Source organism: Aotus nancymaae, unplaced genomic scaffold, assembly GCF_030222135.1.
Source record: "Aotus nancymaae isolate 86718 unplaced genomic scaffold, 86718_ANA_hifiasm-v0.15.2.pri h1tg000011l, whole genome shotgun sequence".
NCBI classification, from domain to species: Eukaryota; Metazoa; Chordata; class Mammalia; order Primates; family Aotidae; genus Aotus; species Aotus nancymaae.
In genome coordinates, this window is record NW_026988422.1 from 87,968,336 (window position 1) to 88,029,515 (window position 61,180).

At 60.4% G+C, this 61,180-nt stretch overlaps 4 protein-coding genes across 4 annotated transcripts in view; 3 read left to right on the plus strand and 1 right to left on the minus strand.

The window, feature by feature from the left end:
* Positions 1-2,746, plus strand: part of ADSS1 (adenylosuccinate synthase 1) — a 21,791-nt gene extending 19,045 nt beyond the window's left edge. Inside the window, exons 11-13 of the mRNA XM_064375265.1 lie at positions 270-367; positions 1,671-1,820; positions 2,360-2,746. Of these exons, the coding sequence (XP_064231335.1) occupies positions 270-367; positions 1,671-1,820; positions 2,360-2,412 (301 nt within the window). The 3' untranslated portion in view covers positions 2,413-2,746. The remainder of the gene's footprint in view (positions 1-269; positions 368-1,670; positions 1,821-2,359) is intronic.
* Positions 2,747-5,562: 2,816 nt separating this feature from the next.
* Positions 5,563-13,160, plus strand: SIVA1 (SIVA1 apoptosis inducing factor). Its single transcript, XM_012471145.2, has 4 exons — positions 5,563-5,733; positions 7,999-8,193; positions 8,973-9,129; positions 12,930-13,160. The coding sequence occupies exons 1-4, from the start codon at positions 5,616-5,618 to the stop codon at positions 12,985-12,987; spliced, it is 528 nt and encodes a 175-aa protein (XP_012326568.1). The 5' UTR covers positions 5,563-5,615; the 3' UTR covers positions 12,988-13,160.
* Positions 13,161-22,145: 8,985 nt separating this feature from the next.
* On the minus strand, positions 22,146-43,383 carry AKT1 (AKT serine/threonine kinase 1). Its single transcript, XM_012471144.3, has 13 exons — positions 43,259-43,383; positions 31,838-31,966; positions 28,864-28,975; positions 28,004-28,151; positions 27,419-27,550; positions 27,282-27,347; positions 26,530-26,598; positions 26,070-26,195; positions 25,865-25,993; positions 25,536-25,750; positions 25,024-25,111; positions 23,487-23,589; positions 22,146-23,170 (listed from the first exon to the last, which is right to left on the minus strand). The coding sequence occupies exons 1-13, from the start codon at positions 43,302-43,304 to the stop codon at positions 23,091-23,093; spliced, it is 1,443 nt and encodes a 480-aa protein (XP_012326567.1). The 5' UTR covers positions 43,305-43,383; the 3' UTR covers positions 22,146-23,090.
* An 8,713-nt stretch (positions 43,384-52,096) lies between these two features.
* Positions 52,097-54,478, plus strand: ZBTB42 (zinc finger and BTB domain containing 42). Its single transcript, XM_012471143.3, has one exon. It carries the CDS (start codon positions 52,097-52,099, stop codon positions 53,369-53,371), a length of 1,275 nt encoding a protein of 424 aa, XP_012326566.1. The 3' UTR covers positions 53,372-54,478.
* Positions 54,479-61,180: the final 6,702 nt, after the last annotated feature.

Consider the following 61,180-nt stretch of genomic DNA (forward strand, 5'->3'; position numbering starts at 1 on the left):
CACGTGCACAGTTCACAGTAGGGTTCGGGCTCCTGTGAGAATTGAATGCCACCCCTGATCTGATAGGAGGTGGGGCTCAGGCCGTAGCGCCAGCTCGCCCACCACTCATCTGCTGTGCAGCCCAGTTCCAACAGGCCACCAAGCAGCACCGGTCCGCAGCCCAGGGACTGGGGACCCTACTATAAATAACAGAGGCAAAGAGTGAATGGAAGAGACCCCGGCATTGTTGGCCACTTCGTGGGTTCACCTGGCCCCCTGGCTTTCCACAGGCTGGCCCTGACGAAGCTGGACATCCTGGACGTGCTGGGTGAGATTAAAGTCGGCGTCTCGTACAAGCTGAACGGGAAAAGGATTCCCTATTTCCCAGGTACGTGAAGTGGGGCAGCACTTCTGCCTGCTGGGCCTTTTCATGGGCACTGGAATAGACAGGACCTGTGATTCCTCAGAGGTGAGAGGTGAGTTCCCACATTCACAGGACACGGGGCAAGCAGCCTGTCTCCAGTGACCAGCCTCCATCACGGCTTCCACCTCTCCCGGGCTTCTCCCTGCAACGTTCCCCAGGAGGCCTGGCCGGGCCTCAGGGTGGCTGCAGGTGCCTTCCAGTGGTTTAGGAATGGCTCAGGGGGACCCTGGGGGACCTCCAGCTGCCCTGGGAAAAGGCCCACCTGCAGGAGCCACGGGAGGCGCATAGGAGTTGGTGGGTGTGGTCGGCTCTGGAAAGCCTAAAGCTCTGTGCAGATGTACAGGACGACTGTTTCATCCGAGAAAATGTGCTTTGTGGTGAGACTTTTAAGACCTAACTGGGATCCCTGCTCCTGTGCACCTCCTTCTGGACAGCATGAAGGAGACGCCATCTTCCTGGATCTCAGTGTCATGTGCATCTGGATGTGCCCCCTCGACCTCAGTCCAGGGTCATGTTCTGACCCTGTTCCCCACAATGGCTTCCTCCCCAGCACCCTGGGTGAGCTGCCCCGGCTGCTCTCCACTCTTCAGATCTGTGTAGACCACAGAGGGCCACTGGCTACAGGAGCCATCTGTGTCCTTGCAGGCAGTGTCCCTGACCCTCCTGACCCTTGACCTTGGAGAGGATGCACTCCTGAGGCCTGCAAGTTCTCCTCACGGTGGTCCAGGGTCCTGGGGGGAGGGGCATGCAAACACTGCCTGCCTCTGAGGCTCAAAAACAGTTGCAGCGAGAACCCGTATTCCAGCATCTTCCATTGGTAGGGGTGGTTGGCTTCTACCGTGAGGCACAGAGTCCCGCATGGAGCGGGGGTCCCTGGCCTCTGTGAGCTGATGCTCTTGGAGTGGGAGGACATAGATGCTTCAGGATCCCTTACTGCTTCAGGATTCTAGAGTCTGTTAGAAATTCCAAGCCAAGGCTTGGAGTGCCTCAGCTGATGGCACAGTGGAGGTTCTAGCAGAATGGGCAGCACTTATGTGTCACATCCCCTGGTCTGGAAGGCTTGTAGTCAGTGTCTGAGTCTCACCGCTGTCCCCTGCTCGTCATCCAACACTGAGAAAAATCAAACTGGGCCACTTGCTGCCTTCCCCGCTGCTGAGTCCCTGGGCAAGGAGGCCATGGATGGGGTGGCTGTGTCACCAAATATCTGCTTCCCTGGCGACAGGAGAGAGGTCTGTGGGCCCCGCTCATCTCCTGTGTGCTTCCCCAGCTAACCAGGAGATGCTTCAGAAGGTGGAAGTCGAATATGAAACGCTGCCTGGCTGGAAAGCAGACACCACAGGCGCCAGGAGATGGGAGGACCTGCCCCCGCAGGCCCAGAACTACATCCGCTTTGTGGAGAACCACGTGGGGGTCGCAGGTGGGTACCTTGCCTCCCCAGCCACCCTCCTGCACCCTGGATGCCCCAAGGGGCCCACAGGGCACAGGGCTTGGCAAGCAACAAGAAAGCCAAGTGAATATCCTGGATGGCAAGAGGGGAGGAGGACTCGGGCAGTGCTGCTTCCGGGTAGGGTGTGGACGTGACCTTGCCAGGAACCCTGGCCTCTTAGCATCCAGAAGCACAGGTGGGACACATCCCGGCCAGCTGTTTACTCTCACAGCCCAGGGGTGTTTGCACCGACAGAGAAAGGGCCCGCAGCGAGAGTCACTAAGTAACTAAGGCTGCCATCTCCAAGGGGCAGGAGGGAGGGAGAAGGGAAGAGACTCCTGTTTTCGGCTGCAGGAGGATCAGTCCCCCACATCTGCTACCTTCATAACTTAAAAATGAGAGCCATCTCCATCTGGAGAGAAATAGCCCCTTTACCAGATGAACCGCACAGAGAGACAGGACGCTCAGGAACACCTTCTCTGAACTTTCTGCCCCAATGTGCATCGTAACAGCCTTTTTCGCTCTTTCAGTCAAATGGGTTGGTGTTGGCAAGTCAAGAGAGTCCATGATTCAGCTGTTTTAGTCACAGACAGCTGATCCCAACTGTCCCTGGCAGCATCTGGACTTGGGTAAACAGTGGCAATCACGTTCCTCGGCCGTCACAACCAACACCAAACCAGGAAAACCATTTTCTGAACTTTTATATTTCTGTTCAAACTGGTGGTTTCTACAATGATTTAAACATTGGAAAGCCAGCCTTGTGTATATTTTTAAAAATTCTGCTATTTAAAAGGAGCCAAAGTACTCTAAGCAGAGACCTTGTATGACACGTTAGTGTCACATGGTCGCGTGTCCAGCCAGCGCAGTGCCATAATAAACGCCTCCGCCGGCCGCTGAATGAAGTGGTCATTACATGATTGATTTGACTTTGTGTTTATTGCTTTGAGACACTGAAATACAACAATTCACCATGACAGGAATCTAGAGGACCTTGAGGTCACAAAGCCAAGCCTTGTGTTTACTTGGAAAATTAAATAGAACAAGCCCATATAAGAGACCAAGTGCATTAAATATGTTTTTAAATCTCAACACATTAAGCAGATGACACTGTAGTGTTACCGGGCAGGACCCACCTGGGTTAACCCGGAACTGCCTCCTTGTCCCCACGGGGACGGAGCGCTGCCAGCAACCCCTCTTCATTCTAGTTGGACACACTTGGTCATGACCGTCAGAATTTCATCTGATTGGCTACACCGCGTCTTAACCGACCACAGCTGCGCAGAGCTTACGGCGGCCGCTGCTCAGCAGAACGCTGCGTCGTCTCCTTAAATACCTTTTCAGAGTCTGGAGTAAGTTCAGAGAAACAACTGCCCTTCCAGCGTCCTTTCAGAGACAGGGGCTCCTACAGAGAGGCCAGTCTGGCGGGGTTACGTTCAGCAGGCAGGGGCCCAGGGGCAGGGCTGGGTTATGAGGTTCCTGGCACTCCAGGGATGCCAGCAAACTTTTGTAGACAGTGCCAAGAACGGCCCTCACGACGCGAGCGACAGGAAGCACACTATGCAACTGCATGGCCCTGCCCGGGCCACGGGCACGTCCTTCCTCGGGCCTGAGTCTCAGCAACACGGTTACCCTTCGTGACCTAACAAGAGGGACGAAAGGGGAGCCCCCGAGGCAGGGTGAGCTCCTGGGGGAGGGGCTGAGGGCAGGGCCCTCGCAGTGAAATCATTTAAATGGAAATGGGAGGGCTTCAGAAGAGGTTTTCCAGCCTGTGTTTCGCAGTAGCTGCTAACCCTTCCACCGGAACACTCCGGAATCCCGGCGGGCAGTGCAGGGATGTCAGGGGCGAGCAGACACCGGCGCGGAGGGGAAGCGCTTCTCCCTCGCATCAGCTCAGTCACTTCCACGCGGACCAGACGAGAGGCTCTGGGTCAGTGGGACAGCCGGGCCAGCAATTCGGGTTTCCAGCCGCCCACGCGGCCTGGGGGTCGCCCCGCTGCACGAGCCGCCCCGTGTTCCGCATCTGAACACGATGCTGATGAGAAGGGCAGTTTCCAGCGCGAACGCAGGGACATCTTTAGAAATCCTCACGACCTGAAACATTTGAAACCATCCTCCCCTTCATCTGCTTCCGGGATAAACCAGATGTGTGTCTAGTCAGAGGCGACTCCAACTGAGCAACTCTCAAGTCACTTCCCTAAAACAACGAATTCCAAGTGGCCAGGAGGGGCCGAGAACGCCGGATCCCGTCCTGACACAGCCTCCCGTCCCCGACCGCGGGGAAGCCCGCGTGGCAGGAGAAGGCAAAGGGCCTCTGACCCGGAGGCCGGCGCCGTGGCCGGGAGGGAGCGCGCTGCCTCCATCGAGGGGGTCTGCGCAGCCGCGGGGCGGGGCGGGCGTCACGCGGGGGCGGGCGTCACGCGGGGGCGGGCGTCACGCGGGGGCGGGCGTCACGCGGGGGCGGGCGTCACGCGGGGGCGGGCGTCACGCGGGGGCGGGCGTCACGCGGGGGCGGGCGTCACGCGGGGGCGGGCGTGCCGGGCTCCAGGCGTCAGCTCCTCACACCGGAGGCGGCGCAGACGGGGCCGCGAGAACACAGCCCGGCGCGAAGCCCACGCCACGGGACGCGGCGGTTCTGCACCCGCCGGGGCAGCGCAGAGCAGAGCGGCCTCTGCTGAGCGGAACCCCGGACGAGGGACAACGCGGGCGCACCGCGCGGCCTGGGGACCCCGAGTCAGACGGACCCGCTGCGCAAGAACATTTTCCACACCGCGGAGCACACAGCCAGCGCCCGGGAGCATCGGCAGCCGCGCGCCGCCCTCGGGGCGCAGCCCCGCACGCCTTTGCTTCCGGAAGGCGGGGGCCGCCACGGCGAGCGGCTAGAGCGGCCGGGGCAACACAGTGAGACCCCGCTCCTACCCAAAACCAAAAATCAGCCGGCGCGCCTGCGGGCCCAGCTACCGGGAGGCCGAGGCGGGAGGATCGCCTGAGCCCGGAAGGCGGAGGCTGCAGTGAGCCGAGACTTTGCCACTGCACTCCAGTCTGGGTGACAGAGCGAGACCCTGTCTCTAAAAGGAAAAAACTAGGAAAAAGCGGGCCGCCCCGAACTTCGGGGAAGCAAATGAGGACACATAACTAGTGTCCACTTGTTTAGTCACCCAACAAAAGCTGACAGGAATCCCGCCACCGACCCGGCCCGCCCCCGACGTCGCTCTGGCCTATCCCGCGCCGTTCCTCAAACTAGACCCGCCCCCGATGTGGCCCTGGCCTATCCCACGCCGATTCTCAAACGAGGCCTGCCTCCGATGCAGACGCTCCGCCCCTTACTCTCTCCGACTTCGCGGCTCTGTCCTGACCCTCAGCCCCTCCCCTGGCTCTTCCCGCACGGCAGAATCCCGCCCCTGACCTGTCTCCCAGGCTACCTCGCTTCGCGCCGCACAGGAACCCCGCCCCTAGTCTCTCCTCCCGCCTATCCTGAGCCGCGTGCGCACAAATCCCTCCTACGGACCCGCCCACTCTGAGCCTCAACCTGGCCCCTGGGCCTTTCCCGCGCCGCGCAGTCCTGATGACCGACGCACGAGTCCCACCCCCGATCTCACCCTCGGCCTATCCCGCGCCGCTCTGCGCAGAAGCCCCGCCTTCTGCCTCGCCCGCAGCCTATCACGCGCCGCGTCGCTTCCTCGCCCTCAAACTCGCTCGCGCCCGCGGATGGGCGCGCGGCTGTGACGTCACGGCTTCGGCGGTAAGGGGCTGGCGGCCGCGGAGCTGCGCAGCTCCCTGCCCGCGGCGATGCCCAAGCGGGGCTGCCCCTTCGCGGACGCGGCCCCGCTACAGCTCAAGGTGCGCGTGGGCCAGAGGGAGCTGAGCCGCGGCGTGTGCGCTGAGCGCTACTCGCAGGAGGTCTTCGGTGAGTGCCGGGCGGACTGCGGAGGGTCCGCCGCGTCGGGGCCTGGAGCGGGCCTGGCCTCAGCATCCCGTCTGAGGCCTGAGCGGGGGTCCCGAGGGCCCTGCCTCTCGACCCCGCGTTCCCGGAAGCTGGGAGGCCCCGGGGACACAAGCTGCCCACGACCAGGGCTGGGGTCGGTGTCCTCAGCCGCCGCGCCCTTCCCCACGAGCCCGGTTAGTCGCCGCCCCGCGGTCAGCGGCACCTGCCTGGCGCTTCCTCAGGACTGTCCCGTGCTGGATGCCCTGGGAGAGGTCGGGAGGGGGCGTCCTGCAGGGAGTCAACCCGAAGAGTGCCCCTCCTGACGCAAGAGGTCTTCATGGAGCGCCCCCCACTCCTGCCAGGCGCTGCGGCTGCCCGGTGAGACCAGAGGCAGACAAGACAGATGTGCCCCGGTCTCCCGGGAGCTCCGCAGCCTAGCGGGGGAGACCAGCAGGAGCAGGCATCGCCACCGGTGGTCGGGACAGGCACAGCTTTGGGCGGGCGCACCTGCAGGGTGGCACAGAAGGCCTCTTGGAAGAACGGTCTGAGCCGCATCCTGTGGGAAGAGTAGGAGTTAGCCAGGCAGCGGGGTCAGCCGAGGCGGAGACCAGGCAGCAGGATAGCGAAGCGGGACTCCGTGTGGCTGGCATGTCCAGCTCTGCGTGGGATGGGAGGGCGGTGAGCTCCCAGGCCTTCTCTGGCTTTCTCCTGTAGATTTCAGGCGTGTGCAAGGCGTTCTTGATCATCAAGAAAAATGATCTCAATCGTCAGTGATCATTAATCGCTAGGGCGATTAGTACCCTGGGGCAGGTACGAAGCGGCGCTTACCTCGCCTAGTGGTTGGGGCACCAGGTCTGCCCCTGTAGAGCAGTTAGAGAGTGACTGGAGGCGTGTGACTTTCGTGGTACTGCTTGTGCCTTGGGGGTAAGGGAAAGACGTCCCCCCCTGAGGCTCCTCTCTGCCGCGTCTCCGGTGTGCTGCGGCTGTGCATGCGAGTGCTGTCTCCGGCCATGCGGAGGTAAGGGGAATGACGCAGTGGGAACCGCGGCTGGACCACAAGCGTGTGCCCTCTCTCAGGACGGTTGAAAAATTCCAACTGCAGGCAAGAGGAAGGTGGAAATGGGGCCTGGGTCAGTCTAGCTCTTTACTCTCCCGAGTGCCCTGACCGGGGCGTTGGCAGATGTGTGCCACCCAAAGGGTCGGGTTAGGGAGGGTTGCTGGGCGCAGTGAGCCTTCCATGGTAAGTGCAGGACATGTACTTTGAACTGTGTGTCAGTTTCCAAATTCCAGGCCACAGCTGTCACCCTGATCTCTTAACCTTGAATCATCCACAAGGCCTTGAGAATAAGGGTTAGCCTCACCACCTCCCATTCCCTTCATTATGGATGGGAAAGGTGTGGGGGCCAGGAGGAGGAGGCGCCGGGTGCTGTGGGCTGTCATCAGCCACTCCATTTGAGTTACCCGGTCACTGCTATTGCTGCCTGTTTCATGTGGGATCTCTACCTTTAACTGTGTTATGATGAAGTGGAAAACAAAAAAAAAAAAACAAAGCATTTCTGGGCCTGGCCCTGGGCATCTGAGTTTTCCAAGCTCCCGAGGTGCCTGAACTGTGGCCTGATGGAAACCACTGCTGTGGGTCCTGAGCAGCCACTTCAGCTCCCAGGGATGGGTGTGTCTGCTACACCAAGAGGTCTGGAAGGTTCTGGGATGCTCGTCTTGCCAGCAACTCTGTAGCAGGTGAAGGGGGTGTGCGCTGCCCAGAGGCTGCAGGCCCAGCTCCGAGCCTCTGGCTGCTTCCTAGGCAGGGGGCGAGGTTTGTGAATTAGTGTTCCACAGTGCAGAGCTTCCTCTGTGCATTCCACAGAGACTGCTTTCCGGGTGGGGAGTGCTGGGGAATAGGAAAGGGAGAAAGGGGAACAAGCTCAGGGAGGCAAGGCCAGCTGTGAATTGCAGAAAATGATCAGAGCGGTAGAAGAGGGAACCCTTGCATCAGACGCAGGTGGGGCTGCAGGGCCAGAGTCTTCTGGAGTAGATGACAGCTAAGCCAGGTAAGGAAGGGAGGCACGAGCATTCTCAGTGTAGAGGCAGAGCAAGACCCAGCTTGCCAGGACACAGCATGGGTTACTGGGTGACAGAGGGCACACAGTAGGATGAAGGGGTCCATGTGAGGCTGGAAAGACTCAGTGGCCATGCAGAGGCTCCGTTGGTACACAGTGAAGGATGTGAGAATGATTTGTCTTCCCCCAGAGAAGACCAAGAGACTGCTCTTCCTCGGGGCCCAGGCCTACCTGGACCATGTATGGGATGAAGGCTGTGCCGTCGTTCACCTACCAGAGTCCCCAAAGCCTGGCCCTACAGGGGCCCCGAGGGCTGCACGTGGGCAGATGCTGATTGGACCAGATGGCCGCCTGATCAGGAGCCTTGGGCAGGCCTCTGAAGCTGGTGAGTGGCACTGGCAGCCCTTCGTGGCTGTGGCACTGAGGGCAGGTGGCAGCAGAAGCATTTTTTCTTCATTTGCAAGCTCAGGCTTTTCCTCCCTGGGCAAGCAGGAGTCTGACCCAGAGCTTGGCCTTCTGGCTCAGAAGGCTCCTGTTATCGGGAGGTTTCACATCCAAGATTGGAGATTGTTAAACATCTTCTAACTACTGGACCAGAAAAGCAGCAGACTTCCCGGGTGTCATGTCTGCTTTTGCCTGCAGCCCTCTCAGATAGTCCCCCATGGCTGGAAACACGCCAGTCTCATCCCTGTGCAGTGTGGGTCTCACACCATCACCTGTGTTGCCTGTTAGAAAGGCAGTCACCGACCCTGCCTGCAAGTCTGCTGGTGTGTCTGGGAGGAGCCCAGGCACCTCTTTGTTAACCAGTGAGGCAGTGGGCCACACTGAGACCCAGATGGTATACATGACGTTCTGACAAGAACAGGGGAAGAGCGATCCTTCCAGCACTGGCCTCTCCAGGTAGCAGAGGGACCTGGTAAGGGAAGGAGCACTGAACTTGGAGTCACCTACAGGCATCTCTCACCGTGGATCTCTCTCTAGTAAAATGGGGGTCCTGTGTGCTGTACCAGGCTCATGGGTTGTTGGAAGGATCTAGTGTAGGTGGGGATGGGGTAGGCAGGTCGGAGCCCTCTGCCCTCAAGTGTGCGTGGAGGCAGGTAGCCCTGCAGTCCCGGAATCTCCAGGCTCCTTCCAGGCTGACAGCATGGCGTTTCATCCTCACAGACCCATCCGGGGTAGCATCCATCGCCTGCTCCTCATGTGTGCGAGCCGTGGATGGGAAGGCGATCTGCAGCCAGTGTGAGCGAGCCCTGTGTGGGCGGTGTGTGCGCACCTGCTGGGGCTGTGGCGCTGTGGCCTGTACCCTGTGTGGCCTCGTGGAGTAAGTACTTCAGTCCCTGGAGCGGCTGAGATCCTGTAGCCCCAGCAAGCCATGACAGGGGGCGAGTGGGTCACCCATGTGAGGAAGGGCCCAGAGCACCTGCATGTTTGGCCGCTGACCCAGTGCCATTGGGCATTGCCTAACAGGACATGGTGGCAATAGATTCTTGGCCCAGCTTTAGTGATTAGTAATCCTCTCTAAGGGAATGCTGAACCTCACAGATGAACTGCTCTGTATCTGGGTCTGGTCCCTGTCTTCAGCCACTTCCTGTCTTGGTCTTTGAGCCTCCCCCCGGCACCCCGTTAGGACTTAGCAAGCCAGCACTTTCTCATAGGCATTCTTCCTGAAGAATGGCTCACCGTCCATGGAATCCCTGCTTGGTGACAGCAGGTACACACTGCCGCTCACCACGGTCACGTGTGCTGTTTGGCTGTGGGTACTCTCAGGCAGGAAGTGGAGTGTTTGTGTAGTCTCCCATTTGTGGGTGGGTTTGCCGCAGCTGGCTGGATCCTGTCCTTACTCCTAAGGTGGGGAGGGGCGGTCTTACCCCCGGGCTACTCAGCTGGTAGGTGGGAGTGGACAGTGGGAGCCTATTTGCCCTGCCCAGTGAGAAAGATTACTTCATCCAGACACGTGTGGAACTGGCTCTGTAGACCCAAAGCAAGCTTAATCCCAACAATGTCTGAAATTGTCCATCTAAAATAGAAACCACATGTCACATCTCGAGTCCTTTCTCTTGAGCCTTTCTTCAGTTGGGGCAGAAGCCCAGACTCACTGGAGACAGAGAGCCCTGGGCAGAGGCGAGCAGCACTGGCGGGAAGCACCGCGTGCCTGTGGTCAGTTCCCATGGCTTTGTATGGACGGGAGTGGGGAACATACCCCATCCAGGTTGGGAATCGTGCAGGGCTAGCTGTGAATGTGGGATACTCTGTTTTTGCCTTTCACCCCCTGAATTCCCCTCCTTTTCTACTTCTGTGTAAACTGAAAAGGGCAGGGTCTTCTCTCACCAAGGTGAAATTGAACACAGCATGGACAGTGCAGCGGAGAGGTGGGTCCCAGAGCCCCACGTGCCTGGACTCCCTCCTGCCCTGCAGACCACCCTTGAGGGACTCCCTCGTGCCTGTTTCCTCTGCCTCTCCCTACTTTCTGCTGCTTTCTTCCCCTCATACCCGCAGAGTTCACGATGAGCTGTCCCAGTGGGCCACTGTCCCCACCGTGGACACACTCCTTTATCACAGCCACAGCACAGGAGGTGGGCTCTGCCCGCTTTCACGAATAAACCACTTGTTCCAAGTCACGAGCCGAAAGTGGCATTCCCAGGTCTGGCTGCCTGGCCCATGGCACCCTCACTCTTGTACCCACTCTCCTGCCATCTTCTGGTTCAGGACCAGGGATCGCGTGAGTGGCAGAAAACAAGGGTCTGTTCACATGACTGGCTTAACACAGACGCAGCCCGGCAGCCATCGGCATCCCGCTTGCACTGGCCCACGCCTGACCTGTCCTCTTCAGAGCTCTCCAGCTGGCTGCTGGTGGCAGGGAGGGGCTGTCATCATGGCTCACACACAGCACTGCTGGCAAACTCTGCAACACCAGGTGGCAAGCAGTTCTGGCTGCCTTGGTGACTACGTGATCCTTTTGTATTTGAGGTGGCCGTTGCCAATCTTGTTTCCTCGAAGCGTCTCTCCTAGTCAGTTTCTCCCTGTGCTGTGCGGGGTTCTGTAGCCTTTACCCTTAGAGCTTTTTTTTTTTTGAGACGGAGTCTCGCTTTGTCACCCAGGCTGGAGTGCAGTGGTGCATACTCAGCTCACTGCAACCTCCATCTCCCAGGTTCAAGCGATTCTCCTGTCTCAGCCTTCCAGGTAGCTGGGATTACAGGCATACACCACCTTGCCCAGCTAATTTTTGTATTTTTAGTAGAGACGGGGTGTGGGTAACCCCCCATATAGGCACCGAGGAATGAGAGTTAAGCAGAACCCTGGCACAGTTAGGGCCTGAGGAATATCTCACTTTATAGTGTTACTAGTCAGCTATTTCCTTTTATATAATCCTTTACATAATCATATATTAGTTTATAGAAATAGGGCTTGACGAATCCCTTTATATAATCCTCTATATATAATCATGTAATAGTTGATAGTATGGGTGCCTAAAGAATATTTCCCTACATATATGCCTATAATTATACCTTAGTTCATAATCGGAAGAATGCCTAGAGTGGACACAGTACAGAGCATGAACTAAGGAATAAGCAGCTTATAATCGGAGGAATGCCTAGAGCAGACACAGTGCAGAGCATGATTTAAGAGAAAACAGTTATACCAGGACAAGAACCCATGGCCCAGGCGGCAGCGTTCAGTATTGTAAAGATACCCGCTGTGTGGCAGGCTCGGGGCGAGAGCCACCCCTCCTGATAAAGGAGTCGTAGGACCTTGCTCCAGTTCTTGTGGAAGGCTGTCCTCAGAACGGCAATCCACCTTGGTGACTGTGAACTTTATCAGCTCTTGCTACTGTGCTGCTTGAAAAGCATCTTCCATAGAACCCACTGGAAGCGGCCAGAAGGTGGCGGTAACCCTGACAGCTCTGTCACTGCTGTGTGACTTAAAGCATCCTCCTATAAATCTTCTTAGAAGTAGTTTGCCCATAGATAAAAGTATTGCACACTGCACCCTCTTCACTGCACACGGCCCACCTTCAAGCCTCAGCGACCTAATGGGGGTGGACCCCTTACTGCACACCGCCCTTGACTTCATGGGAATGGGCCCCTTGCTGCACACTGTCCACCTCCCGGCCTAGGTGACCTAATGGGGGTGGACCCCATGTTTTATTGCTCACGACCCTATCACAATCCTTAAAGACGACTTCACTCACTGCCCTGCCCCCTAACCTACACACAATAAATACTCACGCTTTTGGACATTCGGGGCCTCGCCTGACTCCACTTATAGGTGGCGTGGCCCCCTGAGCCCAGCTGCGTTTTCTTGTACTTCTGTGCCTTGTCTCTTTATTTCTCGGATCCTGCGCCTCAGCACGGCATAAGGCTCACCCCACGACCCTGTGGGGCCCTCAGCCCTACAATGGGGTTTCACCATGTTGGCCAGGGAACTCCCAACCTCAGGTGATCCCCCAGCTTCGGCCTCCCAGTGCTGAGGTTACAGGTATGAGCTACCACGCCCAGCCCTACCCTTAGAGTCTTGATACATCAGAAGAAAGCACTGTTTGATGTGCTTCAGTGGTTTGGTGAATTCTGGCAGGTCACCTGGAGGTGTCTTTGGAGAGCTTCTATCCTGCTGGAAACCCAGGTTGGGCCCCTTACGGGTTCATCAGCAGTGGGAATCAGCTAGGGCTGCTGTAACTGAGTTCCGCAGAACGGGTGGCTTAGACAGCAGAGAGGTACTGTCACATGGTTTTGGGACCAGAGGTCTGAGAGGAAGGTGTTGGCAGGGCTGGCTCCTTCTGAGGCTGCGGTGGGAAACCTGTCCCAGGCCTGTCTCCTGGCGTCTGCTGGTTGTCTTCGGTGTTCCCTGTAGACAGCCCCCTGCCCCCTGGTATCATCGTGTCATCTTCTTTCTCTGTCTTTCTCTTCACATGGTAGAGTTTTTAGGATGCTGGTCGTGTTGCATTAGGGCCCCTATGTCAGCGCCATCATCTAGACGGATTATGCCTTTGGTGGTCCTGTCACCAGACAAGGTCACGTCCTGAGGAGTCCTGGGTTAGGACTTTAACGTTTGAATGGGGTCGGGGGTGGACACAATTTAGCCCCTGACAGCAGCTTTTCTCTCCCCTCCCTGGCACTGTCGCAGCTGCAGTGACACGTATGAGAAAGTGCTGTGCACCAGCTGTGCCATGTTCGAGACCTGAGGCTGGCTCAAGCCGGCTGCCTTCACTGAGAGCCACGCCATGCACGGCAGCCTTCCCTGGACGCACGCTCGGTGTTCACACTGAACTGTGGGGTGAGCGGGAGGGGTGCCTTTTACATGTTCTATTTTGTACTCCTGATGACAGAATGAATAAACCTCTTTATATTTGCACAATAGGACTCTGTGTCAGCACTTTTGAGGGTGGAGTTTGTGACCCACCACCTGCTGGAGGGCATCCACCTGGGAGGGCCCAAGGGGCAGTCAGTGGGGCCTGCTGCCCCTGCTGTCTACCTGCCAGCTCCTAGATACCCCGCTGTGTATCACGTGAGGCCCATCACTTGTTCCACTCTACAGATGGGAAGGCTCAGCCCGCAACGCACTCCTCCCCAGCTCGCCCAGCGGTAAATGGGGAGAAAGGACCCAGGTCTGGCTCCAGGGTGCACGGCCAGTGTACTACACGCTCTCGGACAGAGGTGACGTTCCCACACCATACCCAGATGCCACTGTCATGCACGCCTGATCCATCACATCGTGGTGTCCACTCTGCTTGTTTGGCGGCTGTGTGGTCAGGCCCCTGCCCTCTAGGAGCTTTGGTCTAGCAGGGGAGGTGGCCCCAGCCGTGCTCTCTCTGGAGTCGGTGTAGCTTGTGTGGGGCCTTGAAGGAAGAGGAGTCGACAGGATAGGAGGCGGGGCGGCCTGGAGGACAGAAGAGGGCAGGCTGCCTGAGTACTGGGTCCCCACATGCGTCCACTGAGGCGGATCCCAGCCCTTCCAGGGAGCCACAGCCCCTATGAGAAGCTCTGGCCTAGAGTAGGCTGTTTGGGGCAGAGGGTAGGTGGGAGCATGTGCTGGGGAGAGTTGAGAAGAGCCTTTGCTGTTCCTGGGAAGCAGTTGGAGGAGCAAATGATGCTGATTCTTAGCAAAAAAGGGTGGTGCCCAGGTGAAGGGTTGGAGCCAGGCCCAGAGTGGGATTTCCTGCTCTGGGGCCGAGGATGTACCACGCCCATGTGACGGGTAGAGGGGTCCTCAGAGAGGCAGTCAGCATGGTTGAGTTCCAAGGGGCAGCTTAGAAGGGATTGCAGAGGACTGGCCGGGGTCTTCCTACACTGAGAACCTCCTTGACCACCCTCACTCAGTTACCAAGAGTGCAGCAGCTGACAGGCACTTTGTGCTGGGAGCACCAGCAGCAGGTGGCCACAGTCAGCTGTGTGCTGACTCCTTCCAGGTGTCCACAACAGACTGCCACCCAAGCCCTCATTTACTGCTGTCACCGCCCCCTCGGACCTGTCGGCTCGTCCCTTCACATCCTCCGGCCGCATCCCTGCCTCACAGGACCACACTCTCAGGCCACCCTGCCTCCCTCCCCTGTAGAGTCCCTGCATAGCACTCCTTGGGCTCCCTGTTTCTGCCCTGCACCTGGCAGTCTGTTCTTAACACAGCAGCCAGACCTGTCACTCCCCTGTCCCAACACTTCAGTGGCTAAACATGTCCTGTGGCCCCACAGCCTCTGGCTTCACCCCTTTTCCCCCATCCCAAGGGTTGCTCTGCCCCAGCCAGGCCTTCCTGCTGTTCCGAGAATGCTCAGCATGTTTCTCCTGCACACTGCTCACTCCCTCTGCCTGGGGAGGTCTTCCTCTGGATGTCCGTAGAGCTCCCCCGGGTTCAGCTCAGAGAAGCATCCCAGTGCCCTAATGTGTAAGATGGCCCTTCCATCACTGTCCCTCTTGCTCTACCTAACTTTTACCACTGGATATCGTGCATATTTAAGCAAATATGCAAATGTACTTATTCTCTCTGCTGAGATGCCGCTCCCGCGAGGGATGGGGCCTTGCCCAAAGCAGCACCTGCCGTATATGTTTGCACTAAATATTTGTTGCTCTTCCAGCTGTGGCGGAGCAACGAAAACTGGCCAGATGACTAAAGAAAAAAAAGACAAAATATGCAGGCGTCAGACAGCAGCCACTGCAGGATAGTAATGTCTGAGACGGAACAGATGCCCGGAGCCCAGGGCCGCTGGAGTGCTGGACTAGCAACTGCCTCAGTGTCCCCTCAAGTCTCCTGCTCAGGACTGATGGCTCCTGTGTGTGATGAAACTGGAAGAAAGCAAGAAGCAAGTCACATTCCCAGCAGTAAGTGTGGAGAAACATCATTCATGGGAACAAGGTAGAGGACTCAAAAGGATATTGCTGCCATATCCAGGCTAGATTAGCTCTAGATTAAGACTGCCCTGTGCCTTCCTAACAACTTAAGTCAAGCCTCAAAAAAACCAAATGGTTGCAGGTACTTTTAATAGCATCCAGAACAAAACTCAAAAGTAAGGGGAAAAACATTTGGTTTCGTCTTTTTTAGAACAAGCATGAGGCCAGTGTCAGTGGATCACGCATGTAATCCCACCACTATGGGAGGCTGAGGCGGGCAGATCAGTTGAGGCTAGGAGTTAGAGACCAGCCTGGCCAACATGGTGAAACCCCGTCTCTACTAAAAATACAAAAATAAGTTGGGCGGGGTGGCACACACCTGTAATTCCAGCTACTTGCGAGGCTGCGGTAGGAGAATCACTTGAACCTGGGAGGTGGAGGTTACGGTGAGCCGAGATCGCGCCACTGCACTCTAGCCTGGGCAACAGGGCAAGACTCTGTCTCAAAAAAAGAAAAAAAAAATCCAACATGTAAAGAAGCAGGAAAATACACTACACAATGAGAAGGGAAGTTAGTCTGTAGAAGCAGACCCAGAAATGACACAAGGTAGTAGAATAATTGTCTACTAAGTAGACAAGGACATCAGAATGGCCATTATTAAGAAAGAAGAAAACAGGAGCACGTTAAGAAAAGGAATGAAAGACATAAAAATGCCCCAGACAACTTCCAGAGACAAAAATACAACGCCTGAGATGGAAAATGCACTGGTGAGATTAAAACCAAAACAGACATTGCAGAACAAAACGTTAGTGGACTCAACGCCGTAGCACTATAAACTATCCAAAAGGGAACAGAAAAAAATGGGGAAATAACAGAGCACTCCTGAGTTGTGGGACAGCTTCAGGCAGCCTACTGTGCCCTTCACTGCAGAGCCATGGACCAGGGGTGTAGCAGGGTAGAGACGAGACAACTTTTGGAAAAAATAATAGTAGGCTGGTCACAGTGGCTCACCACTGTAATCCCAGCACTTTGGGAGGCCTAAGCAGGTGGATCACCTGAGGTCAGGAGTTCAAGACCAGCGTAGCCAACATGGTGAAACCCCGTCCCTGCTGAAAATACAAAAACTAGCTGGGCATGGTGTTGCATGCCTGTAATCCCAGCTACTCGGGAGTCTGAGGCAGGAGAATCACTTGAACCTGGGAGGCGGAGATCGCAGTGAGCTGAGATTGTGCCACTGCACTCCAGCCTGGACGACATGAGCAAAACTCTGTCTCTACATAAGTAAATAAAATAATGGCCATAAAATTTCCTAATTTGGTGGAAGCATAAAACCACAGATCCAGGAAGCTCAACAAACCCAATAGAAACATGGAGAAAAATTACATGAAGCACATCATCATGAAATTCCTCCAAACCAGTGAAAAAGAAAAACGCTAAAAGCAGCCAGAGGGAAAAAAACCACTTTGTGCTTATAGGAACAAAGAATGGCAGCAAGACTTCTCATTGGAAACTGTAAGCAGACAGTGAACAACAACTAGGGTAGGGCAGAGGACTTGAATAAACATCCAGATTTAGTTCTGACAGAAAAGAATGTCAACCTAGAATTCTATACCCAGTGAAAATATCTTTCAAAAGTGAAGGTGAGATGAAGACTTTTGAGACATATGGAAGCTGAATTATGGAAGCTGAAAGATTTACAAAAATTGTCAAAAGCAGCTTTTTTGGCAGAGGAAAATGACACCGATGGAAACTGCATATACAGAGAGATATGAAGAGCACCTGAAATGGTCACCGTTTGGGAAGATACAAAAGGCAGGATTTTTTCTTATTTTTAAAAGTGCCTGTAGTCCCACCTACTCAGGAGGTTAAGCTGGGAGAATCACTTGATAGGGGTTCAAGGCCAGCCTAGGCAACATGGCAAGAGCCTGTCTTTAAATATGTGTGTGTATATGTAATCTCTCTCTCTCTTTTTTTTTTTTTTTTTTTTTAATGAGACGGAGTTTCGCTCTTGTTACCCAGGCTGGAGTGCAATGGCACAATCTCGGCTCACCGCAACCTCCGCCTCCTGGGTTCAGGCAATTCTTCTGCCTCAGCCTCCTGAGTAGCTGGGATTACAGGCACGCGCCATCATGCCCAGCTAATTTTTTTGTATTTTTAGTAGAGACGGGGTTTCACCATGTTGACCAGGATGGTCTCGATCTCTTGACCTTGTGATCCACCCACCTCGGCCTCCCAAAGTGCTGAGATTACAGGCATGAGCCACTGCGCCCGGCCTATATAATCTCTTTAAAAGACAGTTGCCTAGGCCAGGTGCAGTGGCTCACACCTATAATCTGAACACTTTGGGAGCCCGAGGCAGGTGAATCACCTGAGGTCAGGAGTTCAAGAACAGCCTGGCCAACATTGTGAAACCCCGTTCTAAAAAAAATTAGCTGGGCATGGTGGTGCACACCTATAGTCCCAATTACTGTGGAGGCCTCAGCAGTAATTTCAAGCAGGGAAATTGCTTGAACCCAGGAGGCAGAGGTTGCAGTGAGCCAAGATTGCACCATTGCACTCCAGCCTGGGTGACAGAGAGAGACTCTGTCTGAAAGAAAAGAAAAAAATTTAAAAAAGGACAGTTGTCTATACAGATGCTCCTCAGCTTACAATGGGTTACATCCAGATAAACTCATCATGAGTTGAAAATATTGTTAAGGAGTATACTGAATATGTATCACTTTTGTACCATCATAAAGCTGAAAAATTTAAGTTGAACCATCGTAAGTCAGGGACCATCTGTACATAGAGAACTCCTAACACGAAACAATTAAAAAAAAATTCAAAAATGGGCAAAGGACTTGAGTAAACATTTATTCAAAGAATATGTAAAAACAAGCACATGAAAAGATGCTCAACGTCACTGATTATCAGGGAAACGCAAATCAAAACCACAATGAGATACCACCTCACACCCATCAGGATAGCTGTTATTTCAAAACAAAACAAGTGTCAGGGAGGATGTGGAGAAATTGGAACATTTGTGCACTGCTGGTGGGAATGTGAAATGGTGCAGCCAGTGCAGAAAACAGTAGGCAGTTCCTCAAAACATTAAACATAGGCCTGGCATGGTGGCTGATGCCTGCAATCCTAGCAGTTTGGAAGGCTGAGACAGGAGGATCATTTGAGCCCAGGAGTTTGAGACCAGCCTGGACAACATAGTGAAACTCTGTCTCAAAAAAAATAAAAGGAAGACCAGGCGTGGTGTCTCATGCCTGCAATCCCAGCACTTTGGGAGGCCGAGGCGGGTGGATCACGAGGTCAGGAGATGGAGACCATCTGGCCAACATGGTGAAATCCCGTCTCTACTAAAATACAAAAAATTAGCTGGGTGTAGTGGCATGTACCTGTAATCCCAGCTACTTGGGAGGCTGAGGCAGGGGAATTGCTTGAACCAAAGAGGCAGAGGTTGCAGTGAGCTGAGATTGTGCCACTGCACTCCAGCCTGGCGACACACCTAGACAGAGTCTTTCCTTTTTTCCTTATTTATAAAAAAATAATAATAAATTTCCTTTTATTTATTTTTTTCAAAAAAGGAAAATAAAAACTAAACATAGAATTACTGTTTGATCCAGCAATTCCACTTATGGGTATAGACACAAAAGAATTGACAGCAGGGACATGAACAGGTATTTGTATACAGGTTTATGGCAGCATTATCCCCAGTAGCTGAAACATAGAAACAACCCAGATGTTCATCACAGGACAAGTGGATGAACAAAGTGTGGTCTATACATGCAATAAAATATTATTCAGCCTTAAAAAGAAAGAAAATTCTTATATGCTACAAGAATGAAACTTAAAGGCATTATAGCTGAGTGAAATAACCCAGACATAAAAAGACAAACATTGTATGATCCCACTTACATGAAATCCCCAGAAGGTTGGGGAGCTTCATTTATTTATTCAAAATATATTTATTTTAAATGCAACACAGTATCCTGGATTGTATGTGTATACTGGAATAGAAAAAGAACATCAGTGGGAAAACTGGTGAAATCCAAGAAATAAGCCAATAAAGGAGATAAAGTGAGACAATCAACAATACTCATTTAATCCAGAAAGAGGGAGAAAGGAAAGGGGGAGCAAAGAACAAATGGGACATATAGAAAAAGAGCAAGATAGTATATTTAAGCTCAACCATGTCAATAGTTACATTAAATATAAATGGTCTAGACACCTTAATTAAAGAGCAGTGATTGTTAGATTTTTTAAAAATAACCAAAAAAGACAAAAGCAAAACCAAACCACAGGCTGTCAGCCCCTTCTGTGGCTCTATCCCAGACTTGCTAGAAGCAAAAGAATGAAAGAATTATCTATTGTATGATAAATCCAGTCTTGGAGCAGATTCCCTGGAAGTGACATCTTCTAGGAAGGCAGGCCCAGCCCTTATCCTGGCATTCCCCAGTAGCACTTTCAGCTCCTGGGACCTTGTCTACAACAACACTGAGGCCCCCAGACCCAGGGACCTGCAGAGCCTTCAGTTACCCACACCTGCTGAAACATGGGAAGTCTTAAGTGCTAAAGTTACTTTTATTATCTGCCTCCCTTCCAGGCGGGCCTTGTGCTGGAAAGAGTGTGACGTGGGTGTGTGAGAAACAAACTCACCCATCCACATCCGAAGAATGGACTCAGACCCAGAGAACAGCAGAAGTGACACTTTTAATGACTGTCTTGTAACATCGGCCGTCTGATGGGCAGGCACACCCAACACAGTTTCAACAAGCAGTTTATCCCCTAGTGCGCAGGTCCCTCCCCCGTTCCTCATAGGCTGAGTACTGTGGGGGTGGGGGGGTCACAGTCTTCCCGGACATCGCCTATTGGTTGTTGGGAAGGGGCTTTAGGTGTTTTCTTTAGGGTTGTCCTGCATTTTGTTGCGGCCCACAATGCACTGCATCCTGGCTAGCTCAGGGGCTCTTCAAGTACTTGACTTAGGACCTAAGTAGCTGGGCAGGCTGATAAGAACAGATAGAGTGAGCTGTTTTGCAGGCTAGTAAACTTTCATCTTAGACTGAACTTCTTTGGTTTGGGTGAGGGCGACAAGCAGGCTTCGGCTATCCAAGCAGGGGCCTAGTATATCCTGTTTCTTCTGTAGTTTGCTGGCCTAAGCCGACTTAAGGCACTTTGTCTTGGAAATGGACCACTGTATGCACTATTTCCTTCGAGGTACCTCAGACACAGGAAGGAGAGCTTCCTCTTGGTTGGCATATTCCTGTTATAACTTCTTTAGACAGCCCTCACTGTTCAGCAGGCCCTAGTGGGGCTGCAGGGTCCTGCTCTGACCTTGCTAGCCAGAACTGGACTGCCCCTTTTAAGGGCAGCTGCACCTCCTGGAGTTTCCTTCTGAGATGTGCGTCCCACCCCCACCCCTGGGATGCTGCCTCCTACTGTAGATGGTTCCATCCGGAAGTAGCCGGGAAGGTCAGGAAATGCTCAGAGGGTCTCCGTTTTTTCGTTCATTTTGTTAGGGCCTCACCCACTTGTAACAGTGACATCACAGGAGGTCATGTTTGTGTTAATGCCAGTGACTTTGAAGCCTCTCCCTCTGGACTATAGAACTATCCCTAAGGGGCCAGGCGTGGTGGCTCACATCTTGTAATCGCAGCACTTTGGGAGGCCAAGGCCGGAGGATCGCCTGAGCCAGGAGTTCAAGACCATCCTAAGCAACATAGCGAGACCCCATCTCTACCATAAAAAAGGTAAGAAATGACCCGAAGGCAGTCCCACGTTGTTGGAGGGGCCCCGCTGGGAGAAGCGGCTCATGTACCTCGGCCTGGCTGGCCCGGAGATGCCGTCTCTGCCTGAGCAGTCCCACACCTTGGTTACTCTCAGGAATGCTTTGCTCAGAGTTGGAGGATAGTGGAAGGGCATTGCTGTAGTCTTTGGCTTCTAAGATTCACGTTATTTATAGATTTGAAATCCAGATGCCTTTACCCTCGGAACATTATTCAGTGTATCATGTTTCGTGTATTTTCTGAAAAGCGGTGTCAGTCTCGCAGCCTGTCATTCTCGAAGCTCACACAGAGGAGAGCTTCGGACTGCTCCTCATGGCTCCCACAGACCCAGAACATCCTCCCCAGCCTGTGCTCCCTGTGGGGCACCCTCTCCAGTGAAGCGAGGGCAGCCACGCACCCCTGGGAACGCCTTGGAGAGGGGCCAACTGCCATCACCAGGGGCCAGGCTCTGCGACCACCCACACCTATGGCAAGTCCGTCTGAGAGATGAGGAAGCTGAGGCTCCCGGGCCTCTGGCTCCCACCCCCTCTGCGGGTCACCCGACCGCCCAGAGCCTGGCCGCCAACACGCCATGTCAGTGACTTGGCAGTGGGCTCCTCTCCTGGCTCGGGGAGCAGTTCCGGCGGGCGTCCACCAGGTGGCAGCACCAGCACATTCTGTAAGCTGTTCGGGCTCAGAACTCATCTAGTGCTCTGGGGTAACCTGGGACCCAGCCTATCCCCTCCCTCCTCCCCCTGCAGCCCCTCCTCCCGCTCTGTCCAACTTCGAACAGGCCACTCTCTCAGGCCTCCTGGCCCTTCTTCCATTGTGGCCCAGGCCATGATCTTGGCCCTAGCTCTGAGCCTTCCTGGTCCTCAGGGTCTCATTCACTGCCCTACCCGGGGGAACAGCAGCTGGGGCTGGGGGGCAGATGGCCACATAGTCCAGTGGCTGGGGTGAAGCTGGGTCGGGCCAAGGGAAGAAGAGGTGGATTCCAAGTGGGCAGGGCCAGCCAGCACCTCCCATCTCCCCTCAGGCCAGGCCTCTGAGGATGGGAGAGGACGTCTTCCATGGGAGGCTGTCCCTGGGCACAGGCCTGCAGACTCCCTGAGCCCACCACGAAGCGTGTCCCCAGACCTGCTGAAGTGGTGGTGCCCACAGGAGGAGAGGAGGAAGACCAGCTGCTTGGAGGATGCTGGTTCCCTCCTAGGGCTCCCCACTCCCTCCCTGGCCACGCACTCCTCCACCCAGCAAAGTAAGCCAAAAACTTGAAAAGCAACTTTTATTGAAGAATTTGGAGGGAAAGTTTCATATTATAATAGTAAAAATATTAAAGTTGAATGTCATAAAAAAACGCCATGGTGCAGCAGCAGCGGCAGCGTCTGGCTGGGAGGGGCGTGGAGGGCCAGGGACAGCCACCCCACAGAGGGAGTCCGGGCGGGCCTGGGGCGACAGCGGAAGGGTTCAGCGTTGAAAAGGTCAAGTGCTATCGAGGACAGGTCATCTGAGGGGAGGCTCCCGGTGGGACAGTCACCAAGAACCATGACATAGAAGGGGGAAGGGGGAGGGCTTTTCTGTCACCAAGATTAAAAACCCCCAAAATGCATTTGAACATGATACATAATAACAAATTGAAACCTTGCTCCTCTGTCCGACTGGGCAAACCCTGGCCCATCTCCCATCCCTGGTCCCATCCCAGGGGGCCCAGACTCCGACGTCCTCAGACACAGCCCTGGTGCTGGGGGCTGCCGTGTGCCTGCCTCCCCCAGGAGAGGGTGCCAGCCAGCGTGCCACAGTGAGGTTGCGTCTGGTGCCGCCAGGCTGAAGTGAGGCCCAGGGCCACGGAGAGATGACAGACAGCTGGTGACAGCCTGAGCGGCTGGCTGATGGAGTGAGGGACCCAGCGGCAGGACCTGCCCGGCCCCTCAACCCCACATTGCGCGTAGCTGCAGAATTGGACTGTTCTGAGGGCTGAGGCCACATCCAGAGAACAAATCAGATGAAATAAATTAAAACCCGCAGGACAATTTTCTTCCCTACCCCGCTGCGAGGGAGGGTGCCGCCCACAGCACAAAACGTCTTTCCATCTGGGCTCTGGAGGACGGCATGGCTTCTCTCAAATGCACCGAGAAATAAAAACCATTAAATACAGATTATGGCACGAGGCTGCCTCTCCATCCCTCCAAACTGGTCCAGTGCAGTCCACCGCCGCCTCAGGCCGTGCCGCTGGCCGAGTAGGAGAACTGGGGGAAGTGGGGCCTGCGCTCGCTGTCCACACACTCCATGCTGTCATCTGTGGGTGTAGACGGCTCAGACTCGGGCACCCCACCTCCCCGCACCTCCACCTGCCCACAGCTCCGGTAGGGAGCCAGCCTCTCAAAGCACGGCCAGCACGCTGCCATGCCACCGGGAAACTGAGGCCCCACAGCTCGACCCGGGAACCTGGGCCCTCAGAGCATTGCCTCCCACCCTGATCACTGGCACCCTCCAAAGGAATCTCTTAAAAATTTAGATGTTAAAACATCTGAAGCCAAAAAAGCAGAACACCGCAGGCCTCTCTGAGTGTGGAGAGGAAAGGGAGTGGGCGGGCAGGCACGGTGGCCCCTCACCTTGGTCAGGTGGTGTGATGGTGATCATCTGGGCTGTGAACTCCTCATCAAAATACCTGGTGTCAGTCTCCGATGTGACCTGGGGCTTGAAGGGTGGGCTGAGCTGCAGAGGTGGGCAGATGGGACCGTCATGAGCTTTGCTCCCCACTCCCAGCATCCCCAGCCCCTCACAACAGCCGGATCACCAGGAGGTCTCCAGGCAGCATGGATGTCAGAAGCAACAAGACACCAGCCCCCCGCCAGGCAGCTCAGGAAGGAAGGGGCATGAGGGGTGTGGGAGCATGGAGACACCCTCATCAGCTGAGTCGCCAAGCTGCCCTCACAGCAGCCCGAACAGGCGACAGGAGGTAGTGCAGCCCAGCTCTCAGAGACCTTCTGTGCTACCAGTAGAAGGTGATGACTTTATTTCCTTTTTCTTTCTGGTTTTCTTACTGGTCTTGTTGTAAATTGGGAAAGAGAGAGACTGTGGAACAAGGTGCAGAGGGTGAGCCTGCCCTGCCTCCTTCATGGCTCAGGGACCACAGGACGGCAGCCTGCTGGCATCTGGCTGCAGAGAGGACTCCTGAGGATGACCCGGAATCAAGAGTAACTAAGAAGTTATGTGCACACGTGAGGAACTGCCAGAGAGCCCCTCGGGTCTCACAGTCAAGGACCCCCTCAAGCACTGCCCCATCCCAGAGTCCGGCCTGGGCACCAGCACTGTCCACTGTCAATTAGCAAAGTCTCTGGGCAAGGATGGGCAGAGGCTGAGCACTGCCCAGGCCCCCCCATACCCTTGGAGGGCAGGGCAGGGCTGGAGGATGGCAGGCCTCAGGGCAGGAACTGGGACCAGGGCCAGGGCACCGTGTTGATGGGAGGACAGGTACCCAGCTGGGTCCCAGTGCTGCCCAGCCCAGCCAGCTGCACGTGGCCTAGGACAGGCATTCAGGGCGGCGCAGGCTGGGAAGTGGTCAGAAGCACACCTGGTGACGGCACCCAGCACCCAGAGTGCAGGCTTCTGAACCCAGCTGCAGACCCGTCAGCCAAGATGAGGGCCGGGGCTCCTGGGGTCCCTGAAAGATGAGCCCCCAAGATGGCAACTCAGGCAGAAAGAGCTCTGTCCCTCCAGGGTGGACTCCGCCATGTGCCAGAACTGTCCCTGCACAGCCAGAGAGTAGGGCTGGGCTCTCCTTGCAGCAGAAGGGACTGAGGTCAGACAACAGGAGGAACTGGTGGAGAAGCAAGGGGCAGCACCCCGGTCCGCCACGAGCCAGCCTTCCCTGCGCAGCCTCAGGGAAGGGACCCCTAGGGCTGGCACTTGGTGTGACACACCTCCAGGGGGAGGAGGAAGTGAGAAGGACCAGGTCAGTTTCCTGACGAACTTAGCAGTGCCAGAGCCTCTGCGCACCAGGCGCTGGGGTTGGTGCAGCAAGGCTGCGCAGGCTCCCAAGGTGAGGGTGTGAGTGTGGGAATGCTGTGAGCGTGCCCTGTGCATGCCACGTGCGTGTGGAAAGGCGGGGAGTGCCACGTGCGGTGGAAACGCGGGGAGTGGCCGCACCTTCTTCTCGTACACGTGCTGCCACGCAATGCCGGCAAAGAAGCGGTGCTGCATGATCTCCTTGGCGTCCTCAGAGCCCCCACCAAGCCTGCGGGCAGGAAACACGGCCACAGTGTTGGGACTGCCACCGCCAGGCCCCGGGCTCGGGCCCCTTCCTCCTGCTGTAACGCACGGCCCGCCGGACAGGGCGTTCTGGGGCCAGGGAGGGGAGCCGGTGGTGCGGCGTCTGAGCAGCTGTGGGTAGCGAAGCACCCCAGGGCTCACGGCAGGGCAGGGGTGTCCTGAGTGGCTGTGTGGGGGCTGCAGGGTTGGGGACAGAGGCCCAAATGCCCCGGCCTGCCCAGCCACTCTTCCTGGGTCTGAGGCTTTGGGGATCAGCCCTGGCCAAGGACATCAAGCTATGGCCATCGGCGTGGTCTGGGAAGTGCCAGGACCCCCTGGCGCAGGGGCAGCTGCAGACTGAGGGTGAGGGGATGGAGGCAGAGCCTGCAGCTGGGATGGGTGGCCCTCACCTCTGCTTGGGGTCCTTCTTGAGCAGCCCTGAGAGCAAAGACTTGGCCTCGGGGCCGAGCGTGCGCGGGAAGCGGATCTCCTCCATGAGGATGAGCTCGAAGAGCTTCTCGTGGTCCTGGTTATAGAAGGGCAGGCGGCCACACATCATCTCGTACATGACCACGCCCAGCCCCCACCAGTCCACTGCGCGGCCGTAGTCATTGTCCTCCAGCACCTGCACAGGTGGCAGACGGGCAGGACTCGGCATCAGAGGGTGTCCGGGACACTGCCCGGGGCACAGAGAGGACGTGGACGCAGCGACGCATATGCACGCAGGCGGGGTGCACACCTCGGGGGCCAGGTACTCAGGAGTGCCACAGAAGGTCTTCATGGTGGCACCGTCCTTGATCCCCTCCTTACACAGCCCGAAGTCTGTGATCTTGATGTGCCCGTCCTTGTCCAGCATGAGGTTCTCCAGCTGAGGGGAAGGTGGCCTCAAGGTCAGCACCGCCAGGCCCCTAGGGCCCCGCCCCCCCGCCTGCCCGTGGCTGCACCTTGAGGTCCCGGTACACCACGTTCTTCTCCGAGTGCAGGTAGTCCAGGGCTGACACGATCTCGGCGCCATAGAAGCGGGCCCGGTCCTCGGAGAACACACGCTCGCGGGACAGGTGGAAGAAGAGCTGTGGGAGGCGTGACCTGAGGCACAGCCGTGGCCGGGGCCTCCATCCCCGCAGCCTGCAGAGCTGTTTTCTCAGGCAGGGTGTCAGGGCATTGGGTACAGGGAAGGGACCAGCCCCCAGAGAGCTCGGGGGCCTGGAAAGCATGGGAAGCCCTAACTCAGCAGGAACAAGGCACCCCAGAGCAGGCATCACCACCCGCCCTGCAGGGAGCACCGTCCAGTGCTGTGCAGAGCAGCCGAGGCTCTGGGAGGAACCAGCCCCATCATGGGCGGCCCAGGTGCCAGGGCTGGGCCCACAGGCCCCGAGGCCCGTGCCCCACAGCCCCAGCCCCTACCTCGCCGCCATTGGCATACTCCATGACGAAGCAGAGGCGGTCGTGGGTCTGGAAGGAATACTTCAGGGCCTGCGAGGAAGCAGAGCTGGAACTGCAGCCCCCACTCGGTGGCAGGATGGCAGCCCCGCACCACGCCGCCCCGCAACACGCCGCCCCGCACCACGCCGCCCCGCACCACACCACCATTAAGCTGGGCCTTGGGAAGCCCCTCAGGCTCCAAGGAGGTTTGAAAGGTTAGCCGGGTGGCCGGGGCCCAGATCTCCAGGGTGGGCTGGGACCTCTGCCAGGGGCCCAGATGCACCCTCCCAGGCACAGCCACCTGCACACCTTCCATCACAGGCGGCTGTGCTTTTAAAGCAAAGGCCCCATCTGCGGGAGAATCGCCTCCAGTGACCCGGAACTAAACACGTCCTGGGCCGAGTCCCCAGGACAGGGCCCACCTAGCCAGAGCCTCCTCAGAAGCCCAGAAGGTGGGGCTGCAGGGGTGTGGAGTGTGGGGATCCTCAGCAGAGTGCAAGGAAGCCCGGGGCCGCCTGCCCACCTGTCTGTACATGGGGGCGGTGAGCACAGCCCCCGGCCCACACCCGGCAACCCCACAGCCTGACCCTCTAGGGCAGGCCTGTCTCACCAGCGGCAGAGTCCGAGTGCCTAAAGCCCTCACGTGCCCCAGAACACGGGACAGCGCCCCCGAGACCGCCCCATGAATGGCTACCTGGCCCCAGCCCTGCAGCCCCATCTGGGCTCCCACTCACCGTGAGGAAGGGGTGCCTGGAGTTCTGCAGGACTCGGTTCTCAGTAAGCGTGTGGGCCACCTCGTCCTGTGAGGGAAGGCTGGGTGAGCTGCCGCCCGTGCCCTCGTCCCCACCCCATCCGGCCGCCCCGGCCCCACCTTGGCCACGATGACCTCCTTCTTGAGGATCTTCATGGCGTAGTAGCGGCCCGTGGCCTTCTCCTTCACCAGGATCACTTTCCCGAAAGTGCCCTTGCCCAGCAGCTTCAGGTACTCAAACTCATTCATCGTCTGCGGGCAAGCGCCAGGGTCAGCAGGCGGCACCGCCCACAGTGCCCAGCTGGTCGGCATGCGTGGGGTGGCATGAGGGGCCCCAGAGTCACCCCCAGCAGACTTGGAGACGGAGCCAGGAGGGGCCCCTGCTTCACACCCCGTGACCTGCTGGGCTCAGTGGGGACTCCAGGCTTACAGGAAACACGGGGCTGTGGCCCCAGCTCAGAGTGTGGGGTTCGGGAAAGAATGGGGTCACGCTGTCCTGGCAGGCCTCGGCAGCCCCACTTTTCCTCTGACATAAGGAAGGGACCCACCTGGGAGACGGCTGCGCTCACACGGAAAAGCAGCCTGGGTGGGGATGCTGTGGAGTACCAAGTTTCTCCTGGACCGAGCTGGGACCCCATGACCCACCCGGCCCTCCACACCCATCATGGCCCCACGCACAGGCAGAAATGTGGGGACAGGCCTCACCACGCGGTGCCTGGGCTTGGCCAGGGACACCTCCATCTCTTCAGCCCCCGAGTTGTCACTGGGCGAGCCCGACCGGAAGTCCATCATCTCCTCCTCTTGCTTCTTCAGTCCGTCGGCCACCGTCTGGATGGCAGTTGTCCACTCCTCCCTGCAGGAGGTCAGGTGAGGCCACAGCCGGGTCCGGAGCTCCACCCCATGGCTTTCAGCCACCCACCGGCCTGGCAAGCATGGCCCCACAGCTGTCGGGGTCCCCAAAGACAGCCCTGAGGAAGCCACCCCTTGACCTGGGCTGGCCACACACACTCAAGGTCAGGAAGCCCTGCTGCACTGGGGGCACCCAGGCTCCGCCCCCCAGCAGGACTCCGCCTCCGAGCCGGACTGCCCTCTCCCACCCGGTTTTTCTTTTTTTGAGACAGAGTCTCGCTCTGTCGCCAGGCTGGAGTGCAGTGGTGCAATCTCAGCTCACTGCAGCCTCTGCCTCCTGGGTTCAAGTGATTCTTGTGCCTCAGCCTCCCGAGTAGCTGGGATTACAGGCGCACGCTACCACACCCAGCTAAGTTTTGTATTTTAAGTAGAGATGGGGGTTTCACCATGTTGGCCAGGCTAGTCTCCAACTCCCGACCTCAGGTGATCCACCCGCCTCGGCCTCCCGAAGTGCTGAGATTACAGATGTGAGCCACCGCGCCCGGCCCCTACCCAGTTTTTATCTCCAGCCTGTTCCCCACCAAAACACCACAGGCAGGACTGGGCCAGTTTCCAAGCTGGCCTCTGAGGAGGGCCTAGGAGCCCTGGGGAATGAGGCCAGCACCCCACCGTCCCCGTGTCCCTCCTAGGCACCGGGGCTGCCACGGCCCGCGTACCGCTCCTCAGGCGTCTCCACGTGGAAGGTGCGCTCGATGACAGTGGTCCACTGCAGGCAGCGGATGATGAAGGTGTTGGGCCGGGGCCGCTCCGTCTTCATCAGCTGGCACTCTGCGGGCGGGCAGCGCCTCTGTCTGCATGCGTCCCCCTCCCCTCCCAGGGCCAGCTCCCCCTGCACTCCACCCACCAGGTCCTGGGAAGCCCCATCCCTTCCTCTCTCCAAGTCTCAGTTTCTCGCCTCACAGAGTGGGGCTAGGACCCCGTTCCAGCTCGGACACTCCACTCCCGGTGGAGGCGGCCCCACGGGACATCTGGCCCGGGGTCAGGTCAACCGCACACCATCGTCCCCTCCTACAGCCCTTCCTTCCCTCCTTCAGTCTCTGAGCTCCATAGTGCACCAGGCCTCAGATGATGAGGGGTATGGAGACCCCACGGAGGGGCTGGCATGAGGGGGCCATCTGGGAAAGCAGCTTGTCCCCCCTGGTGTAGAAATGACCTGCTATTTTCCCAAACTCACCCTGAGTACCTGGGAAATACAGCCACCTGGATAAGACGCACACCTGGAGCACACACACAACTGGGGCACACACACAACTGGAAGACACACATAGAGCACATGCACACCTGGAGCACACACACCTGGGGCACACGCACACCTGGAGCACAGCCACACCTGGGGCACACGCACACCTGGGGCACAGCCACACCTGGGGCACACGCACACCTGGGGCACACGCACACCTGGAGCACACGCACACCTGGAGCACACACACCTGGGGCACACGCACACCTGGGGCACACGCACACCTGGAGCACACGCACACCTGGAGCACACACACCTGGGGCACAGCCACACCTGGGGCACACGCACACCTACAGCATGTACACCCACAGCTGGGGGCTGTGGGAATGCGCAGGGCCCTGAGAGGTGTGAGTGGAGAGTGCAGCTGCTGGGGCTCCTTGGCAGGCTCTGGCCCAGCCTGTGCAAAGCGGGAGGGGGTTCAGGGGCCAGTGAGGGGGCTCTGACATTCCAGCATGGGGCCCTGGTAACCACAAGGGGGCCCAGCCAGGCAGCAAGGGAGCTGTCTTCCAGGCCTGGGGGCCAGAAGAGGGCTCGGGACAAGCCTGGTGGGGAGGGTGGCCTGTGTCAACACAGGCAGGGGCCGTGGAAAAGCCGTGTGCAGTCCTGGCACACCCACCTCCACTTGGTCCTGGACAGTCCAGTCTACAAGCTAGAAGCTAGAACACCATCCCCAGGGCCAGTCTTGAGCCCACTGCCCTGGAGCCCTTCTCCAGGGAAAAGCCCCTGGACAGACCCGGCCCAGCCCCCGGCCCAGCTCTGCTCCTTGGCCAGGCACTCCACGCCGCCCACCTGTGGCCTCATCTGAAGGCCCCAGCCTTGCCCGCTGCTCAGGCAACACTGCTGGCTGGTGCCCACCGTGTGCCCCTCCAGAGAGCTCCCTTCCTCCTTCCTTCCTGATGCCCTTGGCCTGGGGAACACATCCACAGCACTGCCCCCAGCAAGGGCCGGTCCCAGTGCTGCCAGGCACGCAGGGGGTCCCCAGCCTCTCTCTGATATCTGAAGCCCCCAACCCAACCGAGGAGGTGCTGGGGAGGGCATGGGACAAGCCACAGTGAGTCTCCTGTGTGGTTACAAGGCTGTCAGGGGATGGGGGCGTCTGCCTTCCTGGTATCCCCTCACCCCCAGGGTCCCCTACTCTCCAAGGCTGCCCTGCTGCTGCTGGACTGAGGCTGGAAGAGCCAGGGGAGGAAACCCTGGCTCGCAAGAACCAGGTCCTGGTAAACCCCACCCCCACCCCAGACCCTCAGCCTGGGGCTTTGCAGGGCAGGGCCTCTGCCCTCTAGAAGCTTCAGGGCGGGGTTTGTGGACCACAGCCTGCCTAGCAGCCAGGGTGCCAGACTGACCCCACCTCCCCTTATACCTGAGGCACCAAGGCTGGGAGTCCCTCCCTGTCCAGCCTGGAGATGGACTCCCTGCATTTAACCACCTCCCAGCCTCTGGACCAGAACCTGGGGATCCAGCAAGGTCAGGGGAGTCAGAGGACCCCAGGCTTCAAAGCAGGGAGGGCAGAGCTACCTGGAGGGGAGGGCCCGATGCGGCACTCGGGGATAGAACCTAGGCCCAGCCCTGGCTGAGTACATCACTCTGCACCGCAGCCCAGCCTGAGACAGATCCCGGAGGCCTGCAGTTAACCAGCGCCGCCACACAGATGTCCCACAACTGGGCCCTAACCAGCCACTCAATCATACCTGCACACCCAGCCCATGTCCCTGGCTGCCCCAGGCAGAGCTGGCTCCAGGGCAGGGACACAGAAAATGGAGACCAGGCTGGGAGGCCCACGTGCCCCAGCCTCCCACCTAGCAGGGCTCCTGGTCTCCACACCTGGGTCCCTGTCTGACATGGGAATAAAGCCACAGCAGGGTGCAGGGGACGGCCACATCCCTCTCATCTCTGTGGGATGCTCCAGCCAAGGTACCCCGCTGGCCTTTCTGCACCCGCCCCTCCTTGGGCAAGGAGGCTTCTGCCTTGCAGCCTGAGGCCCCACCACAGGGTCTGGGTGCCGAGTCTGTGCAGGGAGAGGCACGGGCTCTTCCTGGGGTGATACCCCCATGTACTTCTGCCCCCTCACCCACGGGGTTTCCCAGGGAGAGGCCCTGATGGGCTCCATCTACCTGCCTTGGAGGAGGGTCCCCAGGTCAGCCATCCACCCTGAGGCCGGGTTCTGCTGCCACTTGGCTGGACCCTCCAGCCTCCAGAGCAAGGACATCAGGGAACCACTCCATGATCAGCCAGCCTTGGGACTCGGCCCGGAGACCCCCACTCAGCCGGTGCACGTTCCTCGTTGGCCCAGGACATGGAGACTGCAGGGGACCCCACTGTGGGGCCTGGTGGTATAAAGGGCTCCAGCCAACTCCCAAATCCAAACCCCGAGAGGCCAAGGGGACACTCACGTGCCACAGAGAAGTTGTTGAGGGGGGCCTCGCGTTGGTCCACGTCCTGCGGCCGCTCTTTGTAGCCAATGAAGGTGCCGTCATTCTTGAGGAGGAAGTAGCGTGGCCGCCAGGTCTTGATGTACTCCCCTGCAGGGGGGGCAGGCGGTGAGGGCCACGCACACTGCGTCAGACCCCCGCCGGGCAGCCAGGCAGCAACCGGGTGTGCCAGGACACATGTGCCCGAGACGCCTGAGTCCCGGGGAACAGGCAGGGGGTGGGGGTGTGTTCCTTAGGGCCAGCAAGAGAAACGGCCCTGGGTCAACGGGAAGGCACACTTGCCCCACCACAGCACCCTCTTGGAAGAGCCACCCCTAGCTGTGTCTGGAAACGGGCTGGGCCAGCTGGACTCAGGGGATGGACAGCCATTGACAGGAGGCTGGAGGAGGTCTGGGCCAATCCGCATGGCCTTCCTGGAGAAGGAGGCACCAGCTATGGCCGCAGGGGCTGCAGGGATGAGAGCGTTCCCCAATCAACCAGGGTTGGCCAGGTGGCGACTGCAGGTGACGACGACACGTGTGGGCTGCCCGGCACGGCTGTTGGCCCCTGCCCGCCAAGAGGATGGAGCATGGCGTCCAAAGTGAGAGGTCAGCACCACTCAGACCGAGGGCCGGGATCCTAGGACAGGACCGGCCACTGCGCTGGCACAGCGCTCCCTGTCTTTGGGGCCTGGAGCACCGTCCTGGGCACTGCCAGGGAAGCCAGACCGGGAAGTGGCCCAGCCAGCTGGGCAGGGGCCCCAGGCACAGAGGGTGTACATACAGGCTGAGACCCACACTCAGGCCCTGCTGCGTCCCACCCGTGGGTCACCCAGGTGCACGGGAACGTGTTCCCTCAAGTTCTGCAGCATCAGCCGTACGCAGGCATTCACACTTCAGAATCAGAGCAGCTGTCCCCAGTGATAGCCCAGCAACGACCATTTTTCATACTGACACTCGGAAAAAAATGTTCCACTTACATTTTGCCAAGCAAGGAGTTTGAACAACGGGGAACTTACTAATGAGGCGACTGCCTCATCGGAGAGGCCGCTGGGCACGGAAGGGGTTGGGGGTCCCTGAGCTCTGAGGCCTGGCTTTTCCTATCAACCTGAGCCCAGACAAGGACACCTGGAGGGATGTGGGGGACAAGCAATTGTCCCATCCCTAGACTACCCACCCCCCAGTCTTGCTCCGTCCACATGGTGAGTACAGACACGCCCAGCCCTCCCTGGTGCACAGGGCAAGTCCCAGCATGGCAGCAGCCCCAGGGGACTCGGAGGACACGGGCCATGGGCATCCCTGCGGGCAAGGCATTCTCTCTTCCGGGGAGCCAAGGCAGTTTCTTCACTGTAAGAGGCGAGCCACCAGGGCTTCACAAATGGTCACCCCAGGCCAGATGACCTCTCCCTCCTCCCCAGCCCCGGCTGCCCGATGCCCCCCCACCAGCACCACAGGGCACGGCCTCCACAGGACCAGCCCTCGCTCTGCCAGAGCCAGGGCCGCTGGGGGGATGCTGGTGGGTGGGGGGGACACCGCACCCAGCAGGGCTTGAGTGTGGGGAGAAGCTGTTGTCAGCTCTGGGGTGGACCCAGGAGGGGATAGTCAGAGCCCACCCATAGCAGCCTGATACCGCCAGAGGATGACACATGCCCAGTCGCAGGGAGAAGGGTCCAGAGCTCAGAATCTGCCCCTGTGCCTGGGAGCACTCACCAGGGGGCCCACTCACCCACTCCACTGAGCCCTCCATGCCCCTGCCGGTGGGCTGCTGGGCAGGCGTGGTCTTGCCACCCTTGGGCACCAGGACAGCGGTGCTGGCTCCTCCACGTGCGCCGTCCTGTATCACCCAGTCCTGGGGCCCTGGGGCACCTGTCGTTGGGGCTGGCCGCCCACTCCCGAGTATGCACACACACGGGCATACATGCCACGCGGCTCTACCCCGCCTCCCAGGTCCCCTCCCCCAGCCACAGGGCTCTGCAGGGGCAGCAGGCAGGCAGGGGGCTCTCAGCGAGAGCAGAGCAGGCTCAGGGGGCTGCACACGGCCCACCCCACCCGTCCCCCATCCTGGGCCACCCCGCCGCTCTCGCCCACCCGCCTGCGCGCCAGTCTGGAGCTGTCGGCCCCTGATGGAGTGCCTCCCATCCTGCCAGCTGCCACTCCCCAGGACGCTAACTGAGAAGGAAGACTGATGAGCGCCCAGGCCCAGCACCCCGGAAACCCATCTTGATCCACCAGCTGCTGCAGGCCCCCACCGTGCCCAGCACGGCCCCTCGCCGTACCCGTGTTCCGTCCACGTGCCCAGCCCCAGGCTGTCGGAGGGGCAGGCCAGGATGGGCACTCAACAGGTGGGGTGGGAGAGGGCAGGTACCCAGCCCGGAGTACTCCTGGGGAGACCTGGGGTGGGCAGAGACCCAGCCAGACCCTGGGCTTTCAGTGCCTTCCCCTCGCCTGGCCCCACAGACCCAGGGAACAGACAGGAATCAGGGCCTGGCCTAGGGCGGGCCCAGGTGTGAGTGAAGGAGCCTCACTCGGCCTTTGCCTTCAGCAGCCCAGCCCCCAGCCCAGCACACAGACCCCTCTGGGGGAGGAACAGGATCCCCAGGGACCTAGGATAGGGCTCCAGAGACACACCGGTCTCTCTCTTCATCTCCCGCCTACAGGGCCAGCCAGGCAATCACTTGGGGGGGTGCCAGCTGTGGCCCGGGCTGTGGCTTGCATCTTAACGAGTTCAGCCCAGACAGGATGCTGGGTAGGCAGCCAGCCCCGAAAACAGGTGCCCCAGGGCCCCAGGACTGGGTGACACAGGACGGCACACGTGGAGGAGCCAGCACTGCTGTCCTCACGGCCACGGGGCGCCTGCAGGCCGGCACCTGCCTACGACGGGTCCCTCAGGAGGGTGGGAGCACAGACACAGGGAGTCCTCTCCTTCGCTCTCCTGAAGGTCCCCAGGGGTGTGGGAACCTGTTGTCCAGGCCTTTCTGGGGTTCCCCACCCTGTGGTGGTCCTCAGGTGCCCCCATTCGAGGCAGCAGAGGCCGCCTGGAGAGGCGTAGAGCCAGCCCTGCCGCCCCTCCCACCCCACCCACCTGCCTGCAGAGCCGAGGGCACCAAACAGAGTGGGCACAGACTCCCAGGGTGCCACGCCAGGCCCTCACTCCACACACAGCCAGACTCACGCCCTGCCAGGAGCCACTCCCAGGGCAGTGCAGACCGCCCGGCATCCAGGCCCAGGGGTCTCTTCAGCCCCCAACTCTTACACCCCAGGGCTTGGCACAGGAACCCCCAAGTCCCCAGCCAGTGCACGTGCTTCAGACCTGGAACCTAGAGCCGGCAGGTCCCAGCACAGCCCTGGCCTGGGCCTCAGGTCTGATCCTGGCAGCAAAGAGGGCTCGGTGCCCCTTCAGGAATGGCAGCAGGTCCGGGTAGGGGTCCCCGTCCAGAAGTCACGACGGGGGTGAGTGGAGGACGGCACTGAGAAACAGTCCCACCCTCCTGCCCCACTGCTGGGCCCTGGGGTGGGGAAGCAGCAGCTCCAGGCCCACCTACAGGGTTCTCTCGAGGCCAGCCCTGGGCCGGGTGGGAGCCACCCTGACCTTTAACCCTGTGGCACTGCCCTCCCCCTCCAAGACCAGGTCCCGTGAAGCCACAAGGGAGGGGGCTCCTGTGCCCGACTGAAACCCATAACCCTCCCCGCCAGCCATACACCCACAGCCCAGGGCTCCAGGCGTGGAAGGTGGCTGCCCTCGGTGGGGCGTGGGCCAGCCTCCTGCACCCTGCCTGGGGGGAACAACGGAGCCCAGGCTGCCCCGACTCCTCCTGTACCTCCTGGGCCCCACAGCCCCAGCCCTGGTCCCTCTGGCATCCCTACGTCCTGGGTAGCCCTCTGGCAAGAGTGAATTTCCAGACCCAACCCCGCTCATCCCCACAAAGGGACTGAAGCACCCCCACAGAAAGGGGGTTCCTCCCCAGCAGCTCTCCTGGACCAAATGCCAGGGTTCTGAGAGGAGAGATGCTGGGAGCTCCTCCCGCCTGGCCTCCCCCAGCCCACACGGGGGCCACGCGGACACAGGCAACAGCCACCCTCTCCTCGCCTCTCACACACGCGCCCCAGCCACACTGAGTCAGGCCCCCGAGGCGGCACCCACGAAGACGGGGGGCCAGGATCTCGTGCCATGGGCAGGACTGGATGGGCCCCCAGGGCCGGCTGGTGGGCTCTCTGTGCCCCAGGCCTGACACGCGTCCTCCTGAGCCACCAGGTGCGTCGGCCCTCCAGGCCACTATGTCCTCAGCTCCATGAACATTCTAAGTCGCCAGTTCTCAGGAAACTGCTGGATAAACACTTCACAGAGCCGGTGGTGGCAGCAGCTGGCAGCGTACCAGGCAGCACCGAGCTGCTTCTCCACAGCGAAGTGAGCCCAGCAGGCCCGGGGAGCGGGCGCCAGCTGACGGCAGCCACCTCGGTCCCCACCGCCGACACATCCATCGCCCCGACAGCTGCCGGGCGCTCATTTGCCTTCTCCAGCACATTGAGCAGACGGCCCGCAACCCACCCTCCCTGCCTGCCAGGAAGCCGCACGGCTCACCGCGAAGGGCCCGGCCCACCAGGCCTCTGCCCGGCCCGGGAGTCCACACCCCTTTACCAGCAGCCCTCGAACCCTGTAAACAACCAGGCTGGGGGTGGGGGTAGGGGAGGGGCCACACTCAGGTGGCGCCCCCAGGTCTGTGGGTGAAATACACCCACGCTCCTCCCAGCACAAGCCCTTCTGAGTGGGCACAAGGAGCCCTTCTGCACAAGTAGAGGTGTCTGTTCCTGACTGGCAGGCAGGGTGGGCAGGGCTCATCATGCCCACCAGCTCCCTGGAGGAACTGAGGCTTAGGGGAGGGGACCCTCAAGGTCACAGAGAGGAGTTCCCAACCAGAGCCCCCAGGTCCTGCTGCCAGGCAGGTTCCTCACAGCCTTCGGCTCCACCGGCGAGCAGGCCCAGGCTGACACGCACACATCGGGAGGAACGGGGGTGCAGGCAGGGGGCACTGCCAGGACCCCTCCACCTCACTGAAGCACAGCTGAAGGCGCTGGGCCCCTCTTCCTGCCACTCCAGGACAGCACCCGGCTCTCGGCTTTCCATTCTCCCGGGCTCTACTGGGGTGGGGTACTGGACCTCCCTGGCGCTGCTCCTGACAGACCACCTGAGCCCGGCTGTCCTACCCACAGGCACTGCCCATCACCCCCCCTCGGGCCGGCAAAGGCACCCCACCTGCCACACAGCCATCCATCGCAGAGCCCACCCCGCAAATCCCGAGACCCTGTGGCTCAGCCCTGAGCCCTGTCCCTGTCCCCCACCTCATTTTTGGTGCCCCCAACCAAGCTCCACCGTGTCACGGCCCACCCGGCTTACTCAGGACCCCTGCAGATGAGGCTGCGGCCCCTCCCTGGCACCTCCTGCTCTGGCCCCACCCGCTCCCCGAAACCCCAGCGGGCTTTGCCAGCTGCCCCCCACCTGCTGGGCTCCTAGGGCCCTCACCCTCACTCCCCACGTGGGAGGAAGCTGGGCATGAGGAAGGCACGCAGCGCCTGCTGGCCACAGTGTCCCACATGTACATGCTGCCCTCGGGAAAGGAAGTGGGAACAGACGCAGGCGCCTTCTGGGGCTCGGCCAGGGCACTCAGCCGGGACACTCGGCCGGGGCACTCAGCCGTGCCCACACACCCTCCTCGCTTCTCTCCCGGGCAGGGCCCCTGGTGCGTGAAAGACTCCAGTGCTGGCCTCCGAATCCAACACTCCAGGAGAAGTGCCCGCGCTGCTGGGGGAACCGGAGCCCGGTGGCGGGACCCCATAGTCCGCACCAGCCGTGGGAAGCACCCCCCAGGGAGGGGCCTTCCTTCCCCCTCCCCACCACGGGCCTGCCCGTTTCTCCCCTAACCTGGAGCCACACCTGGGGCAGGAGGCCCCAGAGCACGGCCGGCTGAGAGTGCGCCTTCTGAGCCCTGGCTTCACCCCCACACCCAACCAAGCTCGTGCGGCTCCACAGCTCGTGCCCCACACCTGGCGGCTGTGTCCCTGGCCCCGGTCTGTGGGGAAACCAGCCAGTCCCTGGCCAGAGGAGGGGCCACTCTGCATTCTCCAGGCCCAGGGAGCAGCCGCCTCCCTGCCAGGCCGGCCCAGGGGCCGTGTCCACCCCTGAGCTCCCACTAAAGGCACCACCCTCGAGGGCCCTGGAAAGCCCCACCGCCGAGCTGAACGACCAGCTGAAGGCCTGGGCAGGCAGCCTGCCAGGTTACAGGGTACGGGTGGGGTCTGCAGTCACAGCGCCCCAAGGATCCCACCCCTAAGCCCCCAGCATTGGCAGTAGAGTCACCAACAAACTCCCAACCCCCTCAATGCCAGTGTTTCTGAAATCCGAACTGATCACACCTGAAGGCAGCGTGGCGGGAGGGAACTCCCAAGGGGGATGAGGAAGTTGGGGACCTCGGGCTCGTCCAACGGCTCCGTCCTGGCCTGGAGCCCCAGGGCTGGCTGCCAACCTGCCCGGGGCCCAGCATCAGGCTGGGGGAATCTTCTCCTGAAGCCTTGGGACTGGGCCCAGGTGGTCCGAGCCACAGGAGCAGCAGGCATCTGCCCACCCCCTGCGGGCTGGGGAGCAGGTCCAGAGCCACAGCCGCCAGGCTGCAGCAAGGGAGGGCCCGAGGGCAGGGTGCTGGCCCCAAGCCGGCTGGGTGTGCCCAGGCAGAGGGGACGCCAGCAGCGGCCACGCCAGTTCCCGCCACTCGCCCTCACGCAGGACTTCTAGGAACCCGGCCTGATGCAACCCAGCCAAGCTGCCGCTGACAGCGGAAGGTGTGCAGGGCCTGGGCGCAGGAGCCGATCCTCCCACCTTCTGTCCCCTCCTTCCTGGCCTCAGTTTCCCGTTCCCACAGGGCATTCCTGCCCAGAGAGGGCCAGCGACCAAAAAGCAGATGGAGGAAGAGCCGCCCACTCAGGAACCGCCAGGCATGGGCTGAGGTCCAGGGCCGGGACCAGCGGTGACCCTAACCCCCACTCCAGGCCACCTCGGCTTCCTCTTCCGTTGTTTTTGAAGAACTCAACAAGCTCCCGAAACAGGAACCTCCCAACACCGGCGGCCTCCACCGCAGCCAGGCCAGGACCTCCACCAGACTGTGCCTCCTGCCCCGCACCCGGGTGGGTCCAGGGCTGTCGGGACTCCCACCCTCTTCCCAGCCCTCCCCGCAGGGGCCATTGGGGACCCTCAGCGCTTCCCCGGGGATGCGGAGTTTGGCACTAACCAGCCGAGGACCATGGGAGTCAGACCGAAGCCACCCAGACACAGCCTGGGGCTGACCCTCATCTGACAGCCTGGGAAACTGAGGCCCAGGAGACACAGGCAGCCTTGGCCTGGAGCCCACAAGGTTCCCACAGGCCGAGGGGAGGGTCCGTGGGCTCCCTCCCTCAGGGTCCTGCAGGGGCCCTCGTCCCGAGGGGTAATGAGCAGCCTCCATCTGTACACAAACAGTGAGCCCGGGGCCCTCCCAGCAGCTGATCTCCGAGTGGGCTTGGAGCCCCCACAGACCTTCCTTCTCACGGGTGTTTACTCAGCAAAGCCAAGGCCTCCTCCAGGGTGAAAGGGAGCGGGCTGCACCCCACCTCATGCAGGGACCCCAGGACAAGCTGGCTGGCTGACCGGCAGCTGGGGATACAGTGGGGGTCTGTCCACTCACCAACATGGAGTAACACATGGGGTGAAGCCACTTCCTCCCTGCCTCGGTGCCCCTACATGGGGACAGCCAGTGCCAGGACCTCAAGAAGTGGGGAGGGGTGGGAAGGAGGCCCGGCCCAGGCACCTGCTTGGGGTCAGGGACTGGCCTCCATACTCCCCACTGGGACACCTGGGGCTAACTCAGCAGGAGTGGTGAGGGGCTGCCCTGAGGCCTGGATTTCGGGGTCTGTGCCAGGCATGGGCCTGGGCTGGGGCATGGCAAGGACTCAGATGTCCGGATGCTCCATGAGCTACATGAATACAAGGTCCCATGTTGCCCGGGCCCAGCCAGGCACGCAGATCCGTGGCTTGGACACGCCTCCGACATGCACTCAGGAGCATCTGCCGCACAGACCCACAGACAGCTTCCCTCGATCCCCACCCACTCGGCCTTGGCCTGCCGGGTCACGGCCTGTCGAAGGCAGCCAGGCCTGCAGCTCTTCCCCAGGTCCCTCTCCGGCGGCGGGCAGCCTGAGGGAGGCCAGGAGGTGCCCCTGCAGCCAGCACCCACTCCCAGCCCAGGCCCAGGCCCAGGCCTTTCTCAACAGCCCAGAGACCCTCATCCTGGGCCCTGGTGTCCCAGCCACCCTCCTCGGCCCTCTCCTGACCCACCTGGTCCAGCCAAGTGGATTGGGGACACTCAGGAAGACAACTGCAAATGGACTGGGACAGGGCCGGTCTGTGTGGGGCCGGGCGGCAGCCAGGCTGGTGTGGGGCCCCAGGAGCACTGGGGCGAGCGGGCGAGGTGAGCAAGCTGCCGCAGGACAGTCCCTCAGAAGAGCCGCCCAAGGAAGGAAGCTGCAGGCGGAGTCCAGCCAGACCTGCGCCCCGGCCCGGGGTGGACCTTTTTAAACTGTCCACCTTCAAAAATCAGAAGAGTTCACACAACAGAACAATTCTTTAAAGACACAAACATCTGAGCAGCACGGAGCCACCAGGCCCAGCCACCGATGGCCGCAGCTGCTTATCCCGAGACGGCCGACGCGGTAGGGGGTGTCCGGCCCCATCTCTACAGGCCCCGCCGGCCTCCTCACCAGCTGTGCCCTCAGCAGCCTGGGCTCACCCTCCAGGAACCACCTCCCTGTTAGATGTCAGGCCCAGAGGCCTCGCCTGGGTCCAGCCACAGGTCCACACAGGCCTGGAGCTGGAACGCCTGTGTCCCCATGCCAGGTCCCTTCTGTCCCTGAAGCTCCTCTGACCCACAGCACACACATCAGAACAACAGAAAGCAGCCTCGGCCACTCCCCGGAGACGACACCTGCCTCCCAAGGGGCAGGAGAAGGAGCTGGGCCTGGGGTCTGCAGACACTGCCACCCAGCCGCTCACACACAGGGCATACCCACCCCCACTCATCTCAGCGGCCACAGCACCCCCGAAGGCACCATCGTGCCATGCGTGGCCAGCCCAAGCAGCCGTGGTGGAACCGTCGCCTGGGAGTTCAGCTGAGAACCAACGTGCCCCAGGCCACGGCCGTGGGGAGTCCTGGCAAAGGAGACGGGTGCGGGCCCACTCCGGGACAGCACCCTAACCTGCGGGGAAAGGCCCGGAGTACAGTCACTGCATCCCCCACTCCTTCCCCACCCCCAGCCAGGCCTGGTCACCGTGAAGCAGGGGTGGGGTCCGCCCAGTACAGCCCTGCTGGGGACAGGGAGGCAGCTGGCGCCTCCAAGCAGTGTTGCGGGTGGGCTGGCCCCACCAGCAGGATGGCAGAGCACATCCGCGACACACAGGGGACCTGGGGGACAGGGAGTGGGAAACGAGGCGGGCCCTGGAGGACAGGCGTTTCTCGGCAAGCAGGGCCCGCCTTGCAGGTGGACGCCCGCCTGCTCTCGGCAACAAGAGAGGCCGTGCCTGCCGAGGGCATATGTCATATCCACGCCACCTCCCATCCTCAGTGCCCACTATACCGGGGATGGAGGAGGAAGAGCCGCGGGGAGAGGCCCAGGGCCAGGCGACAGAGCCCGGAGGCTGCAGAGGCTGGCTGGACCCCAACTCAGGGACCGCACAAGCCATTCTCCACTCCACAAGGCCTCCCTCCCACCACTGCACCCTGGTGTAGATGGGGAAACCGAGGCCTGAGGCGCTGTATGAACTTGCCCTTGGAAAGGGACACGGTGGTGGAGTGGCAAACAGCTCAAACTCAGCTCTCTGGACGCCCCACTGGGCCTGATGTCCCGTCCCCGCCAGGCCCCTCCCGAAGGCACGACCTGAGCACCAAACTGAAACTCACCCAGGCCTCGGACAAGTGCCCCTGCCTGGGCCCAATGGCCTCTCCTGGGTCAGCCCTGAATCCAACAGTCCATCACCAAACAAACATTTGCCAAGGATGAGGAAGCAGTGACCCCAAGCAGCAGGTGGCGTGCGGGACACAGAGGGACAGGGTAGGAGCAGGGGGTCCCCGACGCCAGAGGGCTGTGAGGCAAGGCGACAGAGCACCTCCAGGCACAGGGAACAGGACTCCTGGGAACAAGCAGGGACAGCACGGGCCGGGGACGGAGAAGGAATGCTGGGCAGGAGGCCGCGCCAGAAGCTCCCCAAGGACCGCAGCCTCCTTGTCTGTGTCTCGAGGCCCCGCGTGCCATCCTGGTAGCTGCCCACTCGAACGCTCCAAACACACAGCTGACCACGGCCCCCACACCCCTGGCATCTCATCTCAGTCACTCCTTCACCCCACCCCCAGGCTCCTGTGGCTTCTCAGTCCTGTTCTTCAGTGAGCTCCTATACATCCCACAATGCCCCATCTTGTGACACCCACTTTGCCACACTTCCCTGCCTACGCCAACTGTGTCTGGGGTCTCCCCACTAGCACATGTGAAACCCATCTGCTAGAGGGTGTACGTAAGAGAGGTGGGCTGCTGGCATGAGATCACTAGAACTTAGGAGGGAACAGGTCTGGAAAAAGAAGTCAGGAGAGGTGGACTGATCCTACCCTGGGGCAGGAGAAGGTGACTGCCCCAGGTCCAGAGGACCTGAACAGGAACCTGCCCCGGCAGGACAGAGGAGCCAGACAGCCATCCAGCCTCCTCTGCACCCCCCGAGCATGGAGGGTTGGCGAGGCAGAAAGGCCTGCACAGGGTTGGAAGGGGTGGGGCTGTGGCCCCGGCTCCCATCCCACCAGTTCCTGGCCAGGCCCCTCAGCCAGCACCCCCTCCATGGGCTGCAGGGCCAGACGAGGAGGGGGACTCAGGGGCTGGGGGGCCTGGGCTCAGCCAGTTCTGCAGCTCCAAGGCAAACATGCCCTGTGCCCATGTGGTACGGAATCCCCCCCACCCCCAAAACTCAGGCCTGAAGCAGGCACCAGGCCAAGCCAAGCAGCCCTGCCCTGCCCTCAGGAGCCCTTGGGCAGTGCCCCGGGCCGCCAGCGTGCCAGGCGCTGGAACAGCCCAGTGTCCTCGCCGCCTTCCAGGAAAGCCAGGAGAGAGGCTGGCAGCAGCTCCCCTGCCTGCCAGGGCCCGCACCAGGAAACCACTCTGATGGCCGGCCCTGCACAGGGCCTCGTCCTCCCAGCCTCCCCAGGCCGGGCCCTCCCAGCTATGGGAAGACATGGGGCTCCAGAACACCCTAGGCAGCCTGTCCCACCCAGCAGGCCTGGGCACAGGCACTCAGACCCCGCGGCCACCGCCGTCCCCCCGTCCCCAGGCCCACCCCGGCACTGACCTCGTTTGTGCAGCCAGCCCTCCTTCACGATAGCCACGTCGCTCATGGTGCCCGAGGCGCCCTCGACGCTCACGCGCTCCTCTCAGGCCGGTGATCCCCGAGCCCGGCTGACCCGGCCACAGCCTCTGGGAGGAGTAAAGCTGTATGTGAGGCCGTGCCTGGCCAAGGGCAGCTCCCGCCCCGCGTGAGCCCGAGACCCACCGCGTGCGCCTGGGCTGCACCGCACCTGCCTTCCCAGGGGGCTGCCATCCCTCTAGGCTCTCTGACCCCCATGTGCCGGCCTGCCTTACCTCTCCCCAAAACACTCAGGCTGCCGAGTGTAAAATCCACGTAATTGAACACAGTTTCCTGGACCTGGGCCTCTCCTCAGCCTAGGCTCGGAGCCCCCGGCCCCTGCTGCCGCTCACCTCCCCATTCCCATCTCCCCCTGCCTTTAGACAAATCATCTCCATCCCCAAAAGGCCTTCCCAGCGTCCCTAACCTGCTGCACCAGCTGACAGGCTGCCTCCTCCAGGCAGCCCCTTTCACCATCTTGGCCCAGGCTGGCTCAGCCTTCCCTAAGCCCCTGGTGACAGACGGCCCCATTTGCTCTCCCTGTCTGTGGTGTTCCTCCCCACGGATCCTGGGACGGAGCATAGGGCTCCTCCCTGCTCCCCAGACTAGGAAAGCAAAGAGACTCAGACACGAGGAAGGCAGGACCGGGATGCAGGCTGCTGGCACAAACGGGAGCCCAGAGCCCTCCAGGGCGATCCCAAAATCCTCCCGGGAGAAACCCCAGCCCCTCCTAAACCACAGCGCCCCTGTCGGTCTGAATCTGGTTCCTTCGTTTGACCAACGTGTACCGGGCGTTTTGCCAGGCCCACTGCTGGGCGCTGGTGACAAAGAGAGGTTCAGACAACTCCGTCAGTGAGGAGCACCCAGTCCAGGGTGGTTACAGACCCGTAATTACAGCAGCCGGGAGGCAGCAAGTGGAGGGCAGTGGACAGTGCCCTCCAGCAGTGCCCACCCTGCAGTGCCCACCACCCAGCCCTCACCTGAGCACACTTTGGCCATTGATCCTGTATGGCTTCCTCATTTCCCCTCTGATGGATGAACTCCTAGGCATCCCTCAAAACCCAGTTCCCACATCACCAACTCCAGGCATCCCCAGAAACAGCCTGTGGCATGCTCTTCCTGTGAACAGTCCTCTGCTACCTTCCAGAGGGGCCTTCCTGAGGGGAGGAGGGTCCTCTCTGTGACCTCTAGGCCAGGCAGAGACCCCTGGCGACCTCTGCGGAATGGATCCCAACACGGGTCTTTCCCCAGCCAGCCTAGATGCTCCTCCTCCCGCCAGGCCACCTTTCTGGCCTCCTGAGGCACGGGCTGGAAACCCAGAGCGTTGCCTTGCACTGATGGTCTCAAGCTAAATTTAGAATGGCGGGAAGGCCCACTGCTTTGTGTCTAAAGCCAAGACAGGGAAGACCACACCTTGCCCAAAGAGGGAAGCGCCCCAAGTGCTCAGCGGGACGGAAAAGCAGGCGGGACCCCAGGAAGGCACCGCAGGACTCCGAGGGCAGAGCTCCGGAGCCGCGCCAGCCTCAGGCACAGGGGGCTCTGACGACACCGAGCGGGCGTGGCCTGGAGGAAGAGGGCTGGACTCAAAGACCTCTGGATGTCCCCCCACCCCCAGCCCCGCCCGGGCCTGAGCCCCTCCAAGGCCTGCTGCTGACAGAGTCTGACAGCTGTCCAGAGCCATGTGTAAAAATACATCTGCGCACACACAGCGGGTGTAGGTCTGCACAGAAACGCATACGCCAGGCCAGCGCAGCGCTGCCTGTGGGGGCGACCCCAACTGCCCACAGCCTGTGTACCTGCCTTCATGAGCACACACTCCTGCTACTATCATTATTAAGCTCACAACTCAAAAACAAAAACACTGTTTCGAAAGCTCTCCTCCGTCTGCCTCCAGAACCCCGGTGTGTGAGAAGTCCATACGGCCGGAGAGGGGGCCGGAGAGGGGGCCGGGCCGGCACAACGCACTCCGCCCTTCGCTTGGACGCGGGACTCAGAGCAGTCAAGAGTAGCCACCCGGAGCAAGGCCAAGCGGCCCAGGAGGGAACGGGGGAGGGTTCTGGCCACAGGGCAGGGGCCCAAGCCCACCCGTTCAGCACAGCGGCACCCAGGGGCCGCCCCGCCAGGATACTCGATCCGAGGAGCGAGCCCAGCGCCCTCCGGCCCCGGCCTCTGGGATGGGCGGGCAGGACCTCCAGGGCCCACCCAGGACAGGAAGCATTTCCGGGGCCCGGGAGGTCACAGTCCTTTGTGGCTGGCCCGGGTACCCCGCCGCCGCAGGCGACTTTCTGTCCGTGGGAAATGCAGTCTCCTTCCGGGGCCCTCCCCCAGACTCGAAGGCCGGCCGGGGCGAGCCTTTCTCCCAACCCCCGCGCGCCTCCGCCGGCGGCCTCGCCGACCCCGCGCCCCGGGAGCCCCACGGCCGGCAGCGCCCCTCCTCCCGGGCCCGGCCTCGCCCGGCGGAGCGGCCTCCCCAAGGTCACGCGGGAGGCCGGGGCCGGCAACCTGCACCCCCGGCGCCCGGCGCGAAGCCGCCCTCCCGGCCCGGCCCGCGCGCCCTCCCCGCCCAGGCCCGCTCGGCCACTTCCTGCTCCCGCTCCTCCATTCTGGCGGCGCCGCGGCCCGAGCGGCCGCGAACAAAGCAGCCCGGCCCGCGGGAGGAGATCCGGGCCCGGGCGGCCGCGGCGGGGGGGACTCACCGGGCCGCCGCGTCCGGGGGCGAACGCGGGCCTAGCCGGGCCGCGGCCTCCGGCGCCCGCCGCTCCGCATCCCCGCGGGCCGGCGCTGGGCGGGGCCGGGCTGGAGGCCGCGGCGGGCGGTGTCGCTCGAGGCCGGGCCTCGCGTGCCGCCGCCGCCCGGTGCCCGGTGCCCGGCGCTCGGTGCTCGGCCGCCTGCTCGCGTCCTCCGGGCCGCGCTGGCTGCGCTGGGCCGGCCGCCCGCCGCGCTCGGTCCTGCCGCCGCTGCCGGCCCGCCCTCTCCCCGCCCCACGCCCGGAGCCGCCCGCCCACATCCGCCTCCGCCGCCCGGGGGGCCCCCACCGCGCGGCCCGCGGCTAAGGCGGAGTGCGCCCGGGGAGCGCGCGGCGGGGCGGCGGGGCGACCCCTGCGGCCTGGGGCCCGGGGCCTGGGCTGGGCCGCTAACGGAGACCGGCCACCAGCCAGCCCGCCCGTACGGGCCACGCCCTCTCTGGCCTCAGTTTCCCTAGCTGTAAAGTGACCTGGCGCTTCTGGGCTCACTCTACCGTGACCCCACTAGAACGGGCCGGAGACCGGTCAGGGAGGAATCCCGGACTTCTGCCTCCACTGCCGGGGTTGGATTAGGTTGACTTAAAGGCCGTACCCCACGTGTGCGCTGCCCCGCTTTTGGGGGCGTGGAGGGGAGGCCGAGAGTGTCCTAAAGGGCCCAATCCCAGGACCTTGTGCCTCTGGGAAATGCGAGAGGTTGCCAGGACGGCAGGTGAGCTGGAGTGGGCTTCCAAAGAGCAGGAAGGCTCGGAGGGGACTCCAGCGTTCACCTAGGCGCCAGCAGCTACACTCGCAAAAGGGGGGCTTGGCTGGGGTCTGGGAGAAGAGGGGCACACCTTGCCTGGGTCCCATCTTGAGCTGGCAGCGGACACGAGCCAGAGGAGGGGTGGCGTCTAGGATGGACTGTGACAGCTGAGAGCCAGGATCCTTCCCGCTGGATGGACTTGATGGGCCCTGAAACCCAGTCGGAAGTCCACTGGGAGGCAGATGGCCCCCGTATGGAGCGAGTGAGTGAGACACAGACCCCTTTCTCCTGCACACTCACAGGACACTGCGGGTGACTCCCACCCCGACCCCTTCCTAGCCAGAAGTTCCTCCGACAACTGCCCCTCCCCCATTCCCGAGGCCCAGAGTTGATAATAACCCTTTTGTAAAAGTGGGACTCTTGTGAGTTACCTTCCTGAGGCTGCTAAGTATTGGAGTGGGGTAGCATTTTTATTTTCAGCCAGAGCGAGTTCAGCTGGCAGCGGGAGGCGGGTGGAGGAGGAGATGCAGGCAGAGGCAGCGGGTTCGGCACTCAGCGCTCAGCACCGAGTCTGCAGCCAAACCTGGGGCTCCATCCCTGCCTCCTGGGGCTGACCAAGAGAAGGACACCCCTTAGAGAAGGACTCTCTTGGGCCAGGCGCGGTGGCTCACACCTGTAATCCCAGCACTTTGGGAGGCTGAGGCAGGCAGATAATGAGGTCAGGAGTTTGAGACCATCCTGTCCAACATGCTGAAACCCCATCTCTACTAAAAATACAAAAAGTAGCCAGGTGTGGTGGCATGTGCCTGTAATCCCAGCTACTCGGGAGGCTGAGGCAGGAGAATTGCTTGAACTTAGGAGGTGTAGCTTGCAGTGAGCAGAGATCTCACCATTTACTTCAGCCTGGGCGACTGAGCAAACCTCAGTCGAAAGAGAGAAAGAGAAGGAAGGAAGGAGGGAAGGAAGTGAGGAAGAGAGGGAGGGAGGGAGGGAAGGAGGAAGGGAGGAGGGAGGGAGGGAAGGAGGAAGGGAGGAGGGAGGGAAGGAAGGAAGTGAGGAAGAGAGGGAGGGAGGGAAGGAAAAGGAAGGAAGGGAGAAAGGGAAGGAGGAAGGGAGGGAGAGAAAGAAGAAAGAAAGAAGAAAACTCTCCCCCTGCATGGGGGCACTCGCTCCTCAGGCAGGGGACTCCCTATTCCTGCCTCTCCCCTGGGCACCTCCGTTCGCTCCTTCGCAGCTCGGACTTTGTAACCCCAGGAAGGGCCCTACCTCGAGGGGGCCAAGTCAGAGGCCCGGTGGTCTGTGCCACCTGAGGAAGATGCCTGACCCAAGGGTTGCCCCCAGAGCCTGGCTGGTGTCTGTCTCTCACCCAGCAAACCTGCACCCTGGGCCACCTGGGGCTCCCTCTGGGAAGGTCACACCTGCCCAGTGCTCCCCCAGGAAGAGTTCCTGGTGCCCACCCACCATCCTGGGCTCTGCCATGCAAGGATGGAGGAAGGAGTTCAGGGAGGAAGCAGAGGATGAGAGGGCCGGGAGATGGGCCAGCAAGTGACCAAGGGTAGGGGCTGTGGGAGGGAGCAGGGCACCCGCTCGTGGAAAAGGCAGTGACATGGCCAGGCTGTTCTTGAAATGGTGGGACCTCCTGCTTATTCTACACTGGCTGTCTCCAAGGAGGCCTCCCAGCCTTCCCAGCTGGGTGCCCTGGCACCCGCTGGTGCCTGCAACCCACTGTGGGCCCCACGCTCCAGTCCTGTCTTCGTCTTGGCATGAGCTGCCCTCCCCAAAGACAGGGATCTCCCCGTGGGCAGGGCCAGCCCCCTCTCCTCTGGCCTCCCAGGATGAAAGCAGGGTCCTCTCTTCAAGAGCACCCCTCTCACGCCCCAGACAGAATGGCCAGGAGAGGACCCAGCCCCACGGCTGCTGATGGGACTGCTGAGGCACTCCGTGGCCAGATGTTCCCAACAAGAACTGCTGCAGCAGGGGCGGCCTGCTCCCGAGCTCGGGGGCCTCCGGCCCTGTCACCTTCTACAGCTGCTGGCGGGGGCAGGACTCCACGGCCCTGGGTTCTGTAGGTCCCGGCAGCAGCTGCAGGGCGGGGCCTCGGGAGAGCTCCCAGGCCAGATGGCCGCCTGTGTCTGGAGAGGGCCCGCCTGAGCCGCCACCACCGCCGAGACGGTGGCTGTGTGCCAGTGTCCTGTCATTCCTGCGCTTGAGACCAGCCAGCCACAGGGGCTCTGAGATGGCAGGCTGGCCGGGCTCCCAGCACCAACTCAGGGCTGCCTGGGACAGCCCCCTCCCTGATCAGTGTGGGGCAGAGGGACTTGAACGCAGGCATTCCTACCGGAGAGGTACAAGGACCTTCTCTCCCACTGTCCCCTCCCCGTCCTCTGCCCCTTTCCTAGCTGAGCCCCACCTTCCAAGTCCTACCCTAGGCTCCTGCAGGCAGCATCCTGACCCTCCCTGTGTGCCACAACGCCCTCAGGTGTCCCAGGCTCTCTCTGTCCCAGCAGCCAGGCAGGGCAGGCTGAGGTGCTTGCTCTCGGCCTGGAGTGGGGAGCGTCAACCTGTGGCCCAGAGCCCCAGCATGGCAGGCCACCCCACACGCTCTGAAGGCTCAGGGGCTGCAGGTGTGGGCAGACAGGGCTGGACTGTTGCCACAGAAGATTCAGGATTAGGGATTGTGGGACCATCAGTTACCACTCACAGAAGCAACCATCATGCATTCACTCAACAAACATTTACCGAACACCCACTTTGCATCCTGCCAACTTTTAAGCACCAAGTGAACAAAACAGCTCATTCCCTCAATATCCCTCAACCACAGAACACCCGAATGCGCTGGAGAGGAGGGGAGGCAGCCCCAGGGGTTGGGAGGGAGCTTAGCTAAGCGGTGCAGGACTGAGGAGTGGGCTCAGAGCAGAGACAGGATTTAAGAGAAGCCATTGAAGGGTTCCTTGGGAAGAGCATTCCAGAACCTGAGAGCTTGCCGAGTGCCAGGGCCTGTAGTTAATTTTCACAAAGACCCCGGGATGCACTCTGATTCCCATTTTGCAGATGAGGATTATTGAGGTTCAAAGAGGTTAAGGGTTTTGTCCTGCTCAAGGCTGGGAGGGGCCGGAGCAGGGCTCTGATCCAGGCAGGGCCAGAAGGGAGCAGTCACATCTGGGTTCACCCTTAACTTATCTGAATTCAGCTATTCCTGCTGGTGGCTGGGGCAAGTCAGATGATTATTTAAATGGGTGGAGGGAGGGGGCTTGGCCTTCCTCAGGAAAGGGTCCTCAGGGTGGACGGCCGGAAGTGATGGGAGCCAGGGCCCTCCTGTCCCCAAGCGGGTCTCAGTGGCTGTGAGTGCAGTGTGATTCCAGGCGTCCAAGCTTTGGTTGCCAGGTTTAGGAAATAAAAATGCAGCACATCCGGTGAAACAAGGAATATTTTAGTATCACAATGTGGCCTTCCTTCCCAGACTTCAGGACCTACTGTGGGCTCCACTCCTCCTGCACACACATACCTGGCCAGGTCCTGTCCTTGTCACCCCGCCCCTCTCCCAGCGCCACCCCCACCCCACTGCACAGCCTTGGCTGGGGCGACTCCGCCACTGCCTCCTCCACTGCCTGGGCTGCAAGGCAGTGCAGGTGACTGGCTGAATCCGAATCCCGGTTCAGGGACTTGCTGCCTGATACGTGGCCCTGGGTACCTTACCTAACCTCTCTCACCAAAAAGGTATAAAAATAAGAGTATCTAGTTAATGGGACCGTCGTGAAGATGATCCGGTGGTCTAGAGTAGCTTCAAACCTGCTCAGTCAGGGGCAGCCCAGGTTGTGCCCCTGGGAAAAGGCTCCACCTGCCGGGGAGGGACCCTAACCCTGCCAAACACACTCTACTTCTCTGTCGATTTCCCTCTCCCAGAACCAGATGTCCCCCTCACGTGGTTTCAAGGCTTCTTTGCCCTAGAACACTCCCCCCCACTCCTCCCTACCCCACTCCCATGCCAGCCCCTGGCCCGAGTCTCCTGTTTGAACTCGTTCCTGACTGCCCTGGGCTCCGGAGGGCTTCCACTCCCTCCGCTATGGCATTTGCCCCCCATCCCACCATGTCTGCTGGGAGGTGCCCGCTTTCCGTGCCTCTCTGCGCTGGGTGCCCCATAGACGCTGGGCTGGGTCTGTGGAAAGGGTGGAAGTCCCCGTTTCAGGATCGATATCCTGTTTGAATGTTTGGAAGAGGGTCCCAGATGAATTAAATTCAAAAGGAGGCTTTCAAGGAAGAAGGAGGTGCACCGTCTAACCCCATCCGCGCACCCTCTAACCCCATCCCAAGGCCGGCGCCCTGCGAGGTGGCGGGAGGCCGGGGTCCCGGGTGTGCCCTGGGTTGACTGCCCAACAAGGGCCGGGATAGAAGCGGACCCTCGAAAGTGTTCCCTTTGCAGACTGGCGCAGTAAGGACCCCATGCCGGGAGAGGTTGGGAGGTGGGGGACCCAGGCCAATCAGGCAAGTATCGCGAGAGACCCCCAGCCCCCGCGCAGTGCCCTAAACCCCCCTTTCACCCTAACGTCCGCGCTGGCTGCGCGCGGTGCCCGGCCGGGTGGGGCAGACAGGGGAGCGGGGCGAGGGTGACCTCAGCGGTTCCGCCGCTCCGGGAAGTCGCTCGGCCCGCCTCCTCCGGCCCCAGCTCCGAGTTTCGCTCTCTCCGGGGCGGGGCGAGCGGCGGGCGGCGCCGGGCCAGCCAAGTTGGAGCGCGCCCCGCCCGGCGCCCTCCCCGTCCCCGCGCCCTCGCGGCCGGGGCGCGCCACCCGCAGCTCCACGCGCGCCGGGGCCGCACTGGGGAGGGCGCGCGGCCGGAGAGGAGCTCGGGGCGGCGGAGGTGAGTGCGGGGGGCGGGCTCCCGGCTCCGCCCGCCCCGCCCGACGGCCCGCTCCCCGCGGCCGCGCTGCCATAAATGGGGCCGGCGGCGGCGGCAGCTGGTGGGCCGGGCGGCAGCTGGAGGCGGCGCGGAGGCGCGGGGCGGGCGGCCGCCCGGGAGTGAAGCTCGGGAGCGCCCGGGCGGGGACGCGCGCAGGTTTGCGCCGCTCGGGTCCCTGCGCCGGAGTCCCGGGACCCGCCCCCGCGTCGGAGCGGCTACTGTTTACTTTCGATCGAGTTTTTCCTGCTCGGGGCAGGTGCCCGCGGCGGCTCCGGACGGGCGGTTGGCGCGTCCCTCCCGCGCCGCTCCTTCCGCGCTGCCTGCCGCCGGGAAGGGCGCTTCGCGGGCGTCTCCAGGCGCGCTGACAGGCGTCCCGTTTGTGCCCAGGTGATGACGGCGGCGGCATGGAGTTCCCTGAGCACGGCGGACGGCTGCTGGGCCGCCTGAGGCAGCAGCGCGAGCTGGGCTTCCTGTGCGACTGCACCGTGCTGGTGGGCGACGCGCGCTTCCCGGCCCACCGCGCCGTGCTGGCCGCGTGCAGCGTCTACTTCCATCTCTTCTACAGGGACCGGCCCGCGGGTAGTCGCGACACGGTGCGGCTTAACGGCGACATCGTCACGGCGCCCGCCTTCGGCCGCCTACTGGACTTCATGTACGAGGGCCGCCTGGACCTGCGCAGCCTGCCTGTCGAGGACGTCCTGGCGGCCGCCAGCTACCTGCACATGTATGACATCGTCAAGGTCTGCAAGGGCAGGCTCCGGGACAGGGACCGAAGGCTGGACCCGGGGAACCCTGCCCCTCGGGCAGAGCGTGCTCAGCCACCGTGCACCTGGCCTGTCTGGACCGCTGACCTCTGCCCAGCTGCCCAGAAGGCCAAGCTCCCCCCAGCTGGGGTCAAGGCTGCCCTCCCTCCTCGAGCATCTGGGCCTCCTTCCTGCCAGGTCCCAGAAGAGTCAGACCAGGCCCTGGACCTGTCGCTGAAGCCTGGCCCAAGGCAGGAGCGGGTCCACCCACCCTGCATCTTCCAGGCACCCCTCTGCGGCCGGATGCAGCCAGGGCTCCAGCCACTGGTGAAGGATGAGCGGGACTCACTGTCGGAACAGGAAGATAGCAGCAGCTCTAGGAGCCCCCACAGCCCCCCGAGGCCACCTCCTGTTCCCGCAGCCAAGGACCTGGTGGTGGGCTTGCGGCCGCTGCCTGTCAGCGGGGAGGGCAGCCGGGAGCCGGAGCTGGAGCTGGATGCAGGGCGGGTGGCAAGCGAGGACGAGCTGGGGCCTGGCGGGCCCCTCTGCATCTGCCCCCTGTGCAGCAAGCTGTTCCCCAGCTCCCACGTGCTGCAGCTGCACCTTAGCGCCCACTTCCGTGAGCGGGACAGCACACGAACCCGGCTCTCCCCGGACGGCACGGCACCCACCTGCCCGCTCTGCGGGAAGACCTTCTCGTGCACATACACGCTGAAGAGGCATGAGCGGACACACTCGGGTGAGAAGCCCTACACGTGTGTGCAGTGTGGCAAGAGTTTTCAGTACTCACACAACCTCAGCCGGCACGCCGTGGTGCACACTCGAGAGAAGCCGCATGCCTGCCGGTGGTGTGAGCGCCGTTTCACGCAGTCTGGGGACCTGTACCGCCACGTCCGCAAGTTTCACTGTGGCTTCATCAAGTCCCTTCTAGTGTGATGCCTCCCTGCGGATCCTGAGGGTGCGATGGAAGGGAAGGGATGGGGCCCTCCCAGGTGGGACAACAGCATGGGGTGTGAAGCCTGGCCAGGTGGAAGTCCCAGCTCGGGCCGGATGGCTCAACCCGCCCGGCAGAGAGCATGCTACCACTTCCTGGAACTTGGCCTTAGACTCGGGTGACTCGGGCAGCCCTCCTCCCACCTTGCCTCTCCTTCCCCCTCACTCCCCAACTCATTCCAGCCCCCAGGCGTCGTCTCCTGTCCCCTCCAGCCAAGTTCTGAGGGGTGTCCAACCAGCACCTGGCCCTGCCCTGGTTTCTCCGTGTGAGATGGCACATCCACCTCCCATCTGGGACTTTCCTGACCACTTCTCTGGCTTCAGGAGGTCTTCTTGAGCCTGGCCCCTCACTAGGTGAATTATTCACATGTCAGAAAAGTTGCTATGTGTCCTGATGGGGTGCTGGGAGGAAACAGGACACTCCTGGGGGGGCAGCAGCAGGAACCCCTGCCAGGAAGGCCTGGGGCACACTGAGTGCCAGCAGGGGCCATCTGGGCACAGCTGGTGTCTTGGGGGGGGGTGCAGCCCCAGCAGGGATCCTACGGCAGCAGGGGTAGCCAGCTAGAAGCTGAGTGGCTCTGGCGTCGTTCTCTCTCGGGTGGGACGTGAGTCCATGAGAGCGCTCAATCATCACTACACTAACTTTGGTCAGAGAGTGGGAATTTGGAACTGGATTCTTTTTGCTTTTTCTTTCCTTTTTTTTGATATGGAGTTTTGGTCTTGTTTCCCAGGCTGGAGTGCGATAGCCCAATCTTGGCTCACTGCAACTTCACCTCCCGGGTTCAAGCGATGCTCCTGCCTCAGCCTCCCATGTAGCTGGGATTACAGGCACGCACCACCATGCCCAGGTAATTTTGTATTTTTAGTAGAGACGGGCTTTCTCCATGTTGGTCAGGCTGGTCTCAAACTCCTGACTTCAGGCGATCCGCCGGCCTCTGCCTCCCAACATGCTGGGATTACAGGTGTGAGCCACGGCACCCTGCCGAGAACTGGATTCTCGAGACACAGAAAGAGCCTCCCTGAGTGCAGGTCTAGGAAGTCTCTGGGCATCCCCAGGCGTGGGCCTTACTTTGAAGGTCACTCTACCTGCTAGGGGTCTCCCTGGAGCTGTGGGCACTGCCATGCACTGACTGAGCAGGGGCCAAAGGCTGCCCTGTTTGCCAGGAGCAGGGTTTGTGGGCCTTTTCCTGGGTGAGGCATGGGTGAAAGTGGCCATGGCAGCAGGGGTAAGGGCAGGCGAGGAGTGGGAGTCACAGCACCCCAGCCTCCATCCGCAGCCTGGGGAGGCTAACGCTCCTCAATCAGGAGTAGAATGTGAAGACCACGCCCCTTGTACATGTCACTGGTTCAGGTCGTGCCCTGCTTTGCCCACCTAATCACCAAGCAAATCTTGCCGCCAGAACCTCACTGGCCTCTGGGGGTCAGCAGGTGCAGAGTCACATGGATGCCTGGAGACCACCTGGGCTGTTTCCTCTGACCGGCAATGGCCTTGATGAGAGTCCAGCCAAGTCTACGTTTTTTCTCTTCTCCTAACAACACTGGATGTCATACTTATTAGTCAGCCTGGTCTGGAGTGAAAGACCGTCCCTAGCGCATCTCCCACTCGCCCTGGGCTCCTGGTATGCTGGGTGCCTGCCTGGGAGCCCAGCGCCTCTGGGTGATGCCCAGGGCTCAGACGCCCTGGATGGCTTTGGTCTTGAGACAACGGGGGGTGAGGCTCTGCTTCTGATTGTCCTGGGCCCCAGCCCCCACCTCTGCAAGAGTTCAGTGTGATGTGCTCCATAATCGTGTGCGTGTGTGTGTGTGTGTGTGTGTCTAGCACATGGCAAGGCCGAAGCCAAGCCGGTGCCCCACAGATGGGCAGCCACACTGCCGCCCAAGCACGGAGGTGTGGCCGAGGCATTGGTCCCCCCAGTGGTTTCCATGGGGGAAGGACTTCCCTTTGCTGGGTGGGCAGCCTGCCCTGAGCCCTCTATCAACACTGGGTTTGTTGTCTTCTGCACAGCTACTGTGAAGAGAATGTAAGAAGTGGTCGGTTTAAGTTGGGATGAAGTATATACATGTACATATATTTAAAACACTAATTGTGTGGGAGAGTGTAGTAGAGGCCTGTGCAGACGCAAGGTAAGCAGAGTCAGCAGTGGGGGGGTCTCCTGGGCCAGCCCAGCACCTGTGGGTGCTCTGGCCCTGCGGGTGGGGACAGCTCCAGGCTAACCCCAAAAGACAGCTGCTGGTGCACAGCGCCTAGGAGGTGTGGGAGTGGGTGCTGTCTTCCTCTTTTCAGGTCACGGTGACAGTAATAAAGCCCACCTCCGATGGAAACGGCAATGACTGTTCCTGGGGACGGGTGGGGACTCCCAGATGCCACCACGTGCTCATGCTGCTGGGTAGGGGAGACTGGGACAGGGCTGAGGGCAGGTGGCACCCCCTCTCTCCCCAGGTTTGTCCCTGACTGCCAGCATCTGGGGGAGGGGGTCCAGGGAGGCAGATCCGTCAGGGAGGCACAGGACACGGGCTAGCTTGGCAGGGGAAGCCACAGTGACTTCTTGCCCTGGGGAAGGAGGCTGGACCCTGGAGGAAAGCTGTGAGCCTGGGATGCCATGGCCCTCCCCACCACCCTATGCCCTTGGCCTCTTGCGGGCAGGAGAAGGTACAGCGATTTCTAGAGCCTTGTGGCAGGCTGGGCTGGGCTCTGGGCTGATGAGGATGGGGCGGGCAGTGCCACTCCTCCTCCTCTGCCCTGCTCCCTCTGGAGGCCCTGCAGGGGGTCATCAGCCCTGAGCCTTCCCCTGGAGGGAGCACAGCCTTCTTTTCCAGGCCAGCTGGGGCAGGGCCTCCACATGTGCTGTAAGCTTCAACAAAGTGCCCCCTTGGCTTGAGAAGAGCCAGGGTAACCCCCAGGCCCAGGACAGGGTTGGGACAGTGCTGGCCAAAGGGTCCCCAAGGTCAGGATGCACTGGTGTACAAGGGCCTCCACTCCTGGGCCAGCTCCTGCCGCCTTCCCAGTCCTGACCCCAAATGCGGGTCCTTCCTTCTGGGAGGCGGTGCTGGCTCCTCCCCTACCCCTCCTGTGCCCACCCTGCCTCCTGCTGAGTCTGGCCCAGGGCCCTGTCCTGCAGGGAGGCCTTGTCATGTTCCCAGTTGGGCCCATGACTCAGCCCAGGCCTTCGCAGCCCAGAGGAGGAGGCTGTTTCTATGCCAACCAGGCAGGAAAGGAGGATGGTCTGCTGTCCCCTAGGGGGCATGGGGCTTCCTGGGGCCCCTCCAGCCTGCCCAGCTCTGCCACACTGTGCTTACAACTCGGCTGACTGCTGGAGCTGTTGCCAAAGCTTTCAGTTCCACTCCTGACCAGAGAGGGACTCCTGGCACCCTCCTTGAAGCCCATCCAGCCGGCTTCCTTGGCTGGATGGTAAACTGAGGCACATGGAAGGGACCAGTACTGCCCACGGTCCCAGAGCCAGTTGGTGGCAAATCCAGGACTTCTTCCACAAACTCCAGGTACCTCAAGCTGTCTGCCCACAGTGTTGGGCACAGTGGCAAGTTGGGGCAGCAAGGACGAGGCCAGAGGGAAGGAGAGGGTTAGACTCTGTGGAGGAATCCTAGCAGGCTCCCCAGGAAGGCCGAACTCTCAGGAGCCTGCGAGTGGACAACATGAACACAGGCACCGGGCAGGGGCCGGCCCCCAACAGAGGCCCAATCACGTCAGCCCAGGTGCGTGGACGCCACCCCGGGGAAGCTGCCTTGCAAGTGGGAAGCAGGAGAGTCGGCAGCTTGGGCCCCTCCCTCCCGCCACCTCCCCAGCTCCTGCCCACTCCCCAGCACCCCTGGTCTTACCTCTTCCCAGTGTTCCTAAATGGCACTGAGTCCTTCCCAGTGTGGGGGCTCCACTCCACAGACACCCCTGGGGACCCTGACGACAAAGCCGGTGCAGGTATGGCTCCAGCCCCTGCCGTCCCAGCTCTCAGGGGTGACCTCCAAGCCCCCAAGGCCTCTCTGCCCTCGTCTTCCATGACTTCTCTCCTCCCCAGCTCAGTGCCATCTTCACCGAACACATCCCACACTGTCATCATGGTCATCATCATCACCATCACCCCGCCCCATGGAACCACAACTGTCACCTCCACCATCAGTGTCACCTCCACCACCATCACCTCCACCATCACATCACCTCCACTTCCACCAGTATCACCACCACCTCCACTTCCACTACCTCTTCCATCACCATCACCTCCACCTCCACCAGCACCATCACTACCTCCTCCACCTCCACCATCGCCTCCACCTCCATCACCATTACCTCCACCTTCACCACTGTTACCTCCACCATCACCTCCACCTCTGCCATCATCTCCAATTCTGTCACCTCCATCATCACCTCCACCTCTACCATCACCTTCACATCCACTATCATCTCTGCCTCCTCCACTACCTCCTCCATCACTATCACCTCCACCTCCACTACCATCATCACTATCTCCACCTCCACCATTGCCTCCACTTCCATCATTGCCTCCACCTCCAGCACCACTGCCTCCACTTCCACCACCATCACCTCCACCTCTACCATCACCTCCACCTCTACCATCACCTCCACCTCTACCATCACCTCCACCTCCTCCACCATCACCTCCACATCCATTACCTCCACCACCATCACCTCCACCTCCACCATTGCCTCCACCTACACCATCACCTTTACTTCCACCACCTCCTCCACCATAACCTTAACCTCCATCACCTCCACCTCCACCAGCGCCTCCACCTCCAGCACCACTGCTTCCACTTTCGCCATTACTTCCACCTCTACAATCACCTTCACATCTACCATAACCTCCATCTTCTCCACCACCATCACCTCCATATCCACCACCTCTTCCACCACCAGCACCTCCACCTCCATTACTTCCACAACTATCATCACCTCCACCTTCACCGTCACCTCCACCATCACTTCCACCTCCACCATCACCTCCACTTTCACCATTGCCTCCACCTCCAACACCATTGCCTCCACTTCCACCACCATCACCTCCACCTCTACCATCACCTCCACTTTCACCATCATCTCTGCCTCCTCCACCACCTCCTCCATCACTATCACCTCCACCTCCAGCACCATCGCCTCCACTTCCACCACAATCATCTCCACCTCTACCACCACCTCCACATCCACCATCACCTCCACCTCCACTACCACCATCACTATCTCCTCCACCTCCACCATTGCCTCCACTTCCACCACTATTACCTACACCATCACCTCCACCTCCATCACCACCACCTTCACCATCACCTCCACTTTAACCATTGCCTCCACTCACCTCCACCATCACCTCCACCTCTACCATCACCTCCACCTCCATTACCTCCACCACAACCATCATCTCCACCTCCATCATCACCTTTATTTCCACCATCACCTCCAACTCCACCACTTTCACCATCATTTATACCTCCACCACGACTTCCATCTCTACCATCACCTCCACCTCCTCCACCATCTCCTCCATCACCTCCACCATTGCCTTCACCATCATTTATACTTCCACCACCGTCACCTCCACATCTACCATCGCCTCCACCTCCACCATTGCCTTCACTATCACTTCCACCTTCACCATCACCTCCATCTCTTCCACCCCACTGTAGCCTCCATCTCCGCCTCCACCATCACCTCCACCATCTCTTCCACACCCACTGTAGCCTCCATCTCCGCCTCCACCATCACCTCCACCATCTCTTCCACACCCACTGTAGCCTCCATCTTTACCACCATCACCTCCACCTCCATCTCCACCTCCACCATCATCACCTTCACCTCCAGCACCATTACCTCCACCTCCACCACCACCACCACCACCTTTATGGAAGACCCCACAGAAATTGAGCCAACTCTAAGTCGGCTTCCAGGCTGAGGAAGTATGACTTGATTACATTCAAGCTGAGAAGTGGTTGGAGAAAGGGGTGATATCTGCCCTCCTCACTCAGTGGAGCTTCAATATCTGCACTTCCCTTTTCTGTAGCCCTCAAGTTTCAGGATTTTTATTTTTTGAGACAGAGTCTTGTGTCGACCAGGCTGGTCTTGAACTCCGGGACTCAAGCAACCCTCCCCACTCAGCCTCCTGAGTAGCTAGGATTCTAGGCATGAGCCCAGAGGCCTGGCTAGTTCCAGGGTATTTTCTCAGTTTCCCTGCACCTCCTCCCTCTCGTTTCTACCCTTCCATATACACAAGAAGACAAGTCTACATCTCTGTGAGAGTAGGTCTGCACCCTTCTGCACACACACCCACTGATGCCTCTGAACACAGCATAGAAGGAAGGTCTCCCCTCCAAGTCCTGGGACTTCCATGCACAGGACCACCAGTGCCTGCCCCATCAGCCCCGTCTTGTGCGTGTAACCACGTCACTTCCCTTCTTTGGCCTCAGCGTTCTCGCCTGTGAAATGGGAATGGCAGACAACTGTTGATGGGTGAAGAGGGTAACATCCACACTAAGTGTGGGCAGCAATGCTGCCGACAAATGTTAACACCTGCCTCCCTCTGGGGCCAGTGCCAGGTCAGAAGGGAGCCAAGGGTGAGGAGCCTTTGGCACCAAGGCCATACAGAGTGCACCCAGACTCCCTGGGCGCCAGCTGTGCTGGAGCATTGCTGAGGAGTGCAGTCTGCGGACCTCTGCAATTGGGTCCTGGCCTGGCTCTGTCCCTCCTCCAGCCAGCCTCTTGCTCCCCCTCCCCCTCCATACCCCTTCACCTCCTGCTGTTGCAGAGGGTGGTGGGGTACACCACGGCAGTGAGGAGTCCAGGGACAGCGGCCTGGAGGGCCGGGCTGTTGCCGACACAGGCTGGCAGCAGCAGAAAATGCTGCCTCCAGAGCCTGTGCCTGAGGCAGAGGGCGGCCGTTCAGAGAGGTCCCAGGCCACAGAGGACCATCCCCTGCCAGGCAGGGGTGATTGAGTGCTGAGGCTGCTGCTGGCCCAGCTGTAGCCCTGGTATCAGAGGTGTCAGTGGATCTGGGGAAGGGCCAGAGACTCTCCTCCCTCCGTGGTTTTGTTTCCACTCATTTAAGCAGAAGTCTGAAGTCAAGACACCCCTTTCCTTGCCGTCTGAAGCAGACGCTGGGGTGTGGTTTTTGTTTCTTTATTGGCTGCAGTAGTTGGCTCTGGCTGTCATAATAATGTACCACAGACAGGGTGGCTTGAACGACACTTACTGTCTCACAGGTCTCAAGGTATCTGCAGGGTTGCTTCCTCCTGAGCCCTCTCTCCTCAGCTTGCAAAGGGTGGTCTTCCCTCTGTGTGTATCTTTTTTTTTTTTTAAGTTTCACTCTTGTTGCCCAGGCTGGAGTACAATGGCGCAATCTCAGCTCACTGCAACCTCCGCCTCCCAGGTTCAAGCAATTCTCCTGCCTCAGCCTCCTGAGCAGCCTGGATTACAGGCATCTGCCATCATGCCCAGCTAATTTCGTATTTTTAATAGAGACAGGGTTTCACCATGTTGGTCAGGCTGGTCTTGAACTTCCAATTTACGTGATCCACCGGCCTTGGCCTCCCAAAGTGCTGGGATTACAGGTGTGAGCCACCACACCTGGCCCTAATCGCCTCTCAAGGATACAAATCATATTGGATTAAGGCCCACCCTAATGACCTCACTTTACCTTAATCACCTCGTTAAAGGCTCTATCTCCAAATACAGGCACGTTCTGAGGGACTGGGGGTTAGGACTTCAATGCACAAATTTGGTGGGGGACAAAATTC

Excerpts from the sequence above, each read along its gene's own strand:
- SIVA1 (XM_012471145.2), top strand. The coding sequence starts at position 5,616 with ATGCCCAAGCGGGGCTGCCCCTTCGCGGACGCGGCCCCGCTACAGCTC. Across the intron at positions 5,734-7,998 it reads CTACTCGCAGGAGGTCTTCG|AGAAGACCAAGAGACTGCTC; the intron begins GTGAGTGCCGGG and ends GTCTTCCCCCAG. Across the intron at positions 9,130-12,929 it reads ACCCTGTGTGGCCTCGTGGA|CTGCAGTGACACGTATGAGA; the intron begins GTAAGTACTTCA and ends GCACTGTCGCAG.
- AKT1 (XM_012471144.3), bottom strand. The coding sequence starts at position 43,304 with ATGAGCGACGTGGCTATCGTGAAGGAGGGCTGGCTGCACAAACGAG. Across the intron at positions 28,976-31,837 it reads CAACAACTTCTCTGTGGCAC|AGTGCCAGCTGATGAAGACG; the intron begins GTGAGTGTCCCC and ends GCCCGCCCGCAG. Across the intron at positions 26,599-27,281 it reads CCAGGCACCCCTTCCTCACG|GCCCTGAAGTATTCCTTCCA; the intron begins GTGAGTGGGAGC and ends GCTTCCTCGCAG.
- ZBTB42 (XM_012471143.3), top strand. The coding sequence starts at position 52,097 with ATGGAGTTCCCTGAGCACGGCGGACGGCTGCTGGGCCGCCTGAGGCAG.